Source organism: Cetorhinus maximus, unplaced genomic scaffold (genome assembly GCF_964194155.1).
Source record: "Cetorhinus maximus unplaced genomic scaffold, sCetMax3.hap1.1 HAP1_SCAFFOLD_1952, whole genome shotgun sequence".
NCBI classification, from domain to species: domain Eukaryota; kingdom Metazoa; phylum Chordata; class Chondrichthyes; order Lamniformes; family Cetorhinidae; genus Cetorhinus; species Cetorhinus maximus.
The window spans coordinates 1-61,138 of record NW_027597892.1 but is presented as its reverse complement, the minus strand read 5'-3'; the positions used below and the strand labels follow the sequence as shown (position 1 = coordinate 61,138).

The following is a 61,138-nucleotide window of genomic DNA, read 5'->3' as shown; positions in this document are numbered from 1 at the left end:
GGGGCTGGAGGAGTTTACTGAGATAGGGAGGGGTGTAGGGGCTGTAGGAGGTTACAGAGAAAGGGAGTGTAGTAGGGGCTGGTGGAGGTTATAGAGATAGGGTGGGTTACAGTGGCTGGAGGAGGTTACAGAGATAGGGAGGGGTGTAGGGGCTGGAGGAGGTTACCGAGATAGGGAGGGGTGTAGGGGCTGGAGGAGGTTACAGAGATAGGGAGGGTTGTTTGGGTTGGAGGAGGTTACAGAGATAGGGAGAGTTGTAGGGGCTGGAGGAGGTTACAGAGATAGGGAGGGTTACAGGGGCTGGAGGAGGTTACAGTGATAGGGAGGGGTGTAGGGGCTGGAGGAGGTTACAGAGATAGGGAGGGGATAAAGGGCTGGAGGAGGTTACAGAGATAGGGAGGGTTGTGGGGGTTGGAGGAGGTTACAGAGATAGGGAGGGTTGTAGGTGCTGGAGGAGGTTACAGAGATAGGGAGGGGTGTAGGGGCTGGAGGAGGTTACAGAGATAGGGAGGGGTGTAGGAGTTGGAGGAGGTTTCCGAGATAGGGAGGGGTGTAGGGGATGGAGGAGGTTACAGAGATAGGGAGGGTTGTAGGGGATGGAGGAGGTTACAGAGATAGGGAGGGGTGTAGGGGCTGGAGGAGGTTACAGAGATAGGGAGGGGTGTAGGAGTTGGAGGAGGTTTCCGAGATAGGGAGGGGTGTAGGGGATGGAGGAGGTTACAGAGATAGGGAGGGGTGTAGGGGTTGGAGGAGGTTTCCGAGATAGGGAGGGGTGTAGGGGCTGGAGGAGGTAACAGAGATAGGGAGGGGTGTAGGGGCTGGAGGAGGTTACAGAGATAGGGAGGGGTGTAGGGGCTGGAGGAGGTTACAGAGATAGGGAGGGGTGCAGGGCTGGAGGAGGTTACAGAGATAGGGAGGGGTGCAGGGGCTGGAGGAGGTTACAGAGATAGGGAGGGGTGCAGGGGCTGGAGGAGGTTACAGAGATAGGGAGGGGTGTAGGGGCTGGAGGAGGTTACAGAGATAGGGAGGGGTGCAGGGGCTGGAGGAGGTTACAGAGATAGGGAGGGGTGTAGGGGCTGGAGGAGGTTACAGGGATAGGGAGGGGTGCAGGGGCTGGAGGAGGTTACAGAGATAGGGAGGGGTGTAGGGGCTGGAGGAGGTTACAGGGATAGGGAGGGGTGCAGGGGCTGGAGGAGGTTACAGGGATAGGGAGGGGTGCAGGGGCTGGAGGAGGTTACAGAGATAGGGAGGGGTGTAGGGGCTGGAGGAGGTTACAGGGATAGGGAGGGGTTCAGGGGCTGGAGGAGGTTACAGAGATAGGGAGGGTTGAGGCTGTGAAAGTGTTGAGAACAGGGATGAGAATTTGAAAGCCTTGGGCAGGTTTTCCTGGTCAGTGAGTGGGGTCGGGGTCCGCTCGGTGTAGGGTCTGATGGTGCCGGGATAAGTCAGGCCTGGGTCCCGATGTCTCCCCGGGTCATCTCGATTCTCAGGTCTGGGGCCATTGGCTGTGAACCCACCGACCTGTCAAAGGCCTGTTGAGGCCATTAGAAAACGAGTGAACCTGATGGTTGGGCCTGGCCGACCAGGCCTGGTGGTGTCGGACAGGCCGGGAGCCCTGGGGAGGCCTCAGGAAAAACAGGAAACCTCATCCACGGGCGGGATGGGGTTTCAGGAGGGTTTATAAATGTTTATTAAATGTTTAAATAAACGTTATGGACATGTCCCAACTCCTGGGTATTGTCACGTGTGGGAGTGTCACGTGTGGGAGTGTCACGTGTGGGAGTGTCACGTGTGGGAGTGTCACGTGTGGGAGTGTCACGTGTGGGAGTGTCACGTGTGGGAGTGTCACGTGTGGGAGTGTCACGTGTGGGGACAATTTATAATCACCTTTATTGAAAGTTTCTAACCTGAGGCAGCATTTAGCCTCTGGGAGATCAGTGTGTGCGTGTGTGAAAGAGCAGATCCCCGACAGACCCCCGACAGACCCCCGGATCGGGGAATCTCCCCCAACCCCCTCAGCCCACACAGAGCAGACCCCCGACAGACCCCCGGATCGGGGAATCTCCCCCAACCCCCTCAGCCCACACAGAGCAGACCCCCGACAGACCCCCGGATCGGGGAATCTCCCCCCACCCCCCCAGCCTGCGGTCAGTGACTCCGTGTGGACATCACGCTGGCCAGGCCTTAACTGGCCCACCCACGTAAAATGGCGACGCCCTCCCCCCCGATCGTGGGCACCGATTGGAAGCCCACCTGCTCACGCCCACACCCCCTCTCCCCTCCCCACCCCACCCCCACACCCCACCCCAACGGGGGGAGAATGTTGCCCAGTGTGTTGGACTGGGAAACAATGTGGGTCAGTGAGCACAGGGGGCAATGGGAGGGGGCGATGGGGTAGTGGGAGGGGGGTCGATGGGGTAATGGGAGGGGGGGTGATGGGGTAATGGGGGGCGATGGGGTAATGGGGGGGTGATGGGGTAATGGGGGGGGTGATGGGGTAATGGGAGGGGGCGTGATGGTGTTTTGGGGGGGTGATGGGGTAAAAGGGGGGGGTGATGGGGTAATGGGGGGGCGATGGGGTAATGGGAGGGGTGGTGATGGGGTAATGGGGGGGTGATAGGGTAATGGGAGGGGGGGTGATGGGGTAATGGGGGTCGATGGGGTAATGGGGGGGGTCGATGGGGTAATGGGGGGCGATGGGGTAATGGGGGGGTGATGGGGTAATGGGAGGGGGGTCGATGGGGTAATGGGAGGGGGTGAGTACAGAGACAGGCAGCAAAGCTTTGGATAGCCTCAGGTGAGCAGAGGGTAGAAAGTGGGAGATCAGCCCGGGGAGAGTTGGAATAGGGGAGTCTGGAGGTGAAAGTGTCTGGAATGAAGGTTTCTGCAGCTGAAGAGCTGAGATGGGGTTAAGTCAGGTGAGGTTGCAGAGGTGGAAATGGTCAATCTCAGTGATGGTGTGAATGAGCTGAGAAACTCACCTCAGAGTCAAATAGACCATGAGGGCTCCCAGCCTGGTCCAGCCTGAGACAGTCTCTCTGGGAGAGGGACGGACATTATAAAACCGACTGAGGGCAACAGCTTCACTCTTCCCGATATTTAACTGGAGGAAATTTCTGTTTATCCAGTGCCGGGCGTCGGATAAGCAGTTTGATAATTTAGTAACAGTGGAGGAGTGGAGAGAGGTGGGGGTGAGGTTGAGGGTGAGGTTGAGGGTGTGGTTGAGGTTGGGGGTGAGGTTGAGGGTGAGGTTGAGGGTGAGGTGGGGGTGAGGGTGAGGTTGAGGGTGAGGTTGAGGGTGAGGGGGAAGGTTAGGTTGAGGGTGAGGGTGAGGTTGAGGGTGAGGGTGAGGTTGAGGGTGAGGTTGAGGGTGAGGTTGAGGGTGAGGGTGAGGTTGAGGGTGAGGTTGAGGGTGAGGTTGAGGGTGAGGTTGGGGGTGAGGGCGAGGTTGAGGGTGAGGTAAGGGTGAGGTTGAGGGTGAGGTTGAGGGTTAGGTTGAGGGTGAGGGTGAGGTTGAGGGTGAGGTTGAGGGTGAGGTTGGGGGTGAGGTTGAGGGTGAGGTTGAGGGTGAGGGTGAGGGTGAGGGGGAGGGTTAGGTTGAGGGTGAGGTTGAGGTTGAGGGTGAGGTTGAGGGTGAGGTTGAGGGTGAGGTTGGGGGTGAAGTTGAGGGTGAGGTTGAGGGTGAGGTTGAGGGTGAGGTTGAGGGTGAGGTTGAGGGTGAGGTTGAGGGTGAGGTTGAGGGTGAGGGTGAGGGTGAGGTTGAGGGTGAGGTTGGGGGTGAGGGTGAGGTTGAGGGTGAGGTTGAGGGTGAGGGTGAGGGTGAGGTTGAGGGTGAGGTTGAGGGTGAGGTTGAGGGTGAGGGTGAGGTTGAGGGTGAGGTTGAGGGTGAGGTTGAGGGTGAGGTTGAGGGTGAGATTGAGGGTGAGGGTGAGGGTGAGGTTGAGGGTGAGGGTGAGGTTGAGGGTGAGGTGAGGGTGAGGTTGAGGGTTAGGTTGAGGTGGGTGTTTTTGGAGGGTGTTTCTGAGGGGGCAGCATGGAGACAGGAGGAGACTGAGGAATGATGCTGGGAGACTCCGGAGGGAGGGTGCAGGAGGAGGAGGAGAGGGGTAAGGAGGGAATGTTATACCCCTGTCACAGGCATAGACCAGGCCATTGGTCAGTGTGACAGGGCAGAAACCTGATTGGACGATTGACAGACGGGCAGAGATTCCTTGTCTTGCCCGAGGCTGGAAATGTTGTGGTCGGAGGAACAAATTGTGGAGCGACGGCAAAAGGCAGTTTCCGGCCGGGGGTAGGGTCAGTGGGGAATTTCCCCTCTGGAATGTGGAGTTTCTCACCCACCCCCTGCCCCTCACCCACCCCCTGCCCCTCACCCCCTGCCCCTCACCCACCCCCTGCCCCTCACCCACCCCCTGCCCCTCACCCACCCCCTGCCCCTCACTCACTACCTGCCGCTCACTCACCCCCTGCCCCTCACCCACCCCCTGCCCCTCACTCACCCCCTGGCCCTCACCCACACCCTGCCCCTCACCCCCTGCCCCTCACCCAACCCCTGCCCCTCACCCCCTGCCCCTCACCCACCCCCTGCCCCTCACGGGGCTGCTCAGGCTACGCCCACAGGAGGGGCAAGGGCTGGGGGGGCAGATGCTTGACTGGGGGTTGGGGTGGGGGTTACTGGAGCCCAGGAGGGTATGGTGGTCAGAGACACATGGGAGGGTGTGCGTTTAAGGGGAGGGTGGGTGAGGGGTGTGTGTTTAAGGGGAGGGTGGGTGAGGGGTGTGTGTTTAAGGGGAGGGTGGGTGAGGGGTGTGTGTTTAAGGGTAGGGTGGGTGAGGGGTGTGTGTTTAAGGGGAGGGTGGGTGAGGGGTGTGTGTTTAAGGGGAGGGTGGGTGAGGGGTGTGTGTTTAAGGGGAGGGTGGGTGAGGGGTGTGTGTTTAAGGGGAGGGTGGGTGAGGGGTGTGTGTTTAAGGGGAGGGTGGGTGAGGGGTGTGTGTTTAAGGGTAGGGTGGGTGAGGGGTGTGTATTTAAGGGGAAGGTGGGTGAGGGGTGGGTGAGGGGTGTGTGTTTAAGGGGAGGGTGGGTGAGGGGTGTGCGTTTAAGGGGAGGGTGGGTGAGGGGTGTGTGTTTAGGGGAGGGTGGGTGAGGGGTGTGCGTTTAAGGGGAGGGTGGGTGAGGGGTGTGCGTTTAAGGGGAGGGTGGGTGAGGGGTGTGCGTTTAAGGGGAGGGTGGGTGAGGGGTGTGCGTTTAGGGGGAGGGTGGGTGAGGGGAGTGTGTTTAGGGGGAGGGTGGGTGAGGGGTGTTGGTTTAGGGGGAGGGTGGGTGAGGGGTGTGCGTTTAAGGGGAGGGTGGGTGAGGGGTGTGTGTTTAAGGGGAGGGTGGGTGAGGGGTGTGTGTTTAAGGGTAGGGTGGGTGAGGGGTGTGCGTTTAGGGGGAGGGTGGGTGAGGGGAGTGTGTTTAGGGGGAGGGTGGGTGAGGGGTGTTGGTTTAGGGGGAGGGTGGGTGAGGGGAGTGTGTTTAGGGGGAGGGTGGGTGAGGGGAGTGTGTTTAGGGGGAGGGTGGGTGAGGGGTGTTGGTTTAGGGGAGGGTGGGTGAGGGGTGTGCGTTTAAGGGGAGGGTGGGTGAGGGGTGTGTGTTTAAGGGGAGGGTGGGTGAGGGGTGTGTGTTTAAGGGGAGGGTGGGTGAGGGGAGTGTGTTTAGGGGGAGGGTGGGTGAGGGGGTGTGCGTTTAGGGGAGGGTGGGTGAGGGGTGTGTGTTTAAGGGGAGGGTGGGTGAGGGGTGTGTGTTTAAGGGGAGGGTGGGTGAGGGGAGTGTGTTTAGGGGGAGGGTGGGTGAGGGGGTGTGCGTTTAGGGGGAGGGTGGGTGAGGGGTGTGTGTTTAAGGGGAGGGTGGGTGAGGGGTGTGTATTTAAGGGGAAGGTGGGTGAGGGGTGGGTGAGGGGTGTGTGTTTAAGGGGAGGGTGGGTGAGGGGTGTGCGTTTAAGGGGAGGGTGGGTGAGGGGTGTGTGTTTAGGGGAGGGTGGGTGAGGGGTGTGCGTTTAAGGGGAGGGTGGGTGAGGGGTGTGTGTTTAGGGGGAGGGTGGGTGAGGGGAGTGTGTTTAGGGGGAGGGTGGGTGAGGGGTGTTGGTTTAGGGGGAGGGTGGGTGAGGGGTGTGCGTTTAAGGGGAGGGTGGGTGAGGGGTGTGTGTTTAAGGGGAGGGTGGGTGAGGGGTGTGTGTTTAAGGGTAGGGTGGGTGAGGGGTGTGCGTTTAGGGGGAGGGTGGGTGAGGGAGTGTGTTTAGGGGGAGGGTGGGTGAGGGGTGTTGGTTTAGGGGGAGGGTGGGTGAGGGGAGTGTGTTTAGGGGGAGGGTGGGTGAGGGGAGTGTGTTTAGGGGGAGGGTGGGTGAGGGGTGTTGGTTTAGGGGGAGGGTGGGTGAGGGGTGTGCGTTTAAGGGGAGGGTGGGTGAGGGGTGTGCGTTTAGGGGGAGGGTGGGTGAGGGGGGTGTGTTTAAGGGGAGGGTGGGTGAGGGGTGTGTGTTTAGGGGGAGGGTGGGTGAGGGGGTTGTGCGTTTAGGGGGAGGGTGGGTGAGGGGTGTGCGTTTAGGGGGAGGGTGGGGATCAGTGTGAGTCAGCACCGAGGCACAGGCTCAGGCTCAGGGTTTAAGGCCAGTCCCGGGGCAGCGCGGGCTGTTCCTGGCAGGAACGTCCCAGTCCTGGGGCTGGGGGTGGGGGGGGGGGGCGCAGTTGGTGAGGGTGGGGGTGGGGGAGGGGGAGGGGGGAGGGGGTGGGGGAGGGGAGGGGATGGGTGTTGGGGAGGGGGACTGGGGGTGGGTGTGGGGGAGGGGGAGGGGGAGGGGGTGCGTGTGGGTGGTGGGGGTGGGGGTGGGTGTGGGGGATGGGAGTGGGGTGGGTGGTGGGGGTGGGGGATGGGGAGGGTGTTGGTGTGGGGGAGGGGCAGTTGGTGAGGGTAGGGGTGGGGGAGGGGGAGGTGGAGGGGGTGGGTGTGGGGGAGGTGGAGGGGTTGAGTGTGGGGGAGGGGGACTGGGGGTGGGTGTGGGGGAGGGGGAGGGGGAGGGGGTGCGTGTGGGTGGTGGGGGTGGGGGATGGGGTGGGGGTGGGTGTGGGGGAGGGGGGTGGGGGTGGGTGAGGGGTTGGGGGATGGGGAGGGAGGTGGGGGTGGGGGATGGAGTGGGGGTGGGTGGTGGGGGTGGGGGTGGGGGTGGGGGATGGGAGTGGGGGTGGGTGGTGGGTGGTGGGGGTGGGGGATGGGGATGGGGTGGGGGTGGGTGTGGGGGAGGGGGGTGTGTGTGGGTGGTGGGGGTGGGGGTGGGTGTGGGGGATGGGAGTGGGGGTGGGTGGTGGGGGTGGGGGTGGGGGATGGGGTGGGTGTGGGGGAGGGGGGTGCGTGTGGGTGGTGGGGGTGGAGGTGGGTGTGGGGGATGGGAGTGGGGGTGGGTGGTGGGGGTGGGGGATGGGGTGGGGGTGGGGGTGGGTGTGGGGGAGTGGGGGTGGGTGGTGGGGGTGGGGGATGGGGTGGGGGTGGGTGTGGGGGAGGGGGAGGGGGTGCGTGTGGGTGGTGGGGGTGGGGGTGGGTGTGGGGGATGGGAGTGGGGGTGGGTGGTGGGGGTGGGGGATGGGGTGGGGGTGGGTGTGGGGGAGGGGGGTGGGGGTGGGTGATGGGGTGGGGGTGGGTGTGGGGGAGGGGGAGGGGGAGGGGGTGCGTGTGGGTGGTGGGGGTGGGGGATGGGGTGGGGGTGGGTGTGGGGGAGGGGGTGGGGGTGGGTGTGGGGGAGGGGGATGGGGTGGGGGTGGGTGTGGGGGAGGGGGATGGGGTGGGGGTGGGTGTGGGGGTGGGGGATGGGGTGGGGGTGGGGGTGGGTGGGGGAGGGGGAGGGGGAGGGGGGTGGGGGTGGGGGATGGGGGTGGGGGATGGGGTGGGTGGGTGTGGGGGAGGGGGGTGGGGGTGGGTGAGGGGTTGGGGGATGGGGAGGGAGGTGGGAATGGGGGAGGGGGGTGGGGGTGGGTGTGGGGGTGGGGGATGGGGTGGGTGTGGGGGAGGGGGGTGGGGGTGGGTGAGGGGTTGGGGGATGGGGAGGGAGGTGGGAATGGGGGAGGGGGGGTGGGGGTGGGTGTGGGGGATGGGGGTGGGGGTGGGTGTGGGGGATGGGAGTGGGGGTGGGTGGTGGGGGTGGGGGATGGGGTGGGGGATGGGGTGGGGGTGGGTGTGGGGGAGGGGGGTGGGGGTGGGTGAGGGGGTGGGGGATGGGGTGGGGGTGGGTGTGGGGGAGGGGGAGGGGGTGCGTGTGGGTGGTGGGGGTGGGTGAGGGGTTGGGGGATGGGGAGGGAGGTGGGAATGGGGGAGGGGGGTGGGGGTGGGTGAGGGGTTGGGGGATGGGGTGGGGGGTGGGTGGTGGGGGTGGGGATGGGGTGGGGGTGGGTGTGGGGGATGGGAGTGGGGGTGGGTGGTGGGTGTGGGGAGGGGGAGGGGGATGGGGTGGGGGTGGGTGTGGGGGAGGGGGAGGGGGAGGGGGAGGGGGTGCGTGTGGGTGGTGGGGGTGGGTGGGGGTGGGTGGAGGGGGTGGGGGATGGGGTGGGGGTGGGTGTGGGGGAGGGGGATGGGGTGGGGGTGGGTGGAGGGGGTGGGGGATGGGGTGGGGGTGGGTGTGGGGGAGGGGGGTGGGGGTGGGTGAGGGGTTGGGGGATGGGGAGGGAGGTGGAATGGGCGAGCGGCTGTGGAAGCTGCTCTGAAAATGGAATCCGAGCTGACCAATGGGTATGAATGTTCCATGATGATGGCCTCATCCTTGGAGGGTGAAGCAGCCTCTGGAGTGTCCATTCCGGACGGGATAATAACTCCACCAGTGACCAATCTGAAACACTCTGACCTGTGCAGATCTTTCAACATTTCACTGCCTACCACAGCCATCCAGAGGCAGCAGCAGCACTGCCAACCCCAGTGCACTCATGGCAGTATACCTACAGCATTGCCTCAAGGAGCACAGACATCAATCACTGGCTCAACTAAAACAGAAACAGAAATACCTGGAAAAACTCAGCAGGTCTGGCAGCATCGGCGGAGAAGAGCAAAGTTGACGTTTCGAGTCCTCATGACCCTTCAACAGAACTAAGTAATATTAGGAGAGGGGTGAAATATAAGCTGGTTTAAGGTGTGTGGGGGGGGGGGGGGGGGGTGGGGGTGGGTGGGGAGAAGTTGAGGGTGGGGGGGTGGTTGTTGGGACAAGCAAGCAGTGATAGGAGCAGATAATCAAAAGATGTCACAGACTAAAGTACAAAGAGGTGTTGAAGGTGGTGATATTATCTAAAGGAATGTGCTAATTAAGAATGGAGAGCAGGACGAGCAAGGTACAGATAGCTCTAGTGGGGCTGGGGTGAAATAAACCATGGGTGGAATACATTTAAAAATAATGGAAATAGGTGGGAAAAGAAAAATCTATATAAATTATTGGAAAAAACAAAAGGGAGGGGGAAGAAAGGGAAAGGGGGTGGGGATGGTGGGAGAGGGAGTTTAAGATCTAAAGTTGTTGAACTCAGTATTCAGTCCGGAAGGCTGTAAAGTGCCTAGTCGGAAGATGAGGTGCTGTTCCTCCAGTTTGCGTTGGGCTTCACTGGAACAATGCAGCAGGCCAAGGATGGACATGTGGGCATGAGAGCAGGGTGGAGTGTTAAAATGGCAAGCGACAGGGAGGTTTGGGTCTTTCTTGCGGACAGACCGCAGGTGTTCTGCAAAGCGGTCACCCAGTCTGCGTTTGGTCTCTCCAATGTAGAGGAAACCGCATTGGGAGCAACGAATGCAGTAGACTAAGTTGGGGGAAATGCAAGTGCAATGCTGCTTCACTTGAAAGGAGTGTTTGGGCCCTTGGACGGTGAGGAGAGGGGAAGTAAAGGGGCAGGTGTTGCATCTTCTGCGGTTGCATAGGAAGGTGCCGTGGGAGGGGTTGAGGTGTAGGGGGTGATGGAGGAGTGGACCAGGGTGTCCCGGAGGGAACGATCCCTGCGGAATGCCGCCAGGGGGGTGAAGGGAAGATGTGTTTGGTGGTGGCATCATGCTGGAGTTGGTGGAAATGGCGGAGGATGATCCTTTGAATGCGGAGGCTGGTGGGGTGATAAGTGAGGACAAGGGGGACCCTATCATGGTTCTGGGAGGGAGGAGAAGGTGTGAGGGCGGATGCGCGGGATATGGGCTGGACACGGTTGAGGGCCCTGTCAACGACCGTGGGTGGAAAACCTCGGTTAAGGAAGAAGGAGGACATGTCAGAGGAACTGTTTTTGAAGGTAGCGTCATCAGAACAGATGCGACGGAGGCGAAGGAACTGAGAGAATGGGATGGAGTCCTTACAGGAAGCAGGGTGTGAGGAGCTGTAGTCGAGGTAGCTGTGGGAGTCGGTAGGCTTGTAATGGATATTGGTGGACAGTCTATCACCAGAAATTGAGACTGAGAGGTCAAGGAAAGGAAGGGAAGTGTCAGAGATGGACCATGTGAAAATGATGGAGGGGTGGTGATTGGAAGCAAAATTAATAAATTTTTCCAGGTCCCGACGAGAGCATGAAGCAGCACCGAAGTAATCATCGATGTACCGGAGAAAGAGTTGTGGGAGGGGGCCGGAGTAGGACTGGAACAAGGAATGTTCCACATACCCCATAAAGAGACAGGCATAACTGGAGCCCATGCGGGTACCCATAGCCACACCTTTTATTTGGAGGAAGTGAGAGGAGTTAAAGGAGAAATTGTTCAGTGTGAGAACAAGTTCAGCCAGACGGAGGAGAGTAGTGGTGGATGGGGATTGTTGGGGCCTCTGTTCGAGGAAGAAGCTAAGGGCCCTCAGACCATCCTGGTGGGGGATGGAGGTGTAGAGGGATTGGACGTCCATGGTGAAGAGGAAGCGGTTGGAGCCAGGGAACTGGAAATTGTTGATATGATGTAGGGTGTCAGAGGAATCATGGATGTAGGTGGGAAGGGACTGGACAAGGGGAGAGAGAAGGGAGTCAAGATAACGAGAAATGAGTTCCGTGGGGCAGGAACAGGCTGATACGATCGGTCTGCCGGGACAGTCCTGTTTGTGGATTTTGGGTAGGAGGTAGAAGCGGGCCGTCCGAGGTTGGGTGACTATCAGGTTGGAAGCTGTGGGAGGAAGATCTCCAAAGGAGATGAGGTCAGTAACAGTCCTGGAAACAATGGCTTGATGTTCTGTGGTGGGGTCATGGTCCAGGGAGAGGTAGGAGGAAGTGTCTGCGAGTTGACGCTCAGTCTCCGCGAGGTAGAGGTCAATGCGCCAGACAACAACAGTACCACCCTTGTCAGCGCGTTTGATGACAATGTCAGGGTTGGACCTGAGAGAACGGAGTGCAGCAAGTTCAGAGAGAGACAGATTAGAGTGGGTGAGAGGAGCAGAGAAATTGAGACGACTGATGTCATACCGACAGTTCTCAATGAAAAGATCAAGAGAAGGAAAGAATCCAGAGGGAGGGGTCCAGGTGGAGAGAGAATCTTTTTCAATCTTTTTTCCCACCCCCCTCCCCTCCTCCTCTCCCCCACCCCCACCCCCACCAGGGCATCTGTCACTGGTTCATGTTGTTCTTTCCAGAGTGTTTACCCTTGTCCTGCTATGATCACATTCTGCTTTCTGACCTTAATGTCACCATCAGCACCTCCTTTAGCCAGTCTCACTATCATTAACACCCCTTCGACCTTTTGTTCATGACGACTCTGTCAATCTCCCCTTTGCCCCCCGCCTATCACTGACCTTCTGTCCAGCTTCACCTGCCCCACCCCCCCTTAAACAGTATAAATTTCATCACATTCCTATTTGTCTTTAGCTCTGATGAAGAGTCACACGGACTCGAAACGTTAACTCTGTTTCTCTTTCTGCAGATGCTGTCAGACCTGCTGAGATTTTCCAGCATTTTCTGTTTTTATTTCATTACCTGGCGGCATTGAGAAGTTCACTGACTGGAACGATTCTGAGGAGGGTCACGTTTAAAACCTGTGACATCCTCAGGGAACAGACCTCAGCACAACAGCATCGCCAGAATAAAACACTTTCCAAAATCCATACCATGAGGCCACGTTATTGGAGCCCCTGATGCAGTTTGACAGATGCATTGTCCAATCACCATGTTCACTGGGCCACTGGCTCCGTTCCTGTCACTTCAGTGGACACAAGGCCGACTGACTGACTGAGCTGAGATTGAGTGAGACTCCGTAGGCCTGAGGGACACGATGGGAGGTCAGTGGGGAGGGAGTATCTCCCTCTCCCTGGATGAGCTCGGAACATTGCATCACATGGAAGAGGCATTCACCAGCTGAGGCTTAGAAGCAGGAAAGTAAAATCTATTCACCCCTGTGCAAAGTGTAAGTAGTGAGTGAGCATCTGTGCCGCCTGTGCCACCTGTGCTGCCTGTGCCACCTGTGCCACCTGTGCTGCCTGTGCCACCTGTGCTGCCTGTGCCACCTGTGCCGCCTGTGCCACCTGTGCTGCCTGTGCCACCTGTGCTGCCTGTGCCACCTGTGCCACCTGTGCTGCCTGTGCCACCTGTGCTGCCTGTGCCACCTGTGCTGCCTGTGCTGCCTGTGCCACCTGTGCTGCCTGTGCCACCTGTGCTGCCTGTGCTGCCTGTGCCACCTGTGCTGCCTGTGCTGTCTGTGCCACCTGTGCTGCCTGTGCTGCCTGTGCCACCTGTGCTGCCTGTGCCACCTGTGCTGCCTGTGCCACCTGTGCCACCTGTGCTGCCTGTGCTGCCTGTGCCACCTGTGCTGCCTGTGCCACCTGTGCTGCCTGTGCCACCTGTGCCACCTGTGACACATGTGCCACCTGTGCCACCTGTGACCCATGTGCCACCTGTGCTGCCTGTGCCACCTGTGCTGCCTGTGCTGCCTGTGCCACCTGTGACCCATGTGCCACCTGTGCTGCCTGTGCCACCTGTGCTGCCTGTGCCACCTGTGCTGCCTGTGCCACCTGTGCCACCTGTGCTGCCTGTGCCACCTGTGCCACCTGTGCTGCCTGTGCCACCTGTGCCACCTGTGCTGCCTGTGCCACCTGTGCCACCTGTGCTGCCTGTGCCGCCTGTGCTGCCTGTGCCGCCTGTGCTGCCTGTGACCCATGTGCCACCTGTGCTGCCTGTGCTGCCTGTGCCACCTGTGCCACCTGTGCTGCCTGTGCCGCCTGTGCTGCCTGTGCCACCTGTGCTGCCTGTGCTGCCTGTGCCACCTGTGCCACCTGTGCTGCCTGTGCCACCTGTGCTGCCTGTGCCACCTGTGCCACCTGTGCTGCCTGTGCTGCCTGTGCTGCCTGTGCCGCCTGTGCCACCTGTGCTGCCTGTGCCGCCTGTGCTGCCTGTGCCGCCTGTGCTGCCTGTGCCGCCTGTGCTGCCTGTGACCCATGTGCCACCTGTGCTGCCTGTGCTGCCTGTGCCACCTGTGCTGCCTGTGACACATGTGCCACCTGTGCTGCCTGTGCCACCTGTGCTGCCTGTGCTGCCTGTGCTGCCTGTGCCACCTGTGCCACCTGTGCTGCCTGTGCCACCTGTGCTGCCTGTGCCACCTGTGCCACCTGTGCCGCCTGTGCTGCCTGTGCCGCCTGTGCCGCCTGTGCTGCCTGTGCCACCTGTGCTGCCTGTGCCACCTGTGCTGCCTGTGCTGCCTGTGCCACCTGTGCCACCTGTGCTGCCTGTGCCACCTGTGCCACCTGTGCCGCCTGTGCCACCTGTGCCACCTGTGCCGACTGTGCCACCTGTGCTGCCTGTGCCACCTGTGCCACCTGTGCCGCCTGTGCTGCCTGTGCCACCTGTGCCACCTGTGCCACCTGTGCCACCTGTGCCACCTGTGCCACCTGTGCTGCCTGTGCCACCTGTGCTGCCTGTGCCACCATTCTCTCTCAGTACTCTTTCATTTTCCTAACCGCTACCCCTGGGTGCAGCCCTGACATCCACAGCAGAGGTGGAGGCAGCTGCCGACTGCTACATCCTGATGTCTGTGATGACCTTGGCAGATGTCCTCTGGTGGCCAGAAGCCTGGATGGCCCCGGCCTCATAGGAGTTTCCTACTCAGGGAGAGGTGCACCTTCGTCGGCCTGAGCAGCTGGAGTGGATGGGGTCACAGGTCGAGGGAATTGGGAGCAGCTGGGCACCCCTGGACTGACCTGGATACCACAGGGTATCAGACTGACGCTCCTCCTCCCTGTGGGTGCCTGAGGGCCCCTCCCTGGCTCTGTGAGGAGAAGGGGCACCAGGAGGGAGGTTGATGTACCCCTCCCCCCTCTCGCCCAGACGCTGATGGATCCCACTCATGGCTACAGCAATGGTCTGTGGGTCTGAGTGCATTTCCACACAAACAGCTGGACCGGAGTCTCCATGGTGACCTCGATGTGCACACATGCTGGAACTACAACATCTGGCAGAACATGGACGGATTCCCCCATCCTCCCTTCTCAGCTGCTGACAGTCTCTGACTCCCCTGCCTGTTGTCCCTCTGCCTGTGTTTGGAGTCTCTGACTCCCCTGCCTGTTGTCCCTCTGCCTGTGTTTGGAGTCTCTGACTCCCCTGCCTGTTGTCCCTCTGCCTGTGTTTGGAGCTCCAACGTTTCTCTGAGGGCCGATTCCAGAGGCTCATCATTGGACTCAGGCTCGGTGGGGGCCTGACCTCCAGCAGCCCTCCTGAGTGCTGGAGACCTGGGCTGCTAGTGCCTCCACCCTCTCTGGAGCCGTGTTTGTGGTGTACTCACCAGGCAGTGACCCCGCGCCTGCTCTGGGACTAGGTCCCACCGAGGTGAGTGTCTCTGCGCTGGTGGAGGCTGCAGGTGAACATAGTGACAGGTCTTCCTCAGCCTCTGCACCCCAGGTGCTGTGGGACCTGGAGCTGATGGACTGGCTGGTGGTGTCCTGGTTCCTATTCTTGCTGGTGCCTGTGATAGAGAGATGGGGTATTTAATGATTGGCTAGACAGTCACCCATATTAAAGAGCACTCACTGTGCCTGTGGGTGGGCGAAGACTAGTGGATGGATCCTCAGAGGCTTGTTGAGAGGCACCAATCTTGCCGTCGGCAGGAAGGGTCCCTGTCCTCGCTGACCAGCTCTGCTGCCTGCCCTTCAAAGGGGGAGAGTGGCCTGAGCTCCGGCATTCCCACCCCCCTTCCCCCTCCTGCCTGGGATCTCTCTCTGTCATTGTCCTGCATGAAGACAGATGGAGCGGACTGTGAGCGGATACAAGAGTAGATGATAAGCGTGCCTCCCTGCTGTGTGTGCTGAGTTACCTATGTCCGGGTTGAAGATGTAACTTGTGCAGGAGGTGACAGGAGATGAAGATGTGAATGTGTGTGTGAGAGAATCAGTGGTGGTGTCCGAGTGCCAGTGGTGTGTGAGGTTTCTGTGGACTCTAACTCTGCCAATGCCTGATGGGCTTTGTGAGGGTGTGAGTTTGAGATGGGGAGAAGGCTGACCTACCCTGGTGGAGGTTTTGAGATCATTCACCCTCTTCCTGCACTGCAGGGAGGCCCCTCCTCCGAGATCCACAGGCACTGACCCCACTGGCAGCCTCATCCCTGGCGGGGTGAGCTTGTTGGGTCTCCAGTGCCATCTGTGGGTTAGAGGACCTCCTGCTGCTCTCCAGAGCCTCTCCACCATCTACAAGGCGCAAGTCAGGAGTGTGATGGAATACTCCCCACTTGCCTGGATGAGTGCAGCTCCCACAACACTCAAGAAGTTTGACACCGTCCAGGACAAAGCAGCCCACTTGATTGGCACCACATCCACAAATATTCACTCCCTCCACCCTCGACGCACAGTAGCAGCAGTGTGTACCATCTACAAGATGCACTGCAGGAATTCACCTTCTAAACCCATGACCACTACCACCTAGAAGGACAAGGGCAGCAGATAGATGGGAACACCACCACCTGGAAGTTCCTCTCCAAGCCACTCACCATCCTGACTTGGAAATATATCGCCGTTCCTTCACTGTCGCTGGGTCAAAATCCTGGAACTTGCATCCTAACAGCACTGTGGGTGTACCTACACCACATGGACTGCAGTGGCTCAAGAAGGCAGCTCACCACCATCTTCTCAAGGGCAACTAGGGATGGGCAATAAATGCTGGGCCAGCCAGCGAAGCCCACATCCCGGGAATGAATAAAAAAAAAGTCCATGATCTTCTCGCATTTACAGGAGGTGAGGGTGGAGGGGACAGGGGAGAGGGGTGGAGGGGACAGGGGAGAGGGGTGGAGGGGACAGGGGAGAGGGGTGGAGGGGACAGGGGAGAGGGGTTTAAGAATACAGGTTGCAGAGAAGAAATGGAGCCAGGGTTATCTTTACATTCCAGGAGATTCTGGAGCAGTTTTAGCAGACAGGCAGGATCGATAGAATATGCTTTAAAAATGTGATGTAGTCATTGCTGACTGTGGGTGTGGAGTCACATGTAGGCCAGACCGGGTAAGGACAGCAGGTTTCTTCCCTAAAGGACATGAATGGGCCAGATGGGTTTTTACAATAATCGATGATCCGGCCGGTCAGTCTGACTTCAGCGGTGGGTAAATTATTGGAAACAATTCTGAGAGACAGGATAAACTGTCACTTAGAAAGGCACAGATTAATCAGGGACAATCAGCATGGATTTGTTAGGGGGAAATTGTGTCTTACTAACTTAATGTAATTTTTTGAGGAAGTAACGAGGATGATTGATGAGGGGAGTGCAGTGGATGTTGTCTACATGGATTTTAGGAAGGCATTTGACAAGGTCCCACATAGCAGATTGATCAGGAAAGTGACATCCCATGAGATACAGGGGAAGGTTGCAGGTTGGATCCAAAATTGGCTCAGTGACAGGAAACAAAGGGTAATGGTTGATGGATATTTTTGCGAATGGAAAACTGTTTCCAGTGTTGTTCTACAGGGCTCGGTGTTGGGGCCTTTGCTGTTTGTTGTATATATTAATGATTAAGACTTAAATGTGGGAGGCATGATTGAGAAATTTGCAGATGACTGTCAAACTGTCTGTGTAGTTGATAGGATAGCTGTTGACTCCAGAATGATGTCAATGGTTTGGTTGAGTGGGTGAAGTGCCAAATGGAATTCAATCTGGAAAAGTGTGAGGTAATGCATTTGGGGAGGGCAAATAAAGCAAGGGAATGCTCAATAAACGGGAAGGTTTTTATTGAGAGGGGTTGAGGAAGTGAGAGACCTTGGAGTGCATGTTCACAGGTCTCTGAGGGTAGCAGGACAGGTGGACAAGGTGGTCAAGAAAGCATATGGAATGCTTTCCTTTATTAGATGAGATATTGATTACAAAAGCAGGGTTGTAATGCTGGAACTGTATAAAACGCTGGTTAGGCCACAGCTGGAATTGTGTGTACAGTTCTGGTTCCCACATTACAGGAAGGACATAATTGCTCTGGAGAGAGACAGAGGAGATTTACATGAATGTTGCCAGGGCTTGAGAATTGCAGCTATGAGGAGAGATTGGACAGGCTGGGGTTGTTTTCCTTAGAACAGAGGAGGCTGAGGGGTGACTTAATTGAGGTGTTCAAAATTATGAGGGGCCCAGATAGGATAGACAGGAAAGACTTGTTCCCCTAGCCTGAAAGGCCTGAAGCGTACCAGAGGCACCTGGGCACTGACATAGCCACGGAACAGGGGCAGACAATCGGACTGAACAAGTCCCTCGGCTGCCTGCTGCCTGGACCTGTCAATGGTCACCTTGGTCAGACCGACACCCCCCACCCCACCCCCGGCCCATCCCCCTCCTCACCCGGTGGGCAAACTTCAGGAGCACGGGGCTGAAGTGCAACCGAACCTCGATGCCCAGGCCCCTCAAATAGTTCCAAAGGGGCAGGAACCTCGCGCACTCGATATAAACACGGAGCACAGACTCCTCAAGGCTGCGGAATATCCAGGCAGCCTGGGACTCTGTGACCATCTCAATCCAGGATTGCACAGCACTGCTGCATGTAATACCCTCCACTCCGAACCCTCGATGGGAAAGAGGAGGATTCCCACCTAGAGACCCCCCTCCACCGGGGGCCGATGGCAGGATGGGGATGCCATGGTGTGTCTGGAGGGTTGGTGAAGGTGAGGAAGTGAAGGATGGGCAGCAGCTCTTACAGGAAACCCCTCCAGGCAGAAACTGGAAAGCACAGAGGGAATTTCCTCAAGACGGGTCCAATTGTGTGGCTGAAGTTCCTGAGGGAGGTTTTGGAACCTGGGCCAATGTGAAAATGTGTTCGAACGGAGGGGGGGTGGGGGGGTCTATTCAGACAGGAGGCCACAGCGCACTGGAAACACCTGGACAGCTGCAGCGCAGTCAGAGCTGAGCACCACCGTCCTGAGGCTGTGGCTGTCTTTGGCCATGAACTGGACAGTAATTGACCCATGTTGTGCCTGTTCATGTGATACCTTCTAGCCCAAGCCTCCGCTACGCAACACATCCCCAACTCTGGCCCCCCCAGCAGCCTGAGTCCCCTCTTACACCAGCCACATGGACCTGCATTGGTGGTGGCTGGGATTTCTGAGCACTGGCTCCCTGACAGCAGCCACTCTTGACAGGAGAGAGCTCCAGTGTGAGGTGGCCATGTTCCAGACTCCGATCAGCCCCTGGACAACCCCTGCCAGGGGGGACTGAGACCTCCCAGGTCTATAAACAGGAGCTGAAGGCCGTAACTGAGGCTGGACACCTGGTGAAAAATACACGACTGGGGAGGGGGGCTCAGTGTAAAGGTACCTCTGCAGGGTCTGAAGATGGTGTGAAGACCCTCTAGTGCCTGAGTGCCCTCCACAAGCCGGAGTCTCAGAGCCTCAGCAATGACCCAGTGCTTCCCTTCGTCCTGGAATAAGCTAATGAGTTTCTCCTGTTTCTTAGTAACAAACTCCAGCGGAGGATCAAAGTCCCACAACACTGCGGCCATCAGTTGGTTTATGACCAGCACTCGACCCCTGTATGGGCAGCACTCCGAGCGGGCCCTGTCCAGCAGGTAGGCGAGTGCCAGCTTTGGCCTTCAGCCCTTACCACCTCGCCAGCCAGGGTCCCTTCACAGGGCAAACGTAGACTCCGAATTAGAAAAGGTGGGTACTGCTCCAGGCAAAGGGCCAGATCTCCCCTGACAACCACTCACCAAGCAGGGAATCCACAATATTTTCCTCAGTTGATCCCAGCTGAGTGGATTTTATTAGCATTGGTGCTTCCTCTGTGGGGCAGCTAGATCTGTGACGATATTGAGCAGGTCACCAGCGTAAACTGAGAGGATTCCAGTCACACCCGCCACACAGAGCCAACCCCAACAACCTCTTCCACATTCCCTTTAGGCCAGGCCAGGTAAGGATGTCCCTGAGGGACATTAGGACACCCTAGGGAGTCCTCTCCATACATGTACCCTGCACTGTAAATATCTACAGAGTCCTGAAAGGTTAATAAAGGCTTCATGGTAATTTCTTCAAGGCTGCTAATGGCGTCTAAGCAGGTACACCAGATACACACCAGGGACACACCAGGTACACACCAGGGACACACCAGGGACACACCAGGGACACACCAGGTACACACCAGGGACACACCAGGGACACACCAGGGACACACCAGATACACACCAGGGACACACCAGGTACACACCAGGGACACACCAGGGACACACCAGGGACACACCAGATACACACCAGGGACACACCAGGGACACACCAGGGACACACCAGGGACACACCAGGGACACACCAGGGACACACCAGATACACACCAGATACACACCAGGTACACACCAGGGACACACCAGGGACACACCAGATACACACCAAGTACACATCAGGTACACACCAGGGACACACCAGGGACACACCAGATACACACCAGGGACACACCAGGTACACACCAGGGACACACCAGGGACACACCAGATACACACCAGGGACACACCAGGTACACACCAGGGACACACCAGATACACACCAGGGACACACCAGGTACACACCAGATACACACCAGATACACACCAGGGACACACCAGGGACACACCAGATACACACCAGGGACACACCAGGGACACACCAGGGACACACCATATACACACCAGGTACACACCAGGGACACACCAGGGACACACCAGGGACACACCAGGGACACACCAGATACACACCAGGGACACACCAGGGACACACCAGGGACACACCAGATACACACCAGGGACACACCAGGTACACACCAGGGACACACCAGGGACACACCAGATACACACCAAGTACACACCAGGGACACACCAGGGACACACCAGGGACACACCAGATACACACCAGGGACACACCAGGGACACACCAGGGACACACCAGGGACACACCAGGGACACACCAGGGACACACCAGATACACACCAGATACACACCAGGTACACACCAGGGACACACCAGGGACACACCAGATACACACCAAGTACACATCAGGTACACACCAGGGACACACCAGGGACACACCAGATACACACCAGGGACACACCAGGTACACACCAGGGACACACCAGGGACACACCAGATACACACCAGGGACACACCAGGTACACACCAGGGACACACCAGATACACACCAGGGACACACCAGGTACACACCAGATACACACCAGATACACACCAGGGACACACCAGGGACACACCAGATACACACCAGGGACACACCAGGGACACACCAGGGACACACCATATACACACCAGGTACACACCAGGGACACACCAGGGACACACCAGGGACACACCAGGGACACACCAGATACACACCAGGGACACACCAGGGACACACCAGGGACACACCAGGGACACACCAGATACACACCAGGTACACACCAGGTACACACCAGGGACACACCAGGGACACACCAGATACACACCAAGTACACACCAGGTACACACCAGGGACACACCAGGGACACACCAGATACACACCAGATACACACCAGGTACACACCAGGGACACACCAGGGACACACCAGATACACACCAGGGACACACCAGGTACACACCAGGGACACACCAGATACACACCAGGGACACACCAGGGACACACCAGATACACACCAGGGACACACCAGGGACACACCAGATACACACCAGGTACACACCAGGGACACACCAGGGACACACCAGGGACACACCAGATACACACCAGATACACACCAGGTACACACCAGGTACACACCAAGGACACACCAGGGACACACCAGATACACACCAGGGACACACCAGGGACACACCAGATACACACCAGATACACACCAGGTACACACCAGGTACACACCAGGGACACACCAGGGACACACCAGATACACACCAGGTACACTCCAGGGACACACCAGGGACACACCAGATACACACCAGATACGCACCAGGGACACACCAGATACACACCAGATACACACCAGGGACACACCAGGGACACACCAGGGACACACCAGGGACACACCAGATACACACCAGGGACACACCAGGTACACGCCAGGGACACACTAGGGACACACCAGGGACACACCAGATACACACCAGATACACACCAGGTACACACCAGGGACACACCAGGGACACACCAGATACACACCAGCTACACACCAGGTACACACCAGGGACACACCAGGGACACACAAGATACACACCGGATACACACCAGGGACACACCAGGGACACACAAGATACACACCAGATACACACCAGGTACACACCAGGGACACACCAGGGACACACCAGGGACACACCAGATACACACCAGCTACACACCAGGTACACACCAGGGACACACCAGGGACACACAAGATACACACCAGGTACACACCAGGGACACACCAGGGACACACAAGATACACACCAGATACACACCAGATACACACCAGGGACACACCAGGTACACACCAGGGACACACCAGGGACACACCAGATACACACCAGGGACACACCAGGTACACACCAGGTACACACCAGGGACACACCAGGGACACACCAGGTACACACCAGGGACACACCAGGTACACACCAGGGACACACCAGGTACACACCAGGGACACACCAGGGACACACCAGGTACACACCAGGGACACACCAGGGACACACCAGGGACACACCAGGTACACACCAGGGACACACCAGGGACACACCAGGGACACACCAGGTACACACCAGGGACACACCAGATACACACCAGATACACACCAGATACACACCAGGGACACACCAGGGACACACCAGGTACACACCAGGGGCACACCAGGGACACACCAGGGACACACCAGATACACACCAGGGACACACCAGGGACACACCAGGGACACACCAGGTACACACCAGGGACAACCAGGGACACACCAGGGACACACCAGGGACACACCAAGGACACACCAGGGACACACCAGGGACACACCAGATACACACCAGGTACACACCAGGGACACACCAGGGACACGCCAGGGACACGCCAGGGACACCAGGGACACACCAGGTACACACCAGGTACACACCAGGGACACACCAGGGACACCAGGTACACACCAGGTACACACCAGGGACACACCAGGTACACACCAGGGACACCAGGTACACACCAGGGACACACCAGGGAGACACCAGGGACACACCAGATACACACCAGGGACACACCAGGGACACACCAGGGACACACCAGGGACACACCAGGGACACACCAGATACACACCAGGGACACACCAGGGACACACCAGGGACACACCAGGGACACACCAGGGACACACCAGATACACACCAGGGACACACCAGGTACACACCAGATACACACCAGGGACACACCAGGTACACACCAGGGACACACCAGATACACACCAGGGACACACCAGGGACACACCAGGTACACACCAGATACACACCAGGGACACACCAGGTACACACCAGGGACACACCAGATACACACCAGGGACACACCAGGGACACACCAGGTACACACCAGATACACACCAGGGACACACCAGGGACACACCAGGTACACACCAGGTACACACCAGGGACACACCAGGGACACACCAGGGACACACCAGGGACACACCAGGACACACCAGGGACACACTATGGGCAGTGACAACCCAACAAAACAACTATTACCAAAAACTGCTTTTCAATTCCAGATTTATTTGTTGAATTTAAATTCCAACATTTGCTGTGGTCGGATTTGATCCCATATTCCCAGGGCATCAGCTGAGACCTTAGGATTATTAGTCATGTTACACGGCCGCTGCATCACCCTCTGCATGACTGCTGCAGGAGACCCAGCCAGACCCGGCAATGAATTGCTCAGCTGGTTATCAGTCCCATCCTTTCGAGTCTGTATCCAATAGAGGGGATGAGGGCTGCACCTGACAAGTTGTTATAAAGACACAAGGGCAGCAGCCGCTCATAAGGGATTGGGAAAACACAGTGTGTGTTTGTTTATTAAGACCAGGCAGACAAGAACAGCTATACATGGGTATAAAGATAGAAGCCATCGGGGCTGTGAGTGTGAGTGAGAGAGTGAGAGCGTGTGTGTGCGTATCTGTGTGAGTGGGAGTGTGTGTGGGAGACTGAGGGAGCGTGCGTGTGTGTGTGAGTGAGAGAGTGTGAGTGAAAGGGTGTGTGTTTGTCAGAGAGTGCGTATGAGTGTGTGTGTGAGAGACAGCGTGTATGTGAGTGTGTGCGTGAGAGTGAGAGTGAGCATGTGTGTGAGTGAGAGGGTGTGTGTGAGTGTGAATGTGAGTGTGAGTGAGAGAGTGTGACTGAATGTGTGTGTGAGTGTGAGTGAGAGGGTGTGTGAGTAAGTGTGTGAGTGAGTGTGAGAGTGTGTGAGTGTGAGTGTGAGAGTGCGTGTGTGGGAGTGTGAGAGTGCGAGTGTGACTGTGTGTGAGTGAGAGTGAGTGTGTTTGACAGCGAGTGAGAGTGAGTGAGTGTGAGAGTGAGTGAGTGTGAGAGTGTGAGAGAGTGCGAGTGTGAGTGTGAGTGAGTGCTAGTGTGAGAGTGAGATAGTGTGAGTGTATGTGAGAGAGTGTGTGTGTGTGTGAGTGTGAGGGCGTGAGTGTGAGTGAGTGTGAGTGAGAGAGTGAGTGTGAGTAAGAGCGTGTGAGTGTAAATGAGTGTGTGTGAGTGTGTGTGAGTGTGTGTGAGAGTGTGTGAGAATGAGTGAGAGTGAGTGTGAGTGAGTGTGAGAGAGTGGCTGAGTGTGAGAGTGTGAAAGAGTGACTGAGTGTGAGAGAGTGTGAGTGTGTGTGTGTCTGTGAGAGTGAGTGTGAGAGTGAGTGAGTGATTGAATGTGAGAGAGTGTGAGTGTGACTGAGTATGTGTGAGTGTGTGTGAGTGAGAGAGTGTGAGTGTGTGTGTGTGAAAGTGTGAGAGTGAGTGCATGTGTGAGTGTGCATGTATGAGTGTGTGAGTGTGTGAAAGAATGTGAGTGTGACTGAGTGTGAGAGTGAGTGTGTGTGAGTGTGAGTGAGAGAGTGTGAGTATGTGTGAGTGAGAGTGTGAGTGTGACTGAGTGTGAGAGTGAGTATGTGAGTGTGAGTGCATGTGTGAGTGTGTGAGAGTGACTGAGTGTGTGAGTGAGTGTGTGTGTTTGAGTGTGTGAGAGTGTGTGTGTGAGTGTGAGAGTGTGTGTGTGAGTGTGAGTGTGACTGAGTGCGTGTGAGTGAGAGAGCATGAATGTGAGTGTGTGTGAGTGTGAGAGTGTGTGTTTGAGTGAGAGTGAGTGTGTGTGTGAGTGTGAGAGTGTGTGAGTGTGTGTGTGAGAGTGTGAGTGTGACTGAGTGTGAGTGTGTGAGTGAGGGAGTGTGAGTGTGTGTGAGTCTGTGTGTGAGAGTGAGTGTAAGAGCGTGCGAGTGTGAGTGTGAAAGTGTGTGAGAGAGTTAGAGTGAGTGAGAGAGTGTGACTGAGTGTGAGTGAGAGTGAGTGTGTGTGAGAGTGTGAGTGTGTGTGAGAATGAGTGAGAGTGAGTGAGTGTGAGAGACAGAGATGAGGAGAGTTTTTTTCTCTCAGAGGGTGGTGAGTCTTTGGAACTCTCTTCCCCAGAGAGCGGTGGGAGCAGAGTCTCTGGATATTTTAAGGTGGAGCTGGATAGATTCCTGACTAACAAGGGGGTGAAAGGTTATCGGGAGTGGACGGGAATGTGGAGGGGGCGGGAATATGGGGTGGGCGGGAATGTGGAGGGGGCGGGAATGTGGGGTGGGCGGGAATGTGGGGTGGGCGGGAATGTGGGGTGGGCGGGAATGTGGAGGGGGCGGGAATGTGGGGTGGGCGGGAATGTGGAGGGGGCGGGAATGTGGAGGGGGCGGGAATGTGGGGTGGGTGGGAATGTGGAGGGGGCGGGAATGTGGGGTGGGCGGGAATGTGGAGGGGGCGGGAATGTGGGGTGGGCGGGAATGTGGAGGGGGCGGGAATGTGGGGTGGGCGAGAATGTGGAGAGGGCGGGAATGTGGAGGGGGCGGGAATGTGGGGTGGGCGGGAATGTGGAGGGGGCGGGAATGTGGGGTGGGTGGGAATGTGGAGGGGGTGGGAATGTGGGGTGGGCGGGAATGTGGAGGGGGCGGGAATGTGGAGGGGGCGGGAATGTGGGGTGGGCGGGAATGTGGGGTGGGCGGGAATGTGGAGGGGGCGGGAATGTGGAGGGGGCGGGAATGTGGGGTGGGCGGGAATGTGGAGGGGGCGGGAATGTGGAGGGGGCGGGAATGTGGGGTGGGCGGGAATGTGGAGGGGGCGGGAATGTGGAGAGGGCGGGAATGTGGAGGGGGCGGGAATGTGGAGGGGGCGGGAATGTGGGGTGGGCGGGAATGTGGAGGAGGCGGGAATGTGGAGGGGGTGGGAATGTGGAGGGGGCGGGAATGTGGAGGGGGTGGGAATGTGGAGGGGGCGGGAATGTGGAGGGGGCGGGAATGTGGAGGGGGCGGGAATGTGGAGGGGGTGGGAATGTGGGGTGGGCGGGAATGTGGAGGGGGCGGGAATGTGGGGTGGGCGGGAATGTGGAGGGGGCGGGAATGTGGAGGGGGCGGGAATGTGGAGGGGGCGGGAATGTGGAGGGGGCGGGAATGTGGGGTGGGCGGGAATGTGGAGGAGGCGGGAATGTGGAGAGGGTGGGAATGTGGAGGGGGCGGGAATGTGGAGGGGGCAGTTACAGTTCTTGTTGCCCAGTGTTGACTGTAAGGGGGGTGTTGGAGTATAAGGTTAAACAAGTCCTGCTATGACTGTGCTGCTTCCTGGTGATACCCCACCTGGAGTAATTGCCCCTCATCTCAGGGGCATTCGGGATGGGCACCAAACGCTGACTTTTCAACACAACCAACAGAATAAAAAACACGACCATGAAGGAAGGAGAGTAACAGATTCTTAGAATCAGAGGGAGTGAGGGGACGAACGATTACCCTCACTCCAGCCCTACCCCTCCCCTCACCCTCTTGCACTCTCCCTGCCACCCTCACTTCCCTCCCCGGACACTCACATCCCCCTCAACCCAGACCCTTCCCCTTCATCCTTTTCATACCCCCTTCCCCACCCCCTCAACCCTCCCTGCCCCTTTATTCCCCTCACCCTGCCTCACTCTTCTCTTCCAGCCCCTTAACTCCTCTCCTTCCTCTCACCCCACTTTGCTGCTTCACTCCCCACTTCCTTTCCCCTCAACCCATCCCAGCCCCCTCACCTGCCTCATTCCCCTTTCCTACCCCTCAACCCTTCCCCATTCTCTCACCCCTTCTTGTCCCCTCACCCATCCCCTCAACCCCCTCCTTGCCTCCTCAACCCATTACCTGCCCCTTCACACCCCTCACCCGCCTCACTCCTTCCCGTTCCCTCAGCCCCCTCTGTACCCCATAATACCTCCCCCACCCTCCATGCTCCCTCCCGGCCCCAATCTGCTCAACCTCCTCATCTTCGGTCATGCCCCTCCCCATCCCCTCACTCTCCTCTCTGCCCTTAGACCATCTCTCACCCTGTTTCCCATCCACTCACCCTCTCTCCCCTCCCTGCCCTCTCATGATCCCTTCCTACCACCTCAACCCCCTCCTGGACCCTCCCCTCACCAAACTCCCCACCCCGTCACACCCCACTCCCCACATCCCTGCACACTCACCCCCTCCTGCTCATTCATTCGTCTCACCAGCCCTTCAGCTACCCCTCACTCCCAACCCCACCCCCTCACTCCCAACCCCACCCCCTCACTCCCAACCCCACCCCCTCACTCCCAACCCCACCCCAACACTCCCAACCCCAGCCCCACACTCCCAACCCCACCCCCACACTCCCAACCCCACCCCCTGACCCCCTCACTCCCAACCCCACCCCCTCACTCCCAACACCACCCCCTCACCCCCTCACTCCCAACCCCACCCCCTCACTCCCAACCCCACCCCCTCACTCCCAACCCCCCCCTCACTCCCAACCCCACCCCCACACTCCCAACCCCACCCCCACACTCCCAACCCCACCCCCTCACTCCCAACCCCACCCCCTCACCCCCTCACTCCCAACCCCACCCCCTCACTCCCAACCCCATCCCCTGACCCCCTCGCTCCCCTTCCCCACCCCTACTCCCTTCACCCCCTCGCCCCCTCACCCCCTTTACCCCATCACTCCCCTCTCCACCACCTGACTCTTCAACACCCCTCCCTGCCCCCTTCCCCTTTCCCATCCCCCTCACCCCCCCTTCCCATTCCTCACACCCCTGCCCCTCACACCACCCTGCCCCTCACACCCCCCTGCCCCTCACACCCCCCTGCCCCTCACCCCCCTGCCCCTCTCACCCCACCCCCCTGCCCCTCACACCCCCTGCCCCTCACCCCCCCTGCCCCTCAACCCCCCTGCCCCACTCTGTTTAGATATTGAGATGTGCAGTATGAAGACAATGATTCGATTGAAGATTGGAGAAATTCTTTATTCAGGGATGAATCTGGGTAGCAGGGTTGAGATTTGCTGGGGAGTGTTAGGTTGACAGATTGATGAGCCACAGGGGGATGGAGATGGGGATCCTTTCACTCGCCCACATTCTCCTGCATCGACCCGAAATGCTAGTCTTTGGGTTTAGGACAACAGCTGCGAAAGAGAGAAAATGGAGTCAGTTTGAGAAATGTCCTCAATGTTGAACATTGGGGTTAAACATTGAACATTGGGGTTGAACATTGGGGTTGAACATTGGGGTTGAACATTGGGGTTGAACATTGAACATTGGGGTTGAACATTGGGGTTGAACATTGGGGTTGAACATTGGGGTTGAACATTCAGGTTGAACATTGGGGTTGAACATTGGGGTTGAACATTGGGGTTGAACATTGGGGTTGAACATTCAGGTTGAACATTGGGGTTGAACATTGGGGTTGAACATTGGGGTTGAACATTGGGGTTGAACATTGGGGTTGAACATTGGGGTTGAACATTGGGGTTGAACATTCAGGTTGAACATTGGGATTGAACATTGGGGTTGAACATTGGGGCTCAGAGCAATGGTTGTGGCATCTTCACAAACCCCATCTTTTTCTCATTCTTGTTCACTTGAATGAATTTCACAGTAAAACTGCTTCACTCCTTAACCCCTCGATCTCACTCTCCCTCTGCCCCTCTGTCACTCCACCTCCCTCTCTCTCTCTCTCTGCCTCCCTCTCCCCCTCCTGTGATGTGACAGACAGTCCTGGGCTGTTCTTCAGTTTGAGCCTGGGTTTAGTGGGAGTTGGTGGGGAAGTGGGTAGTTACAGGTGGGTTTGTCATGGTAATGTGACCGGTGACAGATTCCCCTCCATCTTGTCTAGTTTGTAGCTCTCCCCAGTCCAACCCCAGGACAGTTGGAGAATGGGGTCATCTAGTGGATTTCTAGCTTCAATCTATTCAGCCCCCTCCTGCTCTGTGACTGGGTTCACAGTTCATTTAGCCTCAGGACACTGCATCAGGGCATATGATTAGCCAGGGATCAATATCATTCCAACTCTCTCTATCTGGACTCACACATGAGGAGGGGGCTTTCAGTTGGTGTCAGAGCCCATGACTGTTCACAATGAAAGAGTGAGACCCTGGGACACAAGTTCCAAACTAACGAGAGGCTGTGGGGGGAGGACAAGTGATAAACACACTGAATAAACTCCACACAGGCACCAATGAACCTCCTCATATCAGGGGACCAGCCAAGAGTGCAGGGGTCAGAGGTTGAAAGTGGGGGACAAGAGAAAGTGGACAAACAACTGGAAAATTACACATGAGGGTATGGGTGACAATTATTGATTTTTTGTGTCGGTCGGTGTATGTTTCATGTGTTCACTTACAATAATCCGTCACCACAATTGTCTCCATCCACATCCATAATCTCGTCAACACATGAGGACAACTGGCAGTGACCGGCACCTCCAGCACATTGAAGCATAGACGCTGGGAAAGAGAGAAATAATACCAGAGATCAAAGTGTGAAAAACATCAAAAACCTCCAGGATAGGTACAGCACGGGGTTAGATACAGAGTAAAGCTCCCTCTACACCGTCCCCATCAAAAAATCCCAGGACAGGTACAGCACGGGGTTAGATACAGAGTAAAGCTCCCTCTACAATGTCCCCATCAAACACTCCCAAGACAGGTACAGCAGGGGCTTAGATAAAGAGTAAAGCTCCCTCTACACTGTCCCCATCAAACACTCCCAGGACAGGTACAGCACGGTGTTAGATAAAGAGTAAATCTCCCTCAACACTGTCCCCATCAAACACTCCCAGGGCAGGTACAGCACAGGGTTAGATACAGAGTAAATCTCACTCTACACTGTTCCCATCAAACACTCCCAGGACAGGTACAGCACGGGGTTAGATACAGAGTAAAGCTCCCTCTACACTTTCCCCATCAAACACTCCCAGGACAGGTACAGCACGGGGTTAGATACAGAGTAAAGCTCCCTCTACACCGTCCCCATCAAACACTCCCAGGACAGGTACAGCACGGGGTTAGATACAGAGTAAAGCTCCCTCTACACTGTCCCCATCAAACACTCCCAGGGCAGGTACAGCACGGTGTTAGATAAAGAGTAAATCTCCCTCAACACTGTCCCCATCAAACACTCCCAGGGCAGGTACAGCACAGGGTTAGATACAGAGTAAATCTCACTCTACACTGTTCCCATCAAACACTCCCAGGACAGATACAGCACGGGGTTAGATACAGAGTAAAGCTCCCTCTACACTGTCCCCATCAAACACTCCCAGGACAGGTACAGCATGGGGTTAGATACAGAGTAAAGCTCCCTCTACACTGTTCCCATCAAACACTCCCAGGACAGATACAGCACGGGGTTAGATACAGAGTAAAGCTCCCTCTACACTGTCCCCATCAAACACTCCCAGGACAGGTACAGCATGGGGTTAGATACAGAGTAAAGCTCCCTCTACACTGTCCCCATCAAACACTCCCAGGACAGGTACAGCATGGGGTTAGATACAGAGTAAAGCTCCCTCTACAATGTCCCCATCAAATACTCCCAGGGCAGGTACAGCGTGGGGTTAGATACAGAGTAAAGCTCCCTCTACACTGTCCCCATCAAACACTCCCAGGACAGGTACAGCACAGGGTTAGATACAGAGTAAAGCTCCCTCTACACTGTCCCCATCAAACACTCCCAGGACAGGTACAGCACGGGGTTAGATACAGAGTAAATATCCCTCTACACTGTCCCCATCAAACACTCCCAGGACAGGTACAGCACGGGGTTAGATACAGAGTAAAGCTCCCTCTACACTGTCCCCATCAAACACTCCCAGGACAGGTACAGCACTGTCACTGTCGCCTTTTACTGGTCCCTCCTGATGAAATGGTGCCTTTGATCTCTTAGTGATGATTGTTTAGACTTTAGGAAGCAGCTGGATCCTCAGACATGTCACCCACGGAATACACTTTGGGCTCCTGTTTTCCTGCATTGTCCAATTGCCTGGGACTCTGCAGTCCAATCCTGCCTGGAGCTGTGTGCAAAGATCTGCACATCACTGACAGCTCAGGGGGCCTGATATCTGCCCACCTTCCAGCTGCCTGCTGTGGGTCACTGAGACTGACACACGGGGTGAATCTGGCAGCCTCTTCCCCATCCCACGTGTCTCACTCAGTGCGACCTGCATCCTGCCATTAGACTGAGCTCACTGGTGAGCAGAGTCAGGTTCTCTCCCCAGACGGGCAGTTTTTGCCGGGCCTGGTGGTTGTGTGGGGGGCTGTGGGTTCCAGTCCTTACCGTCAGCATCTGGCATCTGCTGGGCCACCAGCAACATAACCAGGGTGAGGAGCAGCAGCTTCATGTTGGAGTCTTCAGTTCCAAGTGTGGTCAGCCTCTGGTTCTGAGAGGTGAATGGGGATGTAAACACCTGAGACATTTTTATATCCTGACTGAGGAGGAACTAAAAACAAATTGATGATCCTGGGGGTATATAGAATAATGAGCAGAAAGCACCGGGGAGATTCCCGATATCTGGAGATTTGCCACAATCGACCCATTTCCTGCTGGTCCACATTACTCCAAACCATCAGGGCAGCTTTTACCACCTATCACTGGGGGGGGAATTCACCAGCCAAACAATAGGAATATTCAACTCGATTACCAACAACGTTAACACCAGTTAAACAAATAGCTGTGCAGGGAGGAGCACAGAGCAGAAAGAATCGAAAAGCAGAAACAGGTTAGACAGTGACAGCTTAAAACTCATGTCGATGGCTCCAATTACACGGCAGTAAACATTTCATTAACTTTTATCAGGATTTACGTGATACTGGATAAAATCATTTCCAATTGATTAACAAACATTTCCATGCTCCTGAACTCTTCCAAAACTCCAACGCCCATGTCGTAACCCACATTAAACACCATTCGCACAAACCCCCTGTGCACACTGACCTACATCAGCCCCGGTCAAATAACATCTTCATTTTAAAATCCACATCCTTGTTTTCAAATCCCTCCATGGCCTCTGCCCTCCCTGTATCTGTAATCTCCTCTAGACATATAACCTGATAGGTACCTGGGTGTAAACCTGCATCAATCATTGTAAGCTCAACACTGTCCCCATCAAACACTCCCAGAACAGGTACAGCACGGGGTTAGATACAGAGTAAAGCTCCCTCTACACTGTCCCCATCAAGCACTCCCAGAACAGGTACAGCATGGGGTTAGATACAGAGTAAAGCTCCCTCTACACCGTCCCCATCAAACACTCCTAGGACAAGTACAGCATGGAGTTAGTTACAGAGTAAAGCTCCCTCTACACTTTCCCCATCAAACACTCCCAGGACAGGTACAGCCTGGACTATGTATACAGCAGTCTCTGGATGCCTTTAATTTTGTTTTTGAGTTGTGAATATCTGTGTCCGGTGAATGTTCTGGCCATTTTGGTGCATTATTGAATTGAGTTTTATTGGTACTGTGTGAGCTGGGTGTGAGGTGTGTTTGATGTAGTGTTTAGCTGCACAGGTACTTGGTGTAACATAACCAGGCTGTCAATCCCGGTGAGAGAGAGTCAGGTTGACAGTCCGTTTGGTGTGGCTGAACTTAGGAACATATGAACAAACAAAATAGGAACAGGAGTAGGCCATTCGGCCCCTCGAGACTGCTCCATCATTCAATTTCGATTTCCACATTCCCTTCTACCCCCGATAACCTTTGATTCCCTTACCTAACAAGAATCTATCTACCTCTGCCTTAAAAATATTCAATGACCCCGCCTCCACCACCTTCTGAGGCAGAGAGTTCCAAAGTCAAACAACCCTCTGAGAGAAAAAAATTTTCTTCATCTCTGTCCTAAAAGGGCGACCCCTAATTTTAAAACAGTGTCCCCTAGTTCTGGGCTCACTCACAAGAGGAAACATCCTTTCCACGTCCACCTTGTCAAAGCCGTTCAGGATCTTGTAAACTTCAATCAAATCACCCCTCACTCTTCTAAACTCCAGTGGAAACAAGCCCAGTCTGTCCAACCTTTCCTCATAAGACAACCCACTCATTCCAGGTATCAATCTAGTAAACCTCCTCTGAACCGCCTCCAATGCATTTACATCCTTCCTTAAATAAGGAGACCAAAACTGCACACAGTATTCGAGGTGCAGTCTCACCAATGCCCTGTATAACTGAAGCATAACATCCTAACTTTTATAAAAGCAAAATACTGCGGATGCTGGAAATCTGAAATAAAAACAGAAAATGCTGGAAAAACTCAGCAGGTCTGACAGCGTATGTGGAGAGAAACAGAGTTAACTGTTTAAGTCCACGTGACTCTCCTTCAGAGCTAAAGAGTCGAAATGTGATGGATTTCATACTGGTTAAGAGGGGGTGGAGCAGGTTGAGGAAAATAGGTCAGGGATAGGTGGGAGCTCAGGGGAGATTGACAAAGATGTCATGGACACAAGACAAAGGGGTATTAATGATAATGTTAAAGACTAAAGAAGGTGCTGATAGTGGCGTGAATGTAAGAGAAGAACAAGGGTCAGCGTTCTGTGAAAGAACAACATGGAACAGATGGCCAAGGACGGACATGTGGGCAAGAGAACAGGGTGGAGTGTTGAAATGGCGAGCGACAGGGAGGTCTGGGTAATGCTTGCGGACAGACCGCAGGTGTTCTGCAAAGCGGTCACCCAGTCTGCGTTTGGTCTCTCCAATGTAGAGGAGACCGCATTGGGAGCAACGAATGCAGTAGACTAAGTTAGGGGAAATGCAAGTGAAATGCTGCTTCACTTGAAAGGAGTGTTTGGGCCCTTGGACGGTGAGGAGAGGGGAAGTAAAGGGGCAGGTGTTGCACCTTCTGCGGTTGCATGGGAAGGTGCCGTGGGAGGGGGTTGAGGTGTAGGGGGTGATGGAGGAGTGGACCAGGGTGTCCCGGAGGGAACGATCCCTGCGGAATGCCATCGGGGGGGTGAAGGGACGATGTGTTTGGTGGTGGCATCATGCTGGAGTTGGCGGAAATGGCGGAGGATGATCCTTTGAATGCGGAGGCTGGTGGGGTGATAAGTGAGGACAAGGGGGACCCTATCATGTTTCTGGGAGGGAGGAGAAGGTATGAGGGTGGATGCGCGGGAGATGGGCCGGACACGGTTGAGGGCCCTGTCAACTACCATGGGTGGAAAACCTCGGTTAAGGAAGAAGGAAGACATGTCAGAGGAGCTGTTTTGGAAAGTGGCATCATCAGAACAGATGCGGCAGAGGCGAAGGAACTGAGAGAATGGGATGGAGTCCTTACAGGAAGCGGGGTGTGAGGATTTGTGGTTGAGGTAGCTGTGGGAGTCGGTGGGCTTGACCCTCTGCTGGTCCTGCCGGTGGGACAGGACATACCCAGGGATGGTGTTGGTGGTGCCTGGGGCACTATCTGTGTTAGGAAATAGAAATATCTTAAGTAAGTTGTACTTGTATTTGTGAGTGTTAGGAATGAGTTTTAGCTTTAAAGTTTAAGTTTGATCATTATTTCTGTGTCTTTGTGTTAAAAAAGATCAAATGGAGTTGTAGTTTCACTTTAAAAAGGTGCTTGCATTTCTAGTGAGATGTTTACGACCCCTATAAAGTGAAAGGAAACACACAAGAGTAGGAAGAACCTAGCAATGGGCGGGCGGGGGGGGTGCGATAGGCAGGTTTCTCCCAAAGACACACAGATAGAAGAAGAAAGACAATAGTTTGTTTTGGAAGGTGTCTGAGTTCAGTTGGTGTGAAAGTGTGTGCTGGACAGGCAGCTGTGAAGCAGAAACAACCTAAAAGTAGGACAGAGAGCAAGGCCCAAGCTAAGAAAAACCCCAAAAGTCCAGGGGAGCGGAAGAAGAGAAAGTCCAAAGAAGACCTTCTAGTTAAAGGAAGGACAGGAAGCTGGGAAAAGGTCCTGTTAAGTGAAGTTAAGAGTGAGGGTCAGAGAGAAAGGCTCCAAGCTCCAGATTTAAAGTGAGAACAGCTTGAAAAAGGCAAGAAGGTTCAAAGAGACACCTGAAGGTCGGTAACTCTTTGCGATGGGCATATGAAGCAGTGGTGTCCTGTGAAGGCTGAGTTGGTGAGAGAGTGTGTGTGGAAGACAGCTTGAGTACATGTGGTGACCCAGGGCAGAGGAAAATCAGAAGGAGAGCTTGAAACCCTGGAGCTGATTCCTTGCGGAAAGTGTCTGAGTGAAACCATCAGTTTGGGAGAAGATTCCAAAGTGAGCTCTTGGAGAGTGAAAGTTGGAAACCCTCATGTGAGAGACAGGGTTCAGTGAGACTGGCTAACTCACAGTGTAACAAGCATCTGGAGGGGATTTATGAGAGATCCATAGCATCTGTCTGGGGTGGCATCTGTCACTTGGTTTCAGAGTGTGGTGTGTCTAACCACAGGTCACCTATTGGTTTACATGGACTGAGCACTTACTGTGAACATTAGAATATAAGATAGCTTTTGCAAACTTGTGTTATCCTTACAAATCTGTATATATCTGTAAAGGTTTAGCTGTGGGTGAAGGAGTATTGTAATATAGTTCATCTTTACTTGTTGAATCAATGTTTTATTCTTTTGTTAAAAGTTCAGTAGCTGACTCCTGTGCCTCTGCTCAGTAGCCACTCTCCCCGTATCTAAACAAACAAAATAAAAGTCAGGGTCTATCAAGCAGGGTTGCACTCTGGGATCAGGCTTGTTCCAGGGTTACCTCAGCTGGGATCATAACAAGATGCAGACTGGGTGACCGCTTTGTAGAACACCTTCGGTCTGTCCGTAAGCATGACCCAAACCTCCCTGTCGCTTGCCATTTTAACACTCCACCCTGCTCTCTTGCCCACATGTCTGTCCTTGGCCTGCTGCATTGTTCCAGTGAAGCCCAACGCAAACTGGAGGAACAGCACCTCATCTTCCGACTAGGCACTTTACAGCCTTCCGGACTGAATATTGAATTCAACAACTTCAGACCATGAACTCTCTCCTCCATCTCTACTTCCTTTTTAATTCAATTTTTAAAAATTGCTCATTATTAATTTTTATTTATTTACTCATTTTTTAAAAATCCTTTTACCCCAAACCTTCCCCCACCCCCACAGGGCCCTCTCTCACTGGTTTTGATGTTGTGCTTGCTGTTGGTTAGCTATTAACACATTCTGCCACTATCAGCACCTCCCTTAGTCTTTAACACTCCCATTGACACTCCCTTTGTCTTGTCTCCATGACACCTTTGCCGATCTCTCCTTAGTCCCATCTCTCCCTGACCTTCTATCCTGCTTCACCTGCTCCACCCCCTCTTAAATGGTACAAAACCCATCCTTACTTTTATGTTCAATTCCTCTCATAATAAAGGATAACATTCTATTAGCCTATTTAATTATTTGCTGTACCCGCATATTAACTTTTTGTGACTCATGCACTAGGACACCCAGATCCTTCTGCAGCTCAGAATTCTGCAGCCATTCCCCATTTAAGTAATACTCTGCTTTTTCATTCTTCCTGCCAAAGTGAACAACTTCAGATTTTCCCACATTAAACTCCATTTGCCAGATTTTTTTCCCACTCACTCAACCTATCTCTATCCATCTGCAACCTCCTCATGTCCTCTTCACAATGTACTTTCCTACCTATCTTTGTGTCTCTTTCAAATTTAGCTACCATGCCTTCACTCCCCTCATCTAAGTCATTGATGTAAATTGTAATAAGTTGAGGCCCCAGTACAGACTCCTGTGGGACTCCACTCATCATATCCTGACAATCAGAAAAAGACCCATTTCTGCAAACTCTCTGCTTTCTGCCAGCCAGCCAATCCTCTATCCATGTTAATATGTTACCCACTACACCATGAGCTTCTATTTAATAATAGAATCTCTATAATCTTTGATGTGGCACCTTATCAAATGCCTTCTGGAAATGCAAGTACAGTGTGTCTACACACTCCCCTTTATCCACTGCGCATGTTACTCCTTCAAAAAAACTCCAATAAATAGGTTAAACATGATTCCCCTTTCACAAAACCATGCTGACTCTTCCCAATTGCCTTGGGTTCTTCTAAGTGCCCAGTTGTAACCTCTTTAATAAATTGGCTCGAACACCTTCCCCAGGACAGACATCATGTTAACTGGTCTATAGTTTCCTGTTTTCTGCCTCCCTTCTTGAACAGAGGGGGTTATATTTACTACTTTCCAATCTGATGGAACCTTTCCAGAATCTAGTGAATTTTGGAAAATTAACACCGACACACCTACTACCTCATTAGCCGCCTCTTTTTAAGACCCTAGATTGAAGTCCATCAGGACCCGGAGACTTGTCAGCCCCACAGCTCCATCAGTTTGCTCAGTACTGCTTCCCTAGTGATTATAATTTCACCAAGTTCCCCTCTCCCTTCCACCTCCTGATTTACACCTATTACTGGAATGTTTTTTGTATCTTTTACAGTGAAGACTGAAACAAAATATTTGTTCATTACATCCAACATTTCCTTCTTATCTAGTGTTAACTCTACATTCTCGCTCTCTAGAGGGCCAACATTCACTTTATTTACTCTTTTCCTCTTTAAATACCGATCGAAACTCTTGCTATCCGTTTTTACATTTCTAGCTAGATTCTTCTCCTACTCTAATTTCTTTCTCCTGATTAACCTTTTAGTCATTCTCTGATGTTCTTTATATTCTGACCAATCTGTCCTCCGCTCATCCTTGCGCAGTTATATGCTTTTTCCTTAAGTTTGATGCTTTCCTTAACTTCTTTAGTTAACCACAGATGGTGGGTCCTCCCCTTAGAAGTCTTCTTTATAGTAGGAATGTACTTATTCTGACTATTCTGAAATATCTCCTGAAAAGTCTGTCACTGCTTCTTTATTGATCTATCCCCTTGCCAAGTAACCCTGTTTACTTCAGCTAGCTCAGCTTTCATCCCCACATAGTTGCCCTTATTTAAGTTTAAGATACTAGTCTTAGACCCACTCTTCTCCCTTTCAAATTGGATGTAAAATTCAACCATATTGTTGTCTTTGCTACCTAGAGGTGCCTTTACTCTGAGGTCATTAATTAATCCTGTCACGTTACACAATACCAAGTCTAATATAACCTGCTCTCTGGTTGGTTCCAGAACATGCTACTCTAAGATACTATCTTGAAAGAATTCTATGAAAGTCTTCGTCCAGGCTACTACTGCCAATCTGATTTTTTCAGTTTGTGTAGATTAAAACCACCCATGATTATTGCTGTCCCTTTATCACAAGCACACAATATTTTCTCTTGAATACTTTGTCCTACACTGTGGTTACTGTTAGGGGGCCTGTAGACCACTCCCACTAATGACTTTTTCCCCCGACTATTCCCCATCTCCACCCAAACCAATTTTACAACCTGATCTCCTGAAACAAGGTCATCTCTAACTATTGCACCAATTCCCTCTTTGATTAACAGCGCTACCCCTCCACCTTTACCGAGCTTCCAATTCTTCTTGAATGTCATGTACCCTTCAATATTAAGGACCCAATCATTGTCGACCTGCAGCCATGTCTCTGTAATTACTATCAGATCATATTTATTTACTTCAATGTGGGCCATAAATTCATTTACTTTGTTATGAATACTACACGCATTCAGACACAGAGACTTTAGTTTTGTCTTTTTGTTATCTCAGTAACATCTAGTCTTGAATATTGGTATATTCTTAGGTTTTATCTCTCTGTTCCTTCCTGCTATTCTATGATCCCCATTTCCCATATGACTATTATGGTGCCCTCCCTTGAATCTATCCCTTGATTTGTCACACATACCCAAGTTTGATCTCTCACCTCCCCCCACCCCACCCCCCCACCCTGTTTAGTTTACAGCCCTCTCTTCTTCCCCAGTTATGTGATGTGCGAGGACACTGGTCCCAGCACAGTTCAGGTGTAAACCGGCCCAACGATACAGCCCCCACTTTCCCCAGTACTGATGTCAGTGCCCCACAAACCGGAACCCACTTCTCCCTCACCAGTCTCTGAGCCACACATTCATCTCTCTGATCTTATTTGCCCTGTGCCAATTTGCACATGGCTCAGGTAATAATCCAGGCACCGGGCAGGTAACACAGCCGCCTGGACTCCTGCTTTTTGCTGCAGAGAACAGTGTCAATCCCCCTCACTATATTGTCCCCTACTACCACTACATTCCTTTTTGCTGCCCCTACTTGAACGGCCTCCTGTGCCACAGAGCCATGGCCAGTCAGCTCATCCACCTTGCAGACTTCGCTTTCATCCACACAGGTTGTGAGCACCTCAAACCTGTTTGACAATCGCAAAGCCTGAGGCTTCCCCCCCACTGTCTGCTCGGTCCCATTACCTGCCTCACTGACAGTCACATCCTCCTGTCCCTCACTGCTGACCAAAACACCCCTACCTATGAGGCGTGACTGTCTTTTGGAGCCAGGCAGACATTCTGGCTGGTGCCAAATTGAAGTGAATGAGGAAATGAAATGACAGAAAATTCCCCTTCTCCAGTTACTGGTTCGAACCTGCAGCCTGAGACTTGCTCCACCTAATGAGCTGGATTCCCCTGGATCATGATCAGACAGGGATTGTTTCGAGGCTGGGTTATCCCAGGCACCAATGTGTCTGCAATGTCCAAACCATTTTCACAGAGGGTTAACCATCACAACAGTTACCTCCGATTGAAAATAACAGTTTACACTTAAATAGTGAGCACAGGAGCATTTACTAAATAAAATCTGACACTGAGCTATGATATTAGGGGAGGCGATTGTATAGTGATATTGTCACTGGGCGAGTAATCCAGAGAACCAGGGGAATGCTCTGGGGACCTGGGTTCAATGGTGGAATTTGAATTCAATAAAAATCTGGAATTAAAATTCTAAGGAAACCATTGTCGATTGTTGTAAAAACCCATCTGGTTCACTAATGTCCTTTCACTGATGAATCAGTGCTCCTCCATGTTGAACACCACCTGGAGGAAGCACTGAGGGTGGCAAGGGCACAGAATGTACTCTGGGTGGGGACTTCAATGTCCATCACCAAGAGTGGCTCGGTAGCCCCACTACTGACCGAGCTGGCCGAGTCCTAAAGGACATAGCTGCTAGACTGGGTCTGCGGCAGGTGGCGAGGGAACCAACAAGAGAGAAAAACATACTTGACCTCATCCTCACCAACCTGCCTGCTGCAGATGCATCTGTCCATGACAGTATCGGTAGGAGTGACCACCGCACAATCATTGTGGAGATGAAGTCCCGCCTTCACATTGAGGATACCCTCCATCGTGTTGTGTGGCACTACCACCGTGCTAAATGGGATAGATTTCGAACAGATCTAGCAACTCAAGACTGGGCATCCATGAGGTGCTGTGGGCCATCAGCAGCAGCAGAATTGTACTCGAACACAATCTGTAACCTCATGGCCCAGCATATCCCCCACTCTACCATTACCATCAAGCCAGGGGATCGACTCTGGTTCAATGAAGATTGCAGGAGGGCATGCCAGGAGCAGCACCAGACATACCTAAAAATGAGGTGTCAACCTGGTGATGCTATAACACAAGACTACTTGCCAAACAGCATAAGCAGCAAGTGATAGACAGAGCTAAGCGATCCCACAACCAATGGATCAGATCTAAACTCTGCAGTCCTGCTACATCCAGTTGTGAATGGTGGTGGACAAGTTAACAACTCACTGGAGGAGGAGGCTCCATAAATATCCCCATCCTCAATGATGGAGGAGCCCAGCACAACAGGGCAAAAGATAAGGCTGAAGCATTTGCTACAATCTTCAGCCAGAAGTGCCGAGTGGAAGATCCATCTCGGCCTCCTCCTCCCCAGTCTTGGTTCAAACATGGACAAAAGAGCTGAACTCCCGAGGTGAGGTGAGAGTGACTGCCCTTGACATCAAGGCTGCATTTGACCGAGTGTAGAATCAAGGAGCCTAGCAAAACTGGAGTCAATGGGAATCAGGGGGAAAACTCTCCGCTGGTTGGAGTCATACCCAGCACAAAGGAAGATGGTTGTGGTTGTTGGAGGTCAGTCCTCTCAGCTCCAGGACATCACTGCAGGAGTTCCTCAGGGTAGTGTCCTCGGCCCAACCATCTTCAGCTGCTTCATCAATGACCTTCCTTCCATCATAAGGTCAGAAGTGGGGATGTTCGCTGATGATTGCACAATGTTCAGCACCATTCACAACTCCTCAGATACTGAAGCAGTCCATGTCCAAATGCAGCAAGACCTGGACAATATCCAGGCTTGGGCTGACAAGTGGCAGGTAACATTCACACCACACAAGTGCCAGGCAATGACCATCTCCAACAAGAGAGAATCTAACCATCACCACTTGATGTTCAATGACATTACCATCACTGAACCCCCCACTATCAACATCCTGGGGGTTACCATTGACCAGAAACTGAACTGGACTTGCCATATAAATACTGTGGCTACAAGAGCAGGTCAGAGGCTAGGAATCCTGCTACGAGTAACCCACCTCCTGACTCCCCAAAGCCTGTCCACCATCTACAAAGCACAAGTCAGGAGTGTGATGGAATCGCCCTGATCTTACCTCTGGAGTTCGCCTGTTTTGTTTGCTCCTGGCTGGGTGAGTCCAGAACCACGGACAGAGTCTCAGAATAAGGGACAGGCCATTTAGGACTGAGATGAGGAGGAAGTCCTTCACTCAGAGGGAGGTGAATGTTTGGAATTCTCTACCCCAGGGGCCTGTGTTTGGGTATGTTCAAGTCAGAGATTGACAGATTTCTAGATAGTAAATACATGAGGGGAAACGGGGATAGTGCTGGAAAATGGACTTGAGGTTGAAGATCGGCCATGAGTGGTGGAGCAGGCTGGAGGGGCTGAATGGCCTACTCCTGCTCCTATTCTCTGTGTGCTGTGTTCACAAGGTCTACCTGCTCTGGGTGCAGCCCTCCGCCTGGCCTCTTGATCACGGCCCCCACCCTCCTGGGCCTCAACTCCCCACCCCCACACTTAGCCATTGTGGGTTTTTGGGCTTTGGGGGCTGCCTGTAGTTCCAGTCCCGGCCACTGCTGCCGCTGGCGCTGTGGGGCCACCGATGGGCTGGCAGCTCTCGGGGGCGGGACTTCCACCAGATTGAGGGGCAGAATTCCCGTCTGCAACCAATGGCTGCGGAGCCGCTGGGATCGGCGGGAGGGGAGGGGCTGTGTCCCCCATCTGCCCTTTTGGTGGTTTTCTGTCTTATTTGATATAATTGTTGAGGGATTTGTATGAGGAATATTAATGGTTATAATAAAAGAACAAATTTAACTTTGAGCTAAACCTTGTGTCGTTTTTTACTCTTTATAAATCCTAAATCCCAAGGGGGAGGTGGGGGGTGGGGGAACCTCTTACAGGATTTTGGTGATTGCAGCAGGACTTTATGGTCAGGAACGAAATGCTGGACAGGGTCAAGGGCGCGGACCCCTGGATGGAGGGTCGGACGCCCGGGATGTGTTGGCAATGTAACCGGAGTAGCGGCGTTGGGAATGATGCTGCCCGACATCTCCCAGGAGAGACTGTGAAACATCACAAACAATCAGAGGAAAAGGCACCTCAGTTACTGTGTTTGTGAAAATAAATCCAGGTTCTCGTGGATTAGGACGGGAGAGAAGGAGAATCAGGAAACTGGGCAAGTGACAGAGAGACTGGAGTGAATCGGCCGATGGGTGAAATGATGAAAGGGCAGGAGAGGAAAACGCAGGAAGAAATGTTGAGGGAGACAGTGGAGAACCTGCATTGTCAGCTCACCGAGAGGAAAAGGGAGCGTCAGGGTCAACCTGAGAGAAACACCAGGAATTTGGAGAGGGCCGAGAAGCCTGAGGGGTAGTTGAAGGATATTAAGGTGGCCTAGAGGGTAGATCAAAACCAGGCACATGAAAAGCCGTCCACGGGCCCTGTGAGGAGGAAATTGGTCAGTGGCCCGAGTGTACTCCCGGACCAGGCCTATGGCCTGTCTTATGGCACTGAGGGAAATTGGGAAAGACTGGGATGAGGATAGAAAGGAGCCCAATGATGGGGCCCAGTATAGTGAGTGTCGGCTGGGTCCCAAGGACCAGGGACCACCCAAGCTGATGTGACCCCCTGTGCCCCCGCCCCAGGAGGCAGTGGTCCGGTGTTGTTGCAGAGCAACAATGTGGTCACCGATACGGCCCCTCAGTTACTGGACATTCTGGCCTGTTTGCTGAAGCTGAATGGGGGGCGTCTCTGCCCATTTCCCTATCACAGAGCAGACGGCGGGAATCACAGAGCAGACAGCGGGAATCACAGAGCAGACAGCGGGAATCACAGAGCAGACAGCGGGAATCACAGAGCAGACAGCGGGAATCAGAGAGCAGACAGCGGGAATCACAGAGCAGACAGCGGGAATCACAGAGCAGACAGCGGGAATCACAGAGCAGACAGCGGGAATCACAGAGCAGACAGCGGGAATCACAGAGCAGACAGCGGGAATCACAGAGCAGACAGAGGGAATCACAGAGCAGACAGCGGGAATCACAGAGCAGACAGCGGGAATCTCGGAGCAGACAGAGGGAATCACAGAGCAGACAGCGGGAATCACAGAGCAGACAGCGGGAATCACAGAGCAGACAGCGGGAATCACGGAGCAGACAGCGGGAATCTCGGAGCAGACAGAGGGAATCTCGGAGCAGACAGCGGGAATCACAGAGCAGACAGCGGGAATCTCGGAGCAGACAGAGGGAATCACAGAGCAGACAGCGGGAATCACAGAGCAGACAGCGGGAATCACAGAGCAGACAGCGGGAATCACGGAGCAGACAGAGGGAATCACAGAGCAGACAGCGGGAATCACAGAGCAGACAGCGGGAATCAGAGAGCAGACAGCGGGAATCTTGGAGCAGACAGAGGGAATCTCGGAGCAGATAGCGGGAATCATGGAGCAGACGGGAATCACGGAGCAGATGGGAATCACGGAGCAGACAGCGGGAATCGTGGAGCAGACAGTGGGAATCACAGAGCAGACAGCGGGAATCTCGGAGCAGACAGTGGGAATCACACAGCAGACAGCGGGAATCTCGGAGCAGACACCGGGAATCACAGAGCAGACAGCGGGAATCACGGAGCAGACAGTGGGAATCACACAGCAGACAGCGGGAATCTCGGAGCAGACAGCGGGAATCTCAGAGCGGACAGCGGGAATCACAGAGCAGACGGTGGGAATCACAGAGCAGACGGCGGGAATCACAGAGCAGACGGTGGGAATCACGGAGCAGACGGTGGGAATCACAGAGCAGACGGTGGGAATCACAGAGCAGACGGTGGGAATCACGGAGCAGACAGCGGGAATCACAGAGCAGACAGCGGTAATCATGGAGCAGACAGCGGGAATCTCAGAGCAGACAGCGGGAATCTCGGAGCAGACAGCGGGAATCACAGAGCAGACGGCGGGAATCACAGAGCAGACGGCGGGAATCACAGAGCAGACGGTGGGAATCACGGAGCAGACAGCGGGAATCTCGGAGCAGACAGCGGGAATCACGGAGCAGACAGCGGGAATCACAGAGCAGACGGGAATCACGGAGCAGACAGCGGGAATCTCGGAGCAGACAGCGGGAATCGTGGAGCAGACAGTGGGAATCTCGGAGCAGACAGAGGGAATCTCGGAGCAGACAGAGGGAATCACGGAGCAGACAGCGGGAATCGCGGCGCAGACAGTGGGAATCTCGGAGCAGACAGAGGGAATCTCGGAGCAGACAGAGGGAATCACGGAGCAGACAGCGGGAATCTCGGAGCAGACAGCGGGAATCTCGGAGCAGACAGTGGGAATCACACAGCAGACAGCGGGAATCTCGGAGCCGACACCGGGAATCACAGAGCAGACAGCGGGAATCTCGGAGCAGACAGCGGGAATCTCAGAGCAGACAGCGGGAATCTCGGAGCAGACAGCGGGAATCACAGAGCAGACAGCGGGAATCACAGAACAGACGGCGGGAATCACAGAGCAGACGGCGGGAATCTCAGAGCAGACAGAGGGAATCACGGAGCAGACAGCGGGAATCACGGAGCAGACGGTAATCTCGGAGCAGACAGCGGGAATCACGGAGCAGACAGCGGGAATCTTGGAGCAGACAGCGGGAATCTCGGAGCAGACAGCGGGAATCTCGGAGCAGACAGCGGGAATCACAGAGCAGACAGCGGGAATCACAGAGCAGACAGCGGGAATCTCGGAGCAGACAGCGGGAATCACAGAGCAGACGGCGGGAATCACAGAGCAGACGGCGGGAATCACAGAGCAGACAGCGGGAATCACGGAGCAGACAGCGGGAATCACAGAGCAGACAGCGGGAATCTCGGAGCAGACAGCGGGAATCACAGAGCAGACAGCGGGAATCATGGAGCAGACAGCGGGAATCATGGAGCAGACGGCGGGAATCACAGAGCAGACGGCGGGAATCACAGAGCAGACAGCGGGAATCACGGAGCAGACAGCGGGAATCATGGAGCAGACAGCGGGAATCTCGGAGCAGACAGTGGGAATCATGGAGCAGACAGCGGGAATCTCGGAGCAGACAGTGGGAATCATGGAGCAGACAGCGGGAATCTTGGAGCAGACAGCGGGAATCACGGAGCAGACAGAGGGAATCACGGAGCAGACGGGAATCTCGGAGCAGACAGCGGGAATCGCGGAGCAGACAGCGGGAATCACGGAGCAGACGGGAATCTCGGAGCAGACAGTGGGAATCATGGAGCAGACAGCGGGAATCTCGGAGCAGACAGTGGGAATCACACAGCAGACAGCGGGAATCTCGGAGCCGACACCGGGAATCACAGAGCAGACAGCGGGAATCACGGAGCAGACAGCGGGAATCTCGGAGCCGACACCGGGAATCTCGGAGCAGACAGCGGGAATCTCGGAGCAGACAGCGGGAATCTCGGAGCAGACAGCCGGAATCACAGGGCAGACAGCGGGAATCTCGGAGCAGACAGCGGGAATCTCAGAGCAGACAGCGGGAATCTCGGAGCAGACAGCGGGAATCACAGAGCAGACAGCGGGAATCACAGAACAGACGGCGGGAATCACAGAGCAGACAGCGGGAATCACGGAGCAGACAGCGGGAATCTTGGAGCAGACAGCGGGAATCTTGGAGCAGACAGCGGGAATCACAGAGCAGACGGCGGGAATCACAGAGCAGACGGGAATCTCGGAGCAGACAGCGGGAATCATGGAGCAGACAGCGGGAATCACGGAGCAGACGGGAATCTCGGAGCAGACAGCGGGAATCATGGAGCAGACAGCGGGAATCACGGAGCAGACGGGAATCTCGGAGCAGACAGCGGGAATCACAGAGCAGACAGCGGGAATCTCGGAGCAGACAGCGGGAATCTCGGAGCAGACAGCGGGAATCACAGAGCAGACGGCGGGAATCACAGAGCAGACGGGAATCTCGGAGCAGACAGCGGGAATCATGGAGCAGACAGCGGGAATCACGGAGCAGACGGGAATCTCGGAGCAGACAGCGGGAATCACGGAGCAGACAGCGGGAATCACGGAGCAGACGGGAATCTCGGAGCAGACAGTGGGAATCATGGAGCAGACAGCGGGAATCTCGGAGCAGACAGCGGGAATCGTGGAGCAGACAGCGGGAATCTCGGAGCAGACAGCGGGAATCACAGAGCAGACAGCGGGAATCTCGGAGCAGACAGCGGGAATCACAGAGCAGACGGCGGGAATCACAGAGCAGACGGCGGGAATCACAGAGCAGACAGCGGGAATCACGGAGCAGACGGGAATCTCGGAGCAGACAGCGGGAATCACGGAGCAGACAGCGGGAATCACGGAGCAGACGGGAATCTCGGAGCAGACAGCGGGAATCACAGAGCAGACAGTGGGAATCTCGGAGCAGACAGTGGGAATCATGGAGCAGACAGCGGGAATCTCGGAGCAGACAGCGGGAATCGTGGAGCAGACAGCGGGAATCTCGGAGCAGACGGCGGGAATCACGGAGCAGACAGCGGGAATCTCGGAGCAGACAGCGGGAATCTCGGAGCAGACAGCGGGAATCTCGGAGCAGACAGCGGGAATTCATGTAAAGGCAAAATACTGCGGATGCTGGAAATCTGAAACAAAAACAGAAAATGCTGGAAAAACTCAGCAGGTCGAACAGCCTCTGTGGAGAGAGAAACAGAGTTAACGTTTCGAGTTGGTTTGACTCTTCTTCAGAGCTAAAGAGAAGTAGGAATGTGATGAAATTTATACTGTTTAAGTGGTGGGGGAGGTGAAGCTGGATAGATGGTCAGTGATAGGTGGGGGGCAAAGGGGAGATTGACAGGGATGTCATGGACACAAGGTGAATGGGATGGAGTCCTTACAGGAAGTGGGGTGTGAGGAGCTGTAGTCGAGGTAGCTGTGGGAGTCGGTAGGCTTGTAATGGATATTGGTGGACAGTCTATCACCAGAAATTGAGACAGAGAGGTCAAGGAAGGGAAGGGAAGTGTCAGAGATGGACCATGTGAAAATGATGGAGGGGTGGAAATTGGAAGCAAAATTGATAAATTTTTCCAGGTTCAGACAAGAGCATGAAGCAGCACCGAAGCAATCATCGATGTACCGGAGAAAGAGTTGTGGGAGGAGGCCGGAGTAGGACTGGAACAAGGAATGTTCCACATACCCCATAAAGAGATAGGCATAACTGGGGCCCATGCGGGTACCCATAGCCACACCTTTTATTTGGAGGAAGTGAGAGGAATTTAAGGAGAAATTGTTCAGTGTGAGAACAAGTTCAGCCAGATGGAGGAGAGTAGCGGTGGATGGGGATTGTTCGGGCCTCTGTTTGAGGAAGAAGCTAAGGGCCCTCAGACCATCCCGGTGGGGGATGGAGGTGTAGAGGGATTGGACGTCCATGGTGAAGAGGAGGCGGTTGGGGCCAGGGAACTGGGAATTGTTGATATGATGTAGGGTGTCAGAGGAATCACGGATGTAGGTGGGAAGGGACGGGACAAGAACCAAAGCATCACAGAATCACACAGTGCGGAAGAGGCCATTCGGCCCATCAACAGCGGCACCGACACGTGAGAAACACCTGACCTACCTACCTAATCCCATTTACCAACACTTGGCCCATAGCCTTGAATGTTATGACGTGCCAAGTGCTCATCCAGGTACTTTTTAAAGGATGTGAGGCAACCCGCCTCCACCACCCTCCCAGGCAGCGCATTCCAGACCGTCACCACCCTCTGGGTAAAAAAGTTTTTCCTCACATCCCCCCTAAACCTCCTGCCCCTCACTTTGAACTTATGTCCCCTTGTGACTGACCCTTCAACTAAGTGGAACAGCTACTCCCTATCCACCCTGTCCATGCCCCTCATAATCTTGTACACCTCGATCAGGTCACCTTTCAGTCTTCTCTGCTCCAACGAAAACAACCCAAGTCTATCCAACCTCTCTTCATAACTTAAATGTTTCATCCCAGGCAACATCCTGGTGAATCTCCTCTGCACCCCCTCCAGTGCAATCACATTCTTCCTACAATGTGGCAACCAGAACTGCACACAGTACTCCAGCTGTGGCCTCACCAAGGTTCTATACAACTCTAACATGACCTCCCTACTTTTGTAATCTATGCCTCGATTGATAAAGGCAAGTGTCCCATATGCCTTTTTCACCACCCCACTAACATGCCCCTCCGCCTTCAGAGATCTATGGACACACACGTCAAGGTCCCTTTGTTCCTCAGAACTTCCTAGTGTCATGCCGTTCATTGAATACTTCCTTGTCAAATTACTCCTTCCAAAGTGTATCACCTCACACTTTTCAGGGTTAAATTCCATCTACCACTTATCTACCCATTTGACCATCCCGTTTATATCTTCCTGTAGCCCAAGACACTCAACCTCACTTTTAACCACCCGGCCAATCTTTGTGTTATCTGCAAACTTACTAATCCTACTCCCCACATAGTCATCTATGTCGTTTATATAAATGACCATTAAAGGGGACCCAGCACAGATCCCTGTGGTACGCCACTGGACACTGGCTTCCAGTCATTAAAGCATCCTTCTGTCATCACCCTCTGCCTCCTACAACTAAGCCAATTTTGAATCCACCTTATCAAATTACCCTGTATCCCATGTGCCTTTGGCTTCTTTATAAGTCTCTCTTGTGGGACCTTGTCAATGGCTTTGCTGAAATCCATATAAACTACATCGGCTGCACTACCCTCATCTACACACCTGGTCACCTCCTCAAAAAATTCAATCAAATTTGTTAGGCATGACCTCCCTCTGACAAAGCCATGCTGACTATCCCTGATCAAACCTTGCCTCTCCAAGTGGAGATAGATACTCTCCTTCAGAATTTTCTCCAATAGTTTCCCTACCACTGACGTGAGACTCACTGGCCTTTAGTTCCCTGGCTTATCTCTACAACCCTTCTTAAATAGCGGAACCACATTAGCTGTTCTCCAGTCCTCTGACACCTCCCCCGTGGCCAGAGAGGAATTAAAAATTTGGGTCAGAGCCCCTGCGATCTCCACCCTTGCCTCCCTCAGCAGTCTGGGACACAAATCATCCAGACCTGGAGATTTGTCCACTTTTAAGCCTGCCAACACCTCCAATACCTTGTCACTCCCTATATCAATTTGCTTAAGAACCTCACAGTCTCTCTCCCCGAGTTCGATACCTTCATCCTCATTCTCTTGGGTGAAGACGGACGTGAAGTATTCATTCAACACTCTAGCGATGTCCTCTGGCTCCACCCATAGATTGCCCCCTTGGTCCCTTATGGGCCCTACTCTTTCCCTGGTTATCCTCTTCCCATTGATGTACTTATAGAATATCTTAAGATTTTCCCTACTTTTACCAGCCATAGACAAAATCCTGGAATCTGGCCATTGGAACTATAATTAGTTCATCTCGAGGGGAAGAATGGGCCATTCAAACCTTTCTCAACCTCAGAGCCAGGTGCTCTTCTCAGGTCTTTCAAGAGTGAAATGAGGAAACACTTCCCCACACAATGGCTGGTAGGAGTTTGGAACTGGCTTCCACAAACGGCAATTGATGGTGGGTCAATTGTTAATTTTAAATCTGAGACTGAGATTTTTGTTAACCATTGATATGAAGGGATATGGACAAAAAAGGCAGGTTTATGGTGTTAGATCATTGATCAGCCATGAGCTCATCGAATAGTGGAACAGGATTGAGGGGCTGAATGGCCTCCTGTTCCTCAGAGTGGGGCAGGAGCAGTTTGGGAGTTGAGCTGTGTGACTCTGGCCTGTCCAGCTGCTCAGTATCACTCCTGTGGTCTCATTCCTTCAGGGTGACCTACTCCTGATGAAACAAAATCAGGGACACTTGGGGTGGGGGAGGGGGAGGGGGGAGGTGGTGGCTGGGAGATCGAGGGTGTGAACAAGTGAAGTTTCTAGAAACGATAATTAGGTACAAAATTAATTAATGAAGGATTAATTAAGGACAGGCAGCACAGATTGTTGGCAGCAAATCATGTTTATCTAATTTTCTTGAGTTTTTTGATCAGGTGACAGAGAGGAGCAGAGGCACCTGGGGGTCTGTGTGAATAAGGGGCACAATTCTAAAGGGTGTGCAGGAGCAGAGGGACCTGGGTGTATATGTGCATAGATCATTGAAGGTGGCAGGACAGGTGGAGAGAGCAGTTAATAAAGCATATAGTATCCTGGACTTTATTAATAGGGGCACAGAGTACAAGAGGCAAGGAGGTTATGCTGAATTTATCTAAGACACTGGACAGCTGGAGTATTGTGTACACTTCTGGGCAGCACATTATAGGAAGGATGTGAACACATTGGAGAGAGTGCAGAAGAGGTTTACAAGAATGGTTCCAGGGATGAGACACTTCAGCTATGAGGATAGATTGGAGAGATTGGGACTGTTCTCCTTGGAGAGGAGAAGCTGAGAGGAGATTTGATAGAGATGTTCAAAATTTGCACTGGGGAGCTGTTTTGGACTGCATTGGAGCGCTTCAGTTGGAGTTTGGTGAGAGAGGGGCTTTTAAGGGTTAATTTCTATCTAAAGTCTAATCTTTCTTTGATTTAGCAACTAACTAAAAGTTGCTCTTTGGGTTGGGAGAAGGTGAGTTTTAGTCCAGCTTTAAAACAGGGGTTAGACAGGCCCTGCCTGCAGCTGCAGCTAGTTAATTAGTTAACTGGCTTAAATGGGTTTTCAGAAGCTAGATTCAGACAGCATCTAAGCAAGCCATCTACAGTGCTGCTTTTGTCTGCACTGGAGTGCTGCTTTGGGCTGCATTAGACCACTTCAGTTGGAGTTTGGCAAGAGAGGGAGTTCAGTGAAGAGGGAAGGAGGTGATCCTTTCATTTTCTACCTCTCCTCAGTAAGAAGAGCGGCAGCCTTGGTAAGTAGGACTTGGTGAGTATTTCTTCTGTCATTAATATTCTCTAAATTAGTGGTAATAAAATTAAAAGGAGCAATTTAAGGGTAAGTCATGACGGGGCAGCTTGGCCAAGTGGAATGCTCCTCCTGTGCGATGTGTGAAGTCAGGGACACTCCCAGTGTCCAGGGTGACCATGTGTGCAGGAAGGTCTCCAGCTGCAGCTACTGGAAATCGATGTTTCAGAGCTGGAGCTGTGCCTGGAGTCACTGTGGAGCTTCCCAAGGATGAGGTCTTCATGGATAGAACGTACAGTGAGGTGGTCACACTGCAGGTAAAGGGTGCACAGGCAGAAAGGGAATGGGTGACCATCAGACAGAGCAAAGGCACTAGTGCAGGAGTCTCCTGGGTCTAACTCCCTCTCTAACAGATTTTCCATTTTGGATACTGCTGGGGGAGATGGTTTCTCAGGGAAATGCAGCAAGAGCCAAGTCTGTGGCACCACGAGTGGCTCAGCTGCACAGAGTGGGGAAGAAAGAGTGGGAGAGCAATAGTGATGGGGGATTCTATTGTAAGGGGAACAGAGAGACGTTTCTGCGGCCGCAGATGTGACACCAGGATGGGATGTTGCCTCCCTGGTGCCAGGATAAAGATTGTCACTGAGCGGCTGCAGGACATTCTGAAGCAGGAGGGTGAACAGCCAGAGGCTGTGGTCCCTATCGGTACCAATGACAAGTAAAAAGAGGGATGAGGTCCTGAAAGCAGAATATAGGAAGCTAGGAAATAAATTAAAAAGCAGGACCTCAAAGGTAGTAACCTCAGGATTACTCCCAGTGCCACGTGCTAGCGAGATCAGGAATAGAAGAATAGACCAGATGAATGTGTGGCTGGAGAGATGGTGTAGGGAGGAGGGATTTAGATTCCTGAGGCATTGGGACTGGTTCTGGGGAAGATGGGACCTGTACAAGCTGGACGGGTTGCACCCCAGCAGGACCTGGACCAATATCCTCGCAGGGGTATTTGCTAATACTGTGGGGGAGGGTTAAACTAGATTGGCAGGGGGATGGGAACCTGAGAGGAGAGACACTAGAGAGGAAACAGAGATAGGAATGAAAGACAGAAAAGTAGAAAGTAAAAGTGGACAGCAGAGGAAACAAGGGCTGGCAGCAAGTAGGGCCATAGTACAAAAAAATGTGTAAAAATGTTAAAAATACATGTCTAAAGACACTGCATCAGAAAGCATGGAGCATTTGCAATATGGTAGATGAATTAATAGAGCAAATAGATGTAAATGGGTAAGATATGATTGTGATTTAGGAGACGTGGCTGCAGAGTGACCGAGGCTGGGAACTGAATATCCAAGGGTACTCATTAGGATGGACAGGCAAAAAGGAAAAGGAGGTAGCGTTGTGTTGTTAGTTAAGAATGAAATCAGTGCAATAGTGAGAGAGGGTATTGGCTCAGAAAATCTAGATGTAGAATCAGTCTGGGTGGAGCTAAGAAGCAACAAGGGGCTTAGTGGGAGTTGTCTATAGGCCTCCAAATGCCAGTGGTAAGGTAGGGGACAGAATTAAACAGGAAAATTAGAGATGCCTGTAACAAGGATGCTACAGTAATCATGGGTGATGTTAATCTACATAGAGACTGGGCAAACCAAATTAGCAATAATACTGTGGCGGATGAACTCCTGGAGTGTGTATGAGATGGTTTTTTAGGCCAGTGTATTGAGGAAATGACTAGGGAAATGACTAGCTTGACAAATACATGAATAGGATGGGAATAGAGGGATACGGACCCCGGAAGTGCAAAATGTTTTAGTTGACGGGCAATATGATCGGTGCCGGCTTGGAGGGCCGAAGGGCCTGTTCCTGTGCTGTACTTTTCTTTGTTCTTTGTTCTTGGAACAGGCTACTCTAGATTTGGTTTTGTGCAATGAGAAGGGTTTAATTATAATCTTGTTGTACAGGGTCCTTTAGGGAACAGTGACCATAAAATGATAGAATTCTTCATTAGGATGGAAAGTGAAATAGTCCGATTGAAACTAGGGTCCTAAATCTAAACAAAGGAAACTATGAGGGTTTGAAGTGTGAGTTGGCTAAGACAGATTGGGGAATTTATTAAAAGGCATCACAGTGGAGAGACAATGACTAATATTTAAGGAATGAATGTATGCATTGCAACAGTTATACATTCCTTTCTGGTGCAAAAACACAACAGGAAAAGCAGCCTAACCATGGCTAACAAAGGAAATTAAAGATAGTATTAGACCCAAAGAGGAGTCGTATAAAGTTGCTAGAAAAAGTAGCAAGCCTGAGGATTGGGAACAGTTTAGAATTCGGCAAAGGAGGACCAAGAGATTGATTAAGTGGGGAGAAATAGAATATCAGAGTAAATTTGCAAAGAACATAAAATTCTGAAACGGGAGGATTTATAATAGAGAACAAGGAAATGACGGAGCAATTTAAGAATTACTTTAGTTCTGTCTTCACGAATACGACACAAATAACTTCCCAGAAATACTAGGGAACCAAGGGTCTAGTGAGAAGGGGGAATTGAAGGAAATTAGTATTACTAAAAAATAGTGCTGGAGAAATTAATGGGACTGAAAGCTGATAAACCCCCAGGGCCTGATAATCTACATCCCAGGGCACTAAAGGAGATGACCATGGAAATAATGGATGTGTTGGTTGTCATCATCCAAAATTCTGTAGATTCTGGAACAGTCCCGGCTGATTGGAGGGTGGCAAATGTAACCCCCCTATTTAAAAAAGGAGGGAGGGGGGGTGGTAGGAAACAGGGAATTACAGACTGGTTCGCCTAACATCAGTAGTAGGGAAAATGCTAGAGGCTATTATAAAGGATGTGATAACAGGACAGTTAGAAAATATCAATGGGATTAGACAAAGTCAACATGGATTTATGAAGGGAAATCATGTTTGACAAACCTACTGGAGCTTTTTGAGGATGTAACTAGTAGAATAGATAAGGGAGAACCAGTGGATGTGGTGTATTTGGATTTTCAGAAAACTTTTGATAAAGTCCCACATAAGAGGTTAGTGTGTAAAATTAAAGCACATGGGATTGGGGGTAATATATTGGCATGGATTGAGAATTGGTTAGCAGACAGGAAACAGAGAGTTGGAATAAATGGGTCTATTTTGGAATGGCAGGCGGTGACTAGTGGGGTACCACAGGGATCAGTGCTTGGGCCCCAGATATTCACAATATATATCAATGGTTTGGATGAGGGAACCAAATGTAATATTTCCAAGTTTGCTGACAACACAAAACTTGGTGGGAATGTGAGCGATGAGGAAGGTGTTAAGAGGCTTCAAGGTGATGTAGACAAGTTGAGTGAGTGGACAAATACATGGCAGATGCAGTTTAATGTGGATAAGTGTGAAGTTATCCACTTTGGTAGGTAAAACAGAATGGCAGAGTATTATTTAAATAGTGATAGATTGGGAAATGTTGATGTACAAAGGGACCTGGGTGTCCTTGTACACCAATCACTGAAAGCAAGCATGCAGGTGCATCAAGCAGTTAATGCAAATAGTACTTTGGCCTTCATTGTGAGAGGACTTGAGTACAGGAGCAAGGATGTCTTACTTCAGCTGTACAGGGCCTTGGTGACACCACACCCGGAGTAGTGTGTGCATTTTTGGTCTCCTTTTCTAAGAAAGGATATACTTGCTATAGAGGGAGTGCAACAAAGGTTCACCAGGCTGATTCCTGGGATGGCAGGATTGTCATATGAGCAGAGATTGGGCTGACTAGGTCTGTATTCACTGGAGTTTAGAAGAATGAGAGAGGATCTCATTGAAATATATAAAATTCTGACAGGGCTGGACAGACTGGATGCAGGGATGATGTTTCCTCTGGCTGGGGGGGGTCTAGAACCAGGGGTCACAGTCCCAGGATACAGGGTGGGCCATTTAGGACTGAGATGAGGAGAAACTTCTTCACTCAGAGGGTGATAAACCTGTGGAATTCTCTCCCACAGAGGCTGTGGAGACCGGGTCACTGAATATATTTAAGAAGGAAATAGATTGAGTTCTGGCCCCCTATTGAGCTCTACCGGTCCCACCCCCCCCTCTACCAGCTTATATTTCATCTCATTTCTATAATTTTTTAGTTCTGATGAAGAGTCATACGGACTCGAAACGTTAGCTGTGTTCCTCTCCGCAGATGCTGTCAGACCTGCTGAGTTTTTCCAGCTATTTTTGATTTTGTTTCAGATTTCCAGCATCCGCAGTATTTTGCTTTTATCTCTGTGTTTAATTCGCTGTTACCTCTCTTCCAGGAATGCCTACCATGAAGAAGTATTGCTCTTCTCTCCGACAGGATTTCTGCCTGTCTCTTTTGCCCTGTTCACCTTCATTGCTTTCCATTTCTCTCCTGGTGTTTGACAAGGTGTTTACTAAAACCCGCTTTCACAGCCATATCTCCTTTCTCAGTGACTGTCTCTGTCTCCGACTTACCCCACGTGGATTTAGCTGAAATTCCATCCCTCTTGTTTCGAACCCACCCAGGATTACAGGTATCTCCGGGACATAAAACGTTTCTCGGACTGCAGTTCCCGTCGCATTCTGAGATCCACACTCAGTGCCATGCGCCGCCATATGAACACACTCGACCTCTCCCTCCAGCAGCACCGCCGCACCCTTTTTCAAATCTGCGCGTGCCCCCAGTTTCATTTTATTCTTCGCCTCATCCGACGCCTCAACAAGAAACTTTGTCTCTTTCTTTCAGGTGTTAACTCCAACAACTCATCGACACCAACACCCATCCACGACCCTCCACCCCTGCCTGACCCTCTGTCCCCACCCCGTCTTCCAATCCCAGCCCCAGCCGTGTATTCACTATACCCCCTGACCTTCCCGTCTCCGATGCTGAACGTTCAGTGCTCAGCAAAGGACTCAGTTTCATATCCTTACGCCCTCATCTCAATGAATTTTGGGCTCGGCATGATGCTGAACTCTTCTTCCGCCGTCTTCGTCTCCGTGCTCACTTCTTTGGGCAGGAGTCCTCTCCCCGTTCAACAGATCCTTTTACCCACCTCCAATATTCTCCCTCCACCTGGACCCCTCCCTCTGGATTCTTACCTTCTCTTGATCTTTTCATTGAGAACTGTCGGCGTCACATTAGTCGTCTCAATTTCTCTGCTCCTCTCACCCACTCTAATCTGTCTCTCTCTCAACTTGCTGCACTCCGTTCTCTCAGGTCCAACCCTGACATTGTCATCAAACCCACTGACAAGGGTGGTGCTGTTGTTGTCTGGCGCACTGACCTCTACCTCGCAGAGGCTGAGCGTCAACTCGCAGACACTTCCTCCTACCTCCCCCTGGACCATGACCCCACCACTGAACATCAAGCCATTGTTTCCAGGACTGTTACTGACCTCATCTCCTCTGGAGATCTTCCTCCCACAGCTTCCAACCTGATAGTCTCCCAACCTCGGACGGCCCGCTTCTACCTCCTACCCAAAATCCACAAACAGGACTGTCCCGGCAGACCGATCGTATCAGCCTGTTCCTGCCCCACAGAACTCATTTCTCGTTATCTTGACTCCATTCTCTCTCCCCTTGTCCAGTCCCTTCCCACCTACATCCATGATTCCTCTGACACCCTACATCATATCAACAATTTCCAGTTCCCTGGCTCCAACCGCCTCCTCTTCACCATGGACGTCCAATCCCTCTGCACCTCCATCCCCCACCGGGATGGTCTGAGGGTTCTCCGCTTCTTCCTCGAACAGAGGCCCGAACAATCCCCATCCACCACTACTCTCCTCTGTCTGGCTGAACTTGTTCTCCCATTGAACAATTTCTCCTTTAACTCCTCTCACTTCCTCCAAATAAAAGGTGTGGCTATGGGTACCCGCATGGGCCCCAGTTATGCTGTCTCTTTATGGGGTATGTGGAACATTCCTTGTTCCAGTCCTACTCCGGCCCCCTCCCACAACTCTTTCTCCGGTACATCGATGATTGCTTCGGTGCTGCTTCATGCTCTCGTCTGAACCTGGAAAAATTTATTAATTTTGCTTCCAATTTCAACCCCTCCATCATTTTCACATGGTCCATCACTGACACTTCTCTTCCTTTCCTTGACCTCTCTGTCTCAATTTCTGATGATAGCCTGTCCACCAATATCCATTACAAGCCTACCGACTCCCACAGCTACCTTGACTACAGCTCCTCACACCCCGCTTCCTGTAAGGACTCCATCCCATTCTCTCAGTTCCTTCGCCTCCGTCACATCTGTTCTGATGATGCCACTTTCAAAAACAGTTCCTCTGACATGTCTTCCTTCTTCCTTAACCGAGGTTTTCCACCCACGGTGGTTGACAGGGCCCTCAACCGTGTCCGGCCCATCACCCGCGCATCCGCCCTCACACCTTCTCCCTCCCAGAAACATGATAGGGTCCCCCTTGTCCTCACTTATCACCCCACCAGCCTCCGCATTCAAAGGATCATCCTCCGCCATTTCCGCCAACTCCAGCATGATGCCACCACCAAACACATCTTCCCTTCACCACCCCTGGCGGCATTCCACAGGGATCGTTCCCTCCGGGACACCCTGGTCCACTCCTCCATCACCCCTACACCTCAACCCCCTCCCATGCCACCTTCCCATGCAACCGCAGAAGGTGCAACACCTGCCCCTTTACTTCCCCCCTCCTCACCGTCCAAGGGCCCAAACACTCCTTTCAGGTGAAGCAGCATTTCACTTGCACTTCCCTCAATTTAGTCTACTGCATTCACTGCTCCCAATGCGGTTTCCTCTACATTGGAGAGACCAAACGCAGACTGGGCGACCGCTTTGCAGAACACCTTTGGTCTGTCCGGAAGCATTACCCAGACCTCCCTGTCGCTTGCCATTTTAACACTCCACCCTGCTCTCTTGCCCACATGTCTGTCCTTGGCTTGCTGCATTGTTCCAGTGAAGCCCAACGCAAACTGGAGGAACAGCACCTCATCTTCTGACTAGGCACTTTACAGCCTTCCGGACTGAATATTGAATTCAACAACTTTAGATCATGAGCTCTCTCCTCCCCCCACCCCCTTTCCGATCCACCTTTTTCCAATAATTTATAAGTTTTTTACAATATATTTTTTTCTTTTCTCTTCTATTTTTAAATTTATTTCAATCTATTGTTTCATCTCCACCTTTTAGCCTATTTCGATCCCTTCCCCCCACCCCACCCCCACTAGGGCCATCTGCCACTTGCTTGTCCTGGTTTCCACCCTTAATGTCCCCATTAGCACATTCCTTAGATAATCTCACCACCGTCAACACCCCTTTGTCCTTTTGTCTTTGACATCTTTGGCAATCTCTTCTTTGCCTCCACCTATCACTGGCCCCCTATCCAGCTCTACCTGTCCCACCCCCCTCAACCAGCTTATATTTCACCTCATTTCTCTATTTCCTTAGTTCTGTTGAAGAGTCATACGGACTCGAAACGTTAATTGTGTTCCTCCCGGCAGATGCTGCCAGACCTGCTGAGTTTTTCCAGCTATTTTTGTACACAGGTTACTTCTGTACGTCTTGGATACTGGAAGAGAACTTCAAAGGCTCAGATGATGTCAGGATATTAAATCAATATGAAAATCAGTCCAACGTGTCCCCTACATACGTTAATATAATCCCATAAAATGCAGAAGGACATTTTCTTCACTGGATGAAGTACTCTAATGCATGCCAACACTTACACAATGCTGGTCAAGTTAATGATCTCTTACTTTTAAGGACAGAACCTATGCAGAGTCACTGCATTAATAACTCACTAAACTTTTCAAACAGCATTCTAATAAAGACATTGGAAGTTTGCAAGACCTATTTGGCAAACCTGACAAGGGGTTTCCCAACTCCACAGCTGGATTTCCCCAAGATTCATGAACTGACTAACTTGGCATTGTTCCCACAGCCTTTAGGAACCACATATCTCCACAAAAATAGCATCCTAAGAGAAAACTGAATTTGGAGCAGGCTTTTAAATAACGAACCTGATGTCACTTTATTGACCTGCCATGTTTCCTGACATTGGGAAAATGGTGGGTAACAGTAACCGGAGAGTAAGTGTGAAACTGTGGCTCTCCACACTTCCCATTTGGTCAGCATCAGGAAATGAAGATTCAGTCCCCGTGTTTTAGATTCCCTGGCCAATGGAAACAATAGGATGGAGGTATTAACAGTTTTAGCGGGCTTATTCATGGATAAATCCCCCGGCCCAGATGAGATGTAACCCAGGCTGCTGTGGGAGGCAATGGAGGAGATTGCAGGGGCCCTGACATTAATTTTCAAACTGTCTCTGGCCATAGGAGAAGTGCCAGAGGACTGGAGGATAGTGAATGTGGTGCTATTATTTAAGAAGGGTAGTAGGGATAAACCAGGTTATTACAGGCCAGTGAGTCTAACAACAGTGGTAGGGAAACCATTGGAAAAAGTTCTGAGGGACAGGATTAATCTCCACTTGGAGAGGCAGGGATTAATCAGGGATAGTCAGCATGGCTTTGTCAGGGGGAAATTATGTCTAACAAATTTGATTGAATTTTCGAGGAGGTGACTAGGTGTGTAGATGAGGGTAGTGCAGTTGCTGTAGGCTACATGGATTTCAGTAAGGCTTTTGATAAGGTCTCACATGGGAGACTGGTCAAGAAGTTAAGAGCCCATGGGATCCAGGGCAGTTTGTATCCGAAATTGGCTGAGGGGCAGGAGGCAGAGGGTGATGGTCGAAGGTTGTTTTTGCGATTGGAAGCCTGTGACAAGTGGTGTACCACAGGGATCGGTGCTGGGACCCTGGCTGTTTGTAATGTGGATGTACAATTTTGACGTGAATATAGGAGGTATGATCAGTAACTTCGCAGATGACATGAAAATTGGTGGTGTTGTAAATAGTGAGGAGGAAAGCCTTAGATTACAGGACGATACAGATGGGCTGGTAAAAACAATTCTGCTTTTCTATTCCTATGACCAAAGGAAATAACTTCACAGTTCCCTACATTATATGTTGTACTCTTGATAGCTAGTTGGCGAAGGAATAATCCTAAGGCAGTATTTACTTGGGCTAGATTTATTCACAGACTACACCATAATAGTTATTTACCTCCTGACCCCACTCAACTCTTGTGTCAGTAGTTGTCTCTTTATATGTCTTCTTCTCCCCCTCTTGCAGTAGATGGTAATTAATCCTGTAGCTACTGTCTCTAGGTAAAGAGAGAGTGATGTAGCAGACATACCCTTGATTATAGTCTGTTCTGTCTCCCCTCTCCCTCTCCCTCGCCCTCGCCCTCGCCCTCTGCCCTCGCCCTCTGCCCTCGCCCTCTGCCCTCGCCCTCTGCCCTCGCCCTCTGCCCTCTGCCCTCTGCCCTCTGCCCTCTCCCCTCTCCCCTCCTGCTGGTTCCAGGTCCTGGGCTTCAGGCTTTAGGGTTAGCTGGAAGGTCTATTGGTGGAGTTGTCTCTTTATATGTGCTCAAATACCCATTCAATCGATGTCCTACACCTGTATCTACTTAATTTCAATTGATACCATTAAACTCCATATGGAACCTTGTTGTCCACTCACAATATGGACTGGAAATAGCTGAGGCCCCAACACTGATCCCTGCGACGCTCCACTATTCTCTGCCTGTCAATATGAAAAAGCCCAGTTTATGCCCACTCTCTGTTTTCTATCCGTAAACCAATTCTCTACCCATGGAAATATATTCCCCCAACTCCATGTCCCTTATCCTGTCTGTTTAACGTTAATGTGCCACCTTATCGAATGCCTTTTGGAAATCCAGGTCTGCTACATCTACTGGTTCCCCTTTATCTAACCTGCGAGTGACATCCGAAAAACTTCAATTCATTTGACCAATTTGACCTTTCGTTAAACCAGGTTGACTTTGTTGGATCAGACAATGGGCAGGATATATTTTGCTTGGTGTGCGGACACAGTCCCAAATGGGCCTCGAGTATGAAGTATCGGGCTGATGGGG

The 61,138-nt window shown here is 53.0% G+C and overlaps 1 long non-coding RNA gene across 1 annotated transcript; it reads right to left on the bottom strand.

Annotated features, from left to right (window-relative positions):
* Positions 1 to 27,888: 27,888 nt before the first annotated feature.
* LOC144676812 (uncharacterized) lies at positions 27,889 to 31,341 on the bottom strand. Its single transcript, XR_013575429.1, has 3 exons — positions 31,154 to 31,341; positions 29,220 to 29,322; positions 27,889 to 28,002 (listed from the first exon to the last, which is right to left on the bottom strand). It is a non-coding gene; the product is annotated as an uncharacterized LOC144676812 (long non-coding RNA).
* Positions 31,342 to 61,138: the final 29,797 nt, after the last annotated feature.